Raw genomic sequence first — 72089 nt, 5'->3', positions numbered from 1 at the left:
GGGATTGCTGGGTCATATGGTCGTTCTATTTTTAGTTTTTAAGGAACCTCCATAGTGTTCTCCATAGTGGCTGTATCAATTTACATTCCCACCGACAGTGAAGGAGGGTTCCTTTTTCTCCACACCCTCTCCAGCATTTATTGTCAGATCATACACTTTAAAATGCTTTAATTATATGTTATATATGTTTTACCTCAGTAAATAATAATGTGCCCACCAGAATCTTTCCTAGCAAAAGTGGTCCATGCAAACAGTAGTCGTCTCATGCTATTGTATATGTGGAGATGAAGTTAACCTATAATTTTAGGGGAGAATTAAGAAAAGAAAACCATTATAAGAAATTTTCTGTAGTTTCAGAGCTCTTGGCCTATTTCTCAAAGAATGAGTTAAACACGCTGACCAATATTCTCACTTATAATTTTATACTCAGTAAAATAGTCTTAGACTTAGGAATATAGTTTTTTTAACATGAGTCTCAAAACAGTTATTTTTATTTTGAATGAGAAAATATAAAGCATATCAATTTTAATTTTTCTTGAACTGGCACTGATACAGAAGAGGTTGTTCACTGAACTCTGTGGCTTTACACACAGTTTCCTCCCAATGGCACTTGCCTTCTTTCCAGCCTCACTTTGCATCTTAGAAGTCTTACACTGAGTTCTATCCAGGGGTCACTGTATCACTGGAGACCTTTTCTTTAAAAAAAATTTTTTTCTATGCATTTCATCTTCTTTCTCACTTCTCAAAAATCCAGTTTTGTTCCCACCGAGGATTTTTATGACAAGAGTAGTTTTCTTCTCATGTTTTTGCCAGCTTTCATTTCTGAATGCCCTACCTCAACTGGAAAAATATAAATGGGAGCATGGATAATGGTATTAACATACATGGATCTCTTAGCTCAGGCTGACATAAAATACCATAGACTGGGGGGCTTAAACAACGGACCTTTATTTTCTCACAGTGCCTGAGGCTGAAAGCCCAAGATCAGGGTACCAGCATGTCTGGGTTCTGATAAGGACTCTCTTCCTAGGTTACTTCTTGCTCTGCCCTCCCATGGCTTTTCCTCAATGCATGTATATGTTCTCCTTCTTGTAAGAAGAGGGAGAGAAAAAGATGATTCTCTTTCTGTTTTTATAAGGCCACCAATCCCTTTGGATTAGGACCCTGCTCTTATGGCAGCATTTAACTTTATTTACCTCCTAACAGCCCCATCTCCAAACACAGTCACCTTCGGGGTTGGGCCTTCAACATATGAATTTGAGCAGGGGACACAGTTTAATCCATACAATGGATAAGAATTTAAAGTTCCCCAGCAAAGTCTCAATACATTCTTTATGTGGTTCTACTTCATTAGATGTTTCCAAAGCACTCACATACGTTTTCTCATTTGATTAATGATTGTTTATGCATTTCAGATTTCAAAACACAGAGAACTAAGAGATAAAAGTGACTTTTCGAAGCCATCTGGCTAAGAAGTGCAGAGAGGCCCCAGGTGGCCTCATTTGTGGACCATGTTCCAGCCTCCACAAGTGGGCAGAGCTCACGCTCATTTGCCCTGTTTCAGTCTCTTGAACTGGAAATTTCCAAAAGGGACTGAAAACCTACTCTCAAATAAGAGTTATTTCTTTGTGAATAATGGATTGTATGCTATAAATTAAACATTACCCATCTTACTAAATAGTTAAGTCAAGCATTATGACTGGTTGCAAGCTCAGGACCTGAGTGTAATCCTGATTTGGGCGGCCAGTCTCTCCTTTCAAGGTCAGGGTCTCGGCCCGGTTTCTGTGACGTCTTGATCTTGAGTGGCTTTTCTCTTTTCTCCACTTTGTGGAGAAGTGTTACAGAATACTTCCCACTTCCACCTGGATCTACCCAGTACACAGGTTTTGCTCTCATAATCCGTCCTGAGACAGATTTGCACTCTCCTTTTGCCTGTGCTCTTTCTTTCTCCTTCAGCATTGGCCTCGCTGAGCCTTCCAACTCTCCAGCCACTGCACTGGCCGTGCGTTACCTTATATGACTTAGCCTTGTCTCCCTGTTTTGGATTCCACGTGCCTCCTCATTTTCTTCTGGTTCTCTTTGTGATGCTGGGCTCGATCCCCATGACACAGCATTTATTTTCCAGCCTTCTCTGGGGTCCTCCTTGGCACAGAGGCTGTCTCTTCAGTCTCCACTTGCCCCAGGGACAAGGCTTCACTGTCAGATCCCACCCTGGATGACCAAGCCCCTCTGGCCATGGCTGACTTCTGTTTACTGTATCCCTTTATCTTAATGGGATGGACTTTTTCTTTGGGATGGAATGAACTAGCTTTCTGGAAACGGACCCCCAAGAAAACCCTACCGAACTGAAGCAAATACTTCATGGGAGATGCTTATGAAAGTCCTTGAAATGACTCTTTGTAAAAGGTTGACAGGAACCAAAGGACCAGGAAGGCCAAATGCAGCAATAGCGTGAAACTTTCCATATGTATAACCCTTTCTTATCTACTTCATATGGTTTATAAATGCATTTTGGACAGAAAAGGGAATATGCCAGCATAGTTGTTTTGTCCACAGAGAATCATTTTTGTATGAGAGATGAGTCAGATTTTATTTTATTTTATTTTTTATTGATATGCAAAAAACTTCACATTTTTAATGTATATATTTTGATGAGTTTGGCCATATTCATAAATCCATAAGAATCATATCTGTTTGTGAAATTGTACTTGGGGGAAGAGGGAGAAGCAGAGAAGCAGAGAAAATATTTGTAAAGAAAAATCCTCCATTTGACTCTTGGCTCAGAATTTCTGTTTTGGAGAAAGTATCAGGTGTCCTGACTTTACAGTCTTTCGAATAGGAAAAAAATATACATTCTCCACTGAGTTGTGATAATGACTAACAATGTGTTGAGAACTTACTGTGTACCTGACAGTGTCGACTGGGCTTACCTTCTTATGGAAGTTTAAGTTTTACTTGAAAGACCGCTGTCACCCTAGCTGCAAATTCAGATCCTCTCAGTTGGCCTTGGGTAGTCAGCAAGGCTTATGGGTACTAAGTCTGCGGAAATCTGATGGTGTGTCAGCAGCCAGGGCCTGTCCGTGCAGCCTTGCTTGTTCACAGTTGGGGAAGGGGCTGGCTGGGCTGACTTACACTATTCTCATTTTGTCTTGTCATCCTTCTTGGGTGGAGTGTCCTGCCACGCGATGCTCTGATATGGGAAGCCGAACCCGAGGCTCAAGTTTCCAATGTCATGACTGCCACATGCACTATCCCCAAGATGTTAAATCAAGGGAGAGTGACTCCGTGATTGGGAGAGGCTTCTCTTTGTGGTCCCTGAGACTGACACTAATCCAAAGGCAAGCTGTAGGCTGCTATTTTGGACTTGATGCAAATGTGCATCACAGTCTGTCAGGCACTCTCTCATTGTGATTGACATATTTACTGTTGACAATACAAGGTGAACCCTGCAGTCCTCTTAGGTATGTGGCCCTTTGCCTCAAGACAACGTTCAGGGTGAGAATAGAATGTGGGATTTTGTTCCAGGTGTGCATCTGCCTGGGCATCTTTTTAAAAACTCTCTTGAGAATTCTCCAGGCTTCTCTTGACTGACAGCACAGAAGGCTTGTCATCTAAATATGTAAGTCTTCTGGCAACTGGCACATGTGTTGTTTACAGACAGGGTTTAAGATCTCGAGTGTGAGGGCTCTTCGTAGCTGTTGGTTCCTTGTACCATCACAGTTCTTTGTAAGTTTGGGTTCTTCACTGACCAATGAATCCTCTCTGACCAGAGCTGATGAAAGGGCACTAATTCCTGAAATCATAGAACCAAAGGATGGTCTGGAGAGGTTTTTTTTCTACTTTGGCAAGGTCCAATATTCTGGCTAATCTAGAAGTTTCTAACATTGCATTCCTCAGGACACGTGGTTTGCAGAATGTTAATGGGTGCCAGGGAAGAACTCTGTAGTCAAACACGTCTGGAACACAGGATGCTCACGATGCCTCATTCTTGGAGTTTCTTGGTGCATAATAAAAGTTCTGAGATGCTCTGCAGCCATGATGCTTGCATAACTTCAACCACATGACCCCAAGTAATTGACTGTGGCATTCTTTCCAGTAGCATCTATCGTATCCTTTAACATCTGTTAACATTGTGTAGGATGCATTTTGGAAAGTACTCATATAGGAAAAAGGCTTTCATTCCCTAAACCTGGTTTCCCAAGTGTGACCCAGCCACTCTAATTATGGAACGAGAGAGGAAAAGAAAGATGTGGGACTCGCCTGGAAAAGGCAGGCCAGGAGCCTTGCAAGCAAGTGAGAGGACAGCTGGCGATTTAGCGGCCGGGCACTTATCTGCAAGCCCCAGCTCAGATCCTCCCTGCCCATGATGGCTTCTCTGGTGACCCCATCCCAGAGCCACATCTCTTTCCTGCTCATACCACTCATTGGCTACTTGACTACACTGAATGTTATATTCATGATGAATGAGCATTTGAAACCGTCTTGAAAAACACAAAATCTAGCCCTTTTCTTTTAAGTGACGGGGAACCAGAGTAGATATTTTAGGTTACTTTTTACATGCGTAGATCACTTCACTACATTTCTGTCCGTACTTGCAATTGCTGGGTAAAGGGGTATGAATTTTGTGAAGACTTTTGATACCTATTACCCAAATTACCTTTCAGAAAAGTTTTACCAATTTACACTTCCAGTTTACACACTTGGCTGTGTATGGAAGTGACTGTCTTGGTGGACAGGATGTACCTTAAAGTTGTTATTATTATCAACTCATTATACGATCATTAGTTTCTGGGAACAGGGAGGAAAAACAGGCTCCCAGCATATACTAGAGGCTGCCCCCTCCCAACCCCTAGGTAACTCCTGGGCTTTCAGCTGTTGATGGCTGCTTGGTGTTGGTTACTTGGTGATGGCAGGCTGCCGTCAGCTGGCTTAGGAATAACCCAGTGCAACATCCTAGAGCTTCTGGCACTTCTAGACAAGTGTTTTCCTGGCCAATTCCCACCTACACACTTTAGCTGGGTCTGCACATGGCAGCTTGACAAGAGCCTGATATTTACATGTGTGATCACCTCGCAAATCCAGGGACTACCATCACCAAGGAAGGTGTGCCCAGCAGCCAGGTCTGTCGGATTCTGTTACTGATGTGGGCAACCCATTTGTCAGCCATGCCAGCCCTTCTCATGAAATAGGGCTGAGAAAAGGATTTGTCCTGTGGATCCTGGTATTCCCTAGACCGTATAACACCAGAACTAAGAAAAATAGTAAGAATAAAGCTAACATTTATTGAGGCCATCCCCTATCCAAGACCCGTCTAACCACTTTATATGCATTATCCAGTAGCCAAAGGATCATTTAAATCATAAGATTGTGTCACCTGCTTATGAAACTTTTCAAAAGCTTTCCATTAGAATAAAAGAATAAAAGCCAGAGTCCTTCTTATGAACTTCAAAGGCCCTGCATAGTTCTCCCACCCAAGGCTCCTACCTACCCTACTGTAACCTACATGAACTCATCCCTCACTCTGCTCTGGACATACTGGACCACTTCATTTTTCCTCAGACATCTCAGGCACACTTTTGCCTCAGGACCTTTGCATATGCTCCCTACCCCCCACACCTAGAATGTTTTGACAACAGATATCTCTGGCTACAGGCCTACTTCCTTCTGGTCTGTACTCAAAAGTGACCTTCTCAATGAAGTCTTCTCTGGACATCTTACCAAATCTGTTACTCAAATCTTCCTTTCTTAATTGATTGATTTTTTTCATAGCACTTAACACGATTTACATGCTCAATTTATCTGGTGTACTGTCTGTTTTCCCCCATTAGAATGGAAGTCCCTGAGGGGCTTTGTCTCTCTTTGTCACAGTGGTGTCACCAGCACTTAGAAGAGTGTCTGGCACATAGTATAGATGCTCAATAAGTATTTGTGCGTAATGAGTAAACTCACCTAATTCTCACATCAGCCCTAGGGGCAAGGGACTATTGTTTTCCTTAGTTTTTCGGATGAAACAGCTTAGACTTTGAGAGGTTAAGCAATCATCCCCGCAAGCAGTGGCACTGGGGTTTGAGCCCCACCCCCCTCCCAGCTTAGCCACTCTCCTCCATGCCCCTCAGAGAGGTGTGAGAACTTGGAATCCTCCATGGGCACCTCATGAGGTTCAGCCTCCAAAGCCAAACATCCAAGACTCCTCAAGCCGGCCCCAACCTAACTTTCTAAACACGGTGTCTTATGTGCCGCCCATTTCAGCCAAACAGACCATGGTGTTGCCTCTTCTCTGATTTTGCTTACGCTGTTCCCTTCCTCTCACCCGATTCAAATCCTTTGCATACATCTAGGCTCCAGTCAAATGCCACGTCTCCACGAAGCCCTCTGGTGATGGTTCTCTTGTTCAAGATAGTTGCGCGTCAGGGTCTTCTTCTTTCTGCAGTTCTTAAGGCAGAGGCCACATCTGTTTGACCTTGGTCTTTTCCACGATGTTGTGCGGAGACTCTCAAGCCCCAAAATCTGTTTACCAAACACACAGACGCCTCTTGCCACAATGGAGTAACATATTCTGAGTGGGGAGTATTTTCAAACATGGACGTCCTAATCCATGAAAATAGAGTTTGGTGCTGAACACAAAGCTACATTTAGGAAAGAGAAGGACTTAGGTGGCTCGTTGATTACATAGAAACCGCCAGTCCTCTTAATCAGCACAGTCTAGAAAATCAATCAAGCCAGGTGTTCGGTTGTTTGACATTTGTAGACAGAACAACAAGTAGTAGATTGAATTTCCTCTGCTCTGTATGAGGGTTTTTGCTGTTACATAAAATGCCCTCAGACGTTGAAGGTATCGTACAGATACGAACCTGTTACTTCTTTCAGAAACACACGATCACTTAAGAGTGTGGGATGGAGAATGAGAAGCAGGAGAAAGGGAGGGCGTATTGGGAACAGATACACATCAAATATTTTACACACTCATAAGTAAGAATGCACTTTAAAGCCATATGTGTAACTCTATTTTGCATGTAACAATAGAATTTAGCATATCGGGTCAGAAGGAGGACTTGGGAGACTCACCCTTTCTGGTGGACTAGAACCTTGTAACCTTGGACTATTGACTCACTGAGTAAGCTTTGTGATCTCAGGGACCAAATGAGGACACTAACATTCACACCCAAATGGGACAGGCATCTTTTATACATAAAATATATTTTAAAATAAAATAAATTGTATATGTGTGTGTGTGTATATATATATATATATATATATATATATATATAAAACATTTATGAAAAGACCTTGAGTTTTTAGCATCAAAAATACCGTAAGGAGCCAAATATAGTTCTTCCCCCTGTGAGGTATTACTTGGCATCATTAATTAATTAATTAACTGATTAATTGTTTAATTTTATTACCTGTCACTTTAATCCCATCTACCCACTCCTGCATTATTCTCACTTCTTCAGTGCCTTCCTTTTCTTGCCCTCCCATCTTTTGCCTGTTGCCTCCTTGCTTCTCCCTCAAAACCCAAACCACAGACTGGTGACTGTGGAGGATAAGGATGGGGATACTGGTGGAACTGGAAGGTGGGGGGCACAGTTAGACTTCGTCTTCCCAAGAAGTCCACTACAGATCCTGCCGAGAGGAACTATGAAATCAATGATAAGAACTTTTATGAACTGCATTATTATTTGTATTGCCAGCACTATTTTCTAAAACGGTATTTTCTAGTAAATCAAAATACGCATTTACGAATGTCTTGGCCAAGGTCTTATACTTTAGGCCAGGAAACGATGAAGGCCAGTCATTTTCAATCCTGACACACCTCTGAATCAAGTCGGTCTTAATTAAACCGAAGTCGTCTTGCCTGAAGCACAAATGCTGACATACCATTAATACACTTTTAAATTGTTTTTCCTCAGCTCTGGGCATAAAGGAAGCTTTAGCATCTGTCTCTGAATCTAGATCCAACCAAACCTGGGTCTCCAGACCGTGATCTTTGTGGACTCTTAATAAAGGTCCATGAAGGAAAATATCTATTGACAAAGTTGATTTTTGAAATACTGGGTGAGACTCAGTTAAACAGGGGTTTTTTTGTTGTTGGTTTTTTTTTTTTTTCCTGCTAAACTTCTCTGAGTCATTAGCATGCTATGCCAGGCATGGAGGGGAGAAAGTAGCAAAGTCCCAAAGTTACTTGACCATGGAATCCCCACTCTTTTTTTCCAGGGCATCTGTAAGACTAGTTTCTATGGAATACATTTTGGAGAATACTGGTGAGAAGTATAAATTAATGCGAACGATTTCTGCATGAGAAATATGAACATTAAACACGACTCTTGTATAGGGGAAGGGGACATCCATGAAAGAAAACTCCAGGCACACAAGATCCTTAGGAGGTAGATTTGAAATGAGAGCCAAGAGAAAGCCAAGTGAAGAGATCCTGACTTTCCCGACAGTGCAAGAGAGAAGGCAGGACATCGGGTTCTGTTTATTAACTGAATCATAATTAATATGGATTTAATTATAATAAGCATAAGGTCAGAAGGATTTTCTCATGAAGAATAGAAGACTGTAATCTGTTTTTACATTAACAGGGTGGAACCAAACCTTTTCATTCTCATCTTTCTTGCAGAAATTAACTACCACTCACTTTCCATTGAAATTCCATGTGATGGCAGCTCTAGGATCTTCAGCTTCAGCGTCTGCTTAGATACATTGCTATTGAGACAGATGCCTTATGGGCATCTTTTTGTGTCTCCAGTTGCTACTGGTCAGAGCGACTGGTCAGGGTGACTGTTCTCAGGGCTGCTGGAGCTGCGACAGCTCAGTACGGATGGCAGATGAGCTCTGATCTGCAGCTCCTCTCCTCCATTCCTAAACTAGTGACTTCACACCTTCCAATTCCCTGTGAGTAAAACTGAACTAACTACTTAAATGGTCCTTTTGAAAATAGGTTCATTTATTGGCTTAATGGCTTAGGGTGCATTCTTTGTAAAGTCAGCCCTAAGGGCCCAATCAGAAGATGAAATATGTCTGGCTTGGCCACTGCAGGAATTGATTAAAGGAGGCTCTTGCCTGCTCCCTGGTACTCTGCCAAACAGGAATTAAATGCAAGCAAGATGTTGTCCTCAGCTTTAGCAATTCCACGGAGAGGTTTTCCTCCCACTAAAGTGGAAGGGACTGAGGCCAGTTCTAAAGCAGCACCTCGCTTAAGAAACAAACAGAAAATAATAAAGGTTTTCAGAAAGGTGTTATTTTGAAACAGACCTATGTGTTTCCACATATGGCCACCTTGCAGGGATTAGAATAAAAATTGTGTGGTGCAAAGACTGTCTGGCCAGGTAAAGTTGGGCAAGGTTACTTGGGGTCCTTCTTTCTCTGTAAAAATTGGGAGTAGGATTTGACCGTCTAGAAGGTATCCCGGCCACTAGGACTCTGTGACGGAAGCTGTAGGGAGTGAGCTTCCCTCTCTTTGTGGCTCCTGTTGAGACCAGAGGAAGTAGACATTCGCGACTCCAGCTGAAGCAGGGCTCTAAAGACCTCACCTGCCTCTTCTACCACCTATCCCATCTCCACTGTGATTATGAACTCTGCTTAGATTCTCAGTTCAATCTAATCCACAGTGTTTGAGTGGACCCAAGCACAGGGACAGTAAAAGTTAGGACTCTGAGTTTCAAGTTCAGAAACCCTACTCAAACTGATTATAAAAGAACAATCATAACAAGAGCAACAGAGAGAGAAAGAGATTGATTTTATTGTCACTTGTAACTAAAAAGTACAAGAGTAAGTTTCCTTCAGGCACAGCTGTATCCAGGTGCTAATATGGCTGCAACAGCGTTTTCATATGGCTCTTTTGTCCTCTGGTTTGGATTTATTTTCAAGCAGGTTCTCCCTTCATGGGAAGAAAATGGCCACCAGTAGCTCAATACTTATATTCCAGTTTAGCAACCCCAATGGAAAGGGAGTGCTTCTTTCTTCCTCAGTCCCAAGATTCATTTAACATTCCTCAAATAAGTGGTAGGAGATACAGCAGTGGGCAAGACAGATGAAGCCTCTGACCTTGCTGGTTGGCACCTCACTGGAGGAACTTAGATGGAGTGTGTATCCCTGAGTCCGTTGCTTTGTTCAGGGGATTGGGATATGCTCTCTAGCCAGGTTAATCTTGAATGACTCCTGCTGCCATCCAGCAAAGCTGATATTTTGGAGGAGAGCTCTCCCTTGTCCCCAGTGTCTCACTATCTAAATGACACTTTCTGTCTTCATCATAAGGCTAGAACTGCATGGGGCAACCTCATTATCTACTCCAGTTTAGGAAGTAATGATAATGATAGTAAATGTTTATTGAATGGCTTTGCATACATTAACACGGGTAATCCTCGCCACAATCCAGAAGTTACATACTCTTTATGATGTCCATTTAAGGTGGAAGAAATGGAGGTACAGAGAGGTAGAGAATGTAACTGTGGTGCCCAGGCTATAGGGAACTGTGAGGCTGGTACTTACTGAGGATAACCTGGCAGTTACTACTCCTTTCCTCCCATCAGATTCCTTTCCCATAGCAAAAGGAGAAGGTGACCTAGAGAGAGTTCAAGGGAAAAAGAGGGTCATCCTTTCTAAGCAGCAACTGCATGAGGTGTATTTCACCTCATGTAATAGGTATGTTTCTAAAATGTCTTTGAAAATCTCCCTTCTGCAAATCAATTCCTCTTTTCCCTTTATAGTTTTTGATAAAACACCCGATGAGTATCATAGACTCTTTCCCTTTAATGGAATTTTCTTGAATGGATGATGACTTGAAATAATTGGACACTGTTTGGAGCTTGGGAGTCTTTTTATGAGATGGTGGTTTCTGTTACAATGGGTGCTGGTTAAAAATGGGTTCTCACCTATAAGCCATCTAGCTCACCCTAACTGATAAGTTGACTCCGTCTTTTATGACTGCTGTGCTTGTGTTCTTATAGAATTGGCCACCCTCTAATTTACTCAAAAGTAATAGTATTGATTTGCATCAGTTTTGTGGATTTTTAGTATCTTCTTCCTCAGCCAGGAAACATACCAGTTTCTTCCTAGCCTATCTGTAAAGGTCACTTGTATTCTTGGGATGCTTTTACTAGAATGAACTTGAACTAAAGATCAATCAATGTAATGCTATTCCTGACTAGGTTTGGTGAACCCAGGTGACAGCATCATCTTGAAGTGGCCAATTACTGAGCCTCTCAACTAGTTAACGATAGAAGAATGGGGGGAAGTAGATTGTTAGATGCCCACTGGTTTTGACTTACTCTTTGAAATATTGATTCTAACAACTGATTTTTGTATGTTATTGATACAGCAGACCATTTGGATGTGCAGTAAGCCAGCCACCAGATGTGAGGTACTAACCCAGATGAGTAATCATTTTGTAATAGATACATTAAAATAATTTTGTACTTCCTAAGACTTTTAGAAAAGGCAGACAGAGGTTTTCAAGAAGAACTGACGTTTGTCAGTGGACTAGGAAAATGAAAGATATATCCACTCTTCCTTTAAAAGAGTTGATGTTTCTTGGAGCTTTTGAAACGGAAGACAAAATGCCTTTGACCATCAGGTCGTCAATTTCAGAGGCTGTTGTTTTCTGGGTAGAGTTCAAGATTTGTTATGTTTGACAGTCATTGGTAGCTTCCTTCTGAGTAGAATAGATTTCGAAATTACAAACCACCAGGCAAGCATCAAACTGAATGTGAAAATCAATGACCCATCACAGTTACAAGCATGTAGATGGCCATGGCATGGTGAGTAGACTGTTTCAGAGAAGGAAATGCTTGAGGAAGAACAGACAAGGGCGGCTTTATTGACCCACTTCCTATCTCTGCCTTCTGCTCCTACCACCCTGACCTGCCATTGAAATGTGTCCGTGAATTTAAGTCAAGTGATAACCTGTGACTAATCTGTACGCAGCTTCTAAGCCATTTCCTCTGTTTCAGTTAGCAGAGGCATCTGCCTTCAACAACTGCCCTCCCTGCACAGAACCCCTCCTGCCACCTCATTTACATACGGGCTCATCCTTCCAACAGCTTCGTGTAACCCTGAAGCTCTGTTGGCAAGAAAACTGAGTGCTATTTTTTAAGATCTTCAACTGGAAGCTTGTGGCTGCACAATAGGAAAATCCAGCCTTCTTTTATTATTATTTGTAACAACGGCTACTGTTTCTGTTATGGAACCAAACTCGGGTCCGCTTGCCCATGCAGTAGAGCCAACCTACTGACACAGGGACGTGGTGAAGGAAAGTGCAGCATTTATTGCAGGGCTCCAAGCAAGGAGTCCAGGATGGCCAGTGCTCAAAAAGCCCCAAATCTCTGATGGGTTTCAGCAAAGCATTTATAAAGGCCAGGTGAGGGAGCGGGGTCACAGGGTACGTGTTCAGCTCGTGTGCGGTTCTGCGGTTGGTTGATGGTGAGGTAACAGGGCCGTGTCGTGGGGTTAACATTACCCATCCTTAGGCGCCAGTAGGTCTGGGGGCTATTGCTCATGATCATCAAGTAGTTAATTTCTTCCACTGGTGGTGGTTTTAGCATCTGTAAACCAACCCAGGATATGTGCATGAGATACTGTTTCCTGGGTACTTCAGACAGGAGCTACAGCAGAGGATGTAGGGGAGGGGTCTGTTCTGGGAAGGCCCCATAGGGTCCTGTGACATTTCTGTGAACACTTTCTATTTGCAGGCACTGTGGTAGCATTTTTAAACCTTGTCTCATAGATTCTCTGGAGGTGTCTGTGAGGTAGACATCATTCCTCCCATTCTACAGATAAGGAGGAAGAGCTTCAGAGCAATTAATTTCTTCAAAGTGATTTAAGACCAGGTGTGTACTCTCAACAACAGCACAAAAATTAAGTTAGAGAGTTATAGTTTTCACCTAGAGATGCGTGTCTCTCTCAGAAGGAATTGGGAAATCCCTCTTTATGAGATCTCTTTAAAAATTTGTTTTTAAATAAGTGTTTATTTTAGAATACTTGAAAGAAAAGTTGCAAGGATAAGACCGAGAGTTCCTTTATACCCTGACCCCAGTTTCCCCTGCTGTTTACGTCTTACATTGGTTTGATACATTTACATAGTATGATACACTTTTCACAGCTAATGAACCAATATGGCTGCATTGTTATTCACTAAATCTCCATAATTTATTTGTATTTCTTGAGTTTTTGCCTGATACCCTTTTTCTTTCTCAGCATCCCATCCAGAATACCACATTTCACTTAGTTATCATGTCTCCTTAGGCTCTTCTAGACTTTGACAGCTCCTCAGACTTTATTTTGATGACCTTGACAGTTTTGAGTAGTAGTGACAGATATTTTGCAGAATATCTATTAATATGGGTTTATCTGATGATCTTCTCTGGTATCTCAAGACTGTTACACAAACACATGATAGCTTCACCAGGAGAACTCCTTGAACTAGCTTTAAATTGTCAGAGCCTAGGTACACAGATGAGGACAGGTATTTAGGCAAAGTATACATATGTACAGCAAGGACAACTACATTCTTCTGGGTGAATGAATGGGACACATTTCATCAGAAATCCTTCACCCCAGAAATCTCTCTGTCTCTCTCTCTGTCTCTCTCTCACACACATACACACACTGTGTGCCAGATATTTATGAGAAAGTTAGAAATTTACAGAATAATAAGGTGGGTGAAGCCGTGATTTCAGTTAATGATAAAATTGTCATTGTAAATGGCATGTTTGTGGCCAAGAAAAACAGATGTCCATATAACAGTTTGGAGCCATCCAATGCATAAAGCAATTTGTAGGTAATCTACTAAGCAGTTATAGTATCAAAATGTATTCATTGTCAGTTGGACATACATCCAGGCTGTCTAATTGACAGCCTAACTGGTCTAATTGACCAGTTAATTTCCAGTCTGTCTCAGGAGCTACTAAACATGGTTTAAAATGGAGCCCTTGGTACTTCACCTAATATTGATGAACAAAGGAACAGATTCCTCCGCATGTTCAAAGTACAGAGAGTTCAGGGTGCTGTATTCTGTATGTAAAATCAGGTACCTCGTCAAGCTGTTGTTGACTCAGTCTGAATTGGTAAGGCAATGGTGAAACAATGTATCATCCCATTTAAATGGCTGGCAACTGAAACTATTGTAAAAAAAAAAAAAAAAAGACCTCTGTCACCAAGACTGGAGACAGAGAAAAAAACCTCATCAGTAAAGCATTTTATGATGGTTTTCTATAAAACACACCTGATTTTGGCCATTTGAGCAGATGACAGGGTCCCTCCCCATCTTTCTTCCCCAGCTCCTGGCTTCCAGGAGATTCTGTCTCAACTCTTGGTGTCCAGTTGAAAGTTCTTCTCAGTTTCAACACTGGACCATGTCCATTCTTTGTCTCCCACTTTGATAACTGCAAATAAAAGGAATGATTCCGATTTCTTTCTGAAAGACGAAAGAATATGCATTAGAATCAATAGACAAGATTCATTGCAAGAGGAACATGACCCTCTGAAGCAGCGGTCAAGGTGATTTTTCTAAGCACCCCACTGACAGCCATAGGCTCCTGTTTGCAGTTCTCTGCCACTGCTCCGCAGCTGCCCTTGGCTCCAGGTGTATCCGTGATCCTGGAATGCAGCCAGAGAAAGAGCTGGAAGAGGTGGGAGTGCTCTGATGGTTGAGCAGTGTGAGGGCTTTATCCTCCCCTAAGGGCTCTAAATATGCTTCATGGCACTTGGGTTTTGAAGCGCCTCATCGTCTGGAAGCCTGCACCGCATCAGGATTGGAAAGCAGCCTGTTATTGATTGCAGCTGCATCCTTATTTGGCGGAGGAAGAAGGGTGTAGAAAGCAAATGTGGTCCCATTTGGCAAGGACACCTTCCAGGTGAACAACAATCAGGAAAGATGTCTAGAGGCAAGGTTACGAGCCACCGAGACAGAACTGACAGGCCCAGGGTAGATAATAAGTGCCTTGTCTTTCAAAGGGAACCTCCCTGTCAGAAGTTTTGGGAACCAAAACCAGATTTCTGTGTACCTTTTACTTATTAGGTCCTAGGACAAATGTGTGCGTGTGTGTGTGCGTGCGTGTGTGTGTGTGTATGTGTATTAAAGCCCTTAACAAGCTTGCCTCGCCTCCACACACACTGGTGTTTCAGAGGCTCAGTGTATTTCACACATGTCATCAAATGCTGTCTCGCTTGTTAGAGAAAACAAGTATTCAAGTGTTTGTGCTTCTCCACCTCTGAATTGGGCCTATAGGATCGTATTCGGGGCTTCACCGTGGAGGTGTTCACCACTCACAAAACCCCTGAAGATTCCTGAGATGATGATCTGCCCTTTGGCTGTAGCACACATTTACATTTTTTCCTGCAAAGTTTGAACTACCTGCTGAGTGGACTTAACTGCCGGAGCGGCAGGCACATCACGGGGAAGTTTTGTTGTAGAAGAACAGCAGCGCCTAAGGTAGAATCGTGACTTGATTTCTTTGTTGGAAACAGGAAGTCCTGAAATGTATCCATTTGCTGGATTGAAAATGGCAACGGAGAGAAAGTCAAGAGGACTTCCAGTTAAATGTGGAAGATTACATACAAAGTGTGTACCTTCTTTCCTGTTGTAAATGTCACTGAAACCGAGGAAGGGAATTTATCAAGTGGAAACTAATAAGAACCAAGAGAACAGAAGAAGAGACAATAGGAGGCAAAAGATAACAGATTTTTGAAAAATGGGAGTGGATTAAGGAGTAGTGACTAAGCAAAGCAGAGGATGGTATGTGGGTGCGCCCGCAGATGTCTCACTGCATGAGTTAGACACCCAGTATCTTGGGAAGCAGGAGAGAGGCATAGGACTGAAAGCAGGTGGATTGATAGAAAATGTTGTAGTATGCATCTGGATTCCCAGGTTTTTTTTCCCGGTCCTTACAACCAGGTGTTTTCTCCTCCACCTGCCCCAGCATACGCGTGCGCGCACACACACACAGACAGAAGTTTATTCCTTGGGAAAACTTAACCATAGGAACAGAACCAAGCAAAACAGAACTGAACTACAAAGTGGAACCAAGCATAGCAGAAAAAGTAGACGTGGATGAGGCTGAATTTGGGGCAGGGGAGCTAAGTGAAAGCCTGCAGAACTGAGAGACCCAGTCCTAGATCTCCACAGACAAGCATACAGCCAAGTAAGAGATGCAAGGATTTGCCAGTAAAGAAACTGAACAGCTACAGAGAAAAGTCTTACAGATATTGGTACACAAAGACCCTGAAATGTTTTCACTCAGTTCACTGCTCAATCACCCTACGGTAAAGACTGCCAGTATACAAGCCCCACCTACTTACACAAAATTGAAGTTTTAGTGCCTCCTCCAAATATTGCCTAACATTTGAGGAGAATCTTCAGCATGAAAGACTGAGGCCAGTATAACAAACAGAAGAAAGGAACTGGGATGAGAGTGATGTGAGTGGAAAAAGAAATGCTGAAGAAAATACACACATATACACACACACATTTACCTCAGGGAGATACAAGGATATATTGCCTCCCTGCCCTGGGAACAGGAACAATCAATTAAAAAAAAAATGATTGCTAAAATTAAAAATTCAATTCAAAGTTTTGAAAATAAAATTGAGAAAATAGTCTAGAAGACAGAATCAAAGGACAATGAGAAGAAAATTCAAGAAAAAAATATAAGAAAATTAGAAATCCAATATTACATTTAAAAAAATCAACACATAGAAATTCCAGAAGAAAAGTGAGTAAATGAAGAAGTAATACAAAAAAATTGCCCAGAACTGAGTAACATCAGTTTCCAGATTGAAATGGCTCATGGGCAATGCCCAACACAGTGAATAAAAGAAAACCCACACCAAATACAGTATGATAAAATTTCAGTTACCGGATATACAGAGAAGATCCTAAAATCAGAATGAAGTTGGCTCAGAAGACAACAAAAGGACAGTACAAACATTCCGAGGAATCATGTCTTCACCTTCAAATTCCAAATCCTCCCAGGTCTTTTTTTTTAAAGATGTCTTTTTCTTTTTTTTGATGTGGACCTTTTTTTTTTTTTTTTTTTTTGCGGTACGTGGGCCTCTCACTGCTGTGGCCTCTCCCGTTACAGAGCACAGGCTCCAGACACGCAGGATGCGCAGGCTCAGCAGCCATGGTTCACGGGCCCAGCCGCCCCGCGGCACGTGGGATCTTCCCGGACCCAGGCACGAACTCTTGTCCCTTGCATTGGCAGGTGGACTCTCAACCACTGCGCCACCAGGGAAGCCCAATGTGGACCATTTTTAAAGTCTTTATTGAATATGTTACAGTATTGCTTCTGTTTTCTGTTTTGGTTTTTTGGCCACGAGGCATGTGGGATCTTAGCTCCCCAACCAGGGATTGAACCCGCACCCCCTGCATTGGAAGGTAAAGTCTTAACCCCTGGACTGCCAGGGAAGTCCCATCCTCGCAGGTCTTCATCAAGTGAGAGAGTAGCATTAAAAATATTTTCAGATATGCAAGGACTCAAAAAGCTTACCTCCTAGGCCCTGTTACTCAGAAAAGTACTGGAAGATGTGCTCTTGCTAAACAAGGTAGTAAACAAGAAAGCTCAAGACATGAAACCAAGAAATAGGCCACTGAGTAAAATGAGATGAAGAGAAGTCCCAGAACAGTGAGAGACCTGGCCTAGAAGGCAAATGCTCAGATTTGGGCAGGAAGATGAGGGCTCCAGGAAAGAGTTGGAGCTGATAGATTATCAGATACATTTGACAACGTGGAGAATTTTGTGTGTGTGTGTGTGTGTGTGTGTGTGGGTGTGGGTGTGTGTGTGTGTGGGGGAAGGGGTGGTAGAGTAGATCTTTCAGAGCTGTAGGGAAGAGGTACTGATCAGCACATAAGAAAATTAATCAAGTAAAAAGAAAAAAGACAACATAAACTCCAGGAAAAATAAAAAGAAAGGAAAATTTGCTGAGCAGAGAACAATATTCACATAGTCATAAAATATAAACATACAGTCTGACTTAACCAAAAAATGTGGATAGAAATAATTTTAAAGGACAGCCTTATGAGTGAGACTCTGTGTGTTAGTGTCTGTGAGGAGGGGTGCTAGCCTTTATCTGCTGATATAAGTAGTCAGTGCCTCAAATTGATAACATGAAAAAATAAAATCAGTGCATTATGAAATTAAGGAGGTATATTCTAGAAAAAACAGCTAAGTGAGTCAAAAGTAGCTGCTGTTGGGAAAGAGAATAGATACTTTCTCTTATAAGCCCTTTTCTACTATTTGGCTTTTAACGATGTTTATGTATTGCTTTGATAAAAATCGAAGTTCATTAAAAATAAAGAGCATGGATAAAATTTTTTAAAAAGGTATTGAATAGATCTATGCAACTGATGACTGGTTCTTATCTGCGGCATAGAAGTCCAGGATAAATTAAAAAGTGGGATATGCTGCATTTTTAAAAAAACAAGCATCTGAAGATGTCAGACTATTCAGTCATACTTTGCTGAATTTTATTGGGGCAGGAAGCAGAGAATATGTTATAATGACCTTTTTGCATTTGGAAATTCTTGAAGATCTCTGATTATATCCCTATGAATGTCAAAGATTTATTGAACTAAATCGAAACTAACAAAGCAAATAAATTATGAAGAGATTTTTTGGCACTAGGGAGAATTCCTTTGTTTTTTGAAGTGTTTGTGAGAATTCCTTTAAATAGCAGCCTCCTCTGGTACACTGAAGTTTTAGTAGATATCAACCTCTAGCAAGAATCTAGGGAAGATCAAAAGAAGAGATACTTAAATCTAAAAAGCTAGGAGTTGCTGCTGTTCCTTGATTTCTCAGGAGATAAGATAAAGCAGCTCTGGCACGCAGTGTGAGTTAACAGGAAAAGACTTTCTTCGCCAAAATTTGACATCTGTGCCGCTTGTGAGGAGCAGACCCACGGCTTTATTAAGCAGGGTGCATATTTACAATCGTTGAGTGCAATGACCAAACATGTGAACTCTTCCCAGCTTGACTTGGAAACTGCTGAGATTAAGAAACTTCCAAACCACTGAAAACATTTTTTTAAAGGAAGAAAAATCAATCCCCTTGAACAGAACTAAAGGTGAAATTTACATCACTTTGGAAAAATTTCTGGCCCTTCTTGTTGCAAAAATAATGTAACTGTGAGAGTTGCCTTCACTGGCAGGAAAGTAGCAACCTGTACTGTCTTGAGGAAGTAAACACAAAGGGTAGGTCGTCTTGAAGCCTCATTCGGCAAAGCTCGCTTAAGACTAGGTCCCCAGGGCTCTGTGAATGGCTGGCGACAGCCAGCCCCTTTTCTGTCACCTGAGCCTGAAAATTCATCCGCAAGTGATAAGATGACAGAGCTGGTTAAAGAGCGAGGCTGAGAACAGCTCCCTCTCGGTGCATTTTCTCACCTTTGTTGACTTATAGAAAGCTACCGCCTCTGCCATCAGTACCTCCAGCACATCCTAATGTCTACTCGAGGCATCCCCATCCCCACCCCCAGGTGGGCCGATGCATCCAGTCCCCCCAGAGTGTTTGGGGAAAAGGAGAACAAGAAAATCGAAGCAGCAGCCTCTTTTGTTGCCGTTCCAGAACGGAAGGACATTTCAGAGTCTTTAAGGCATCTCACCAGGGAGAGAAGATTCCAGTGTAGCAGGAAGGAGGCCGGCAGTGTTCTGCGGCAGATTTAGATTTACACAGGGCCGGTGAGAAACAGCCGCTGGCTCTGTCGGTGCCAAAAGGATGTATGAGCCCTGAGCGGCAGCTGGGCAGCCTCTTTTTGCAGGGAACCTAGGAAGAGGCCTTCCCGCCTAGTTTCCCTGTGAACCTGGGCAGCCCCTCCTTCCCCCACCCCTTCCCTTGCTAATTTCAAAGGCCCTCACAGATGCCAAGGCCAGCAGCCAAAGCTGGCTGAGAAAGTTCAGCAAGAGAAGAGCTTGAATGATTCGGGATGATGATTCCTTCTCCTTCGTCCGCTGGGTATTAATAATAGTCACTGCTTCATGGGGTTGTTTTGAGGATTAAAGGAGTTATTAATTAAGTGGAAGATGATTAGAAGGATGTGTGACCCAAAGAGTGTTAGCCGTCTTTAGTCATAGTAGCTGTGGCAGTATTCAGAAGATCAGCAAGAACGTGAGAGATGAAATTACACTTTATCTAAGGAGGCAGTTGGGTGACCAGATGACTCGATATTATCTGATTGAAGTGAAGTGTCACAGCTTTGAATGAGGACTTCTGTGCTGGAGGAAATGGGTCAACAGAGCCCTGCAAAGGAAGCCTAGAGAGGTTACAGAAACTGAACCCATCGGAAGTTGGCTATTGATTACAGAACCATTGAATGTAGGAGAATGTGTTACTAATTTATTCATTTATGAATATTTTGGAGACTTTGGTCCAAAGCCTTCTTGATCAGTTGAGAACATTGAGGGATCAGGTTAGATCAACTTTTCCTAAGGACATGCCCCCCAAGAAAGTAGGAGACCCTCAGAAAGCCTTTGTCTTTCATTCCACAGTGTCCTCCTATGAAAAAAAGGTTGCAGGATGGAAAGCCCACTCTTCCTCAGTTTGTAGCCAGTTTTGAGCCTTGACAGTGATACAAGTGGGACACAGTCTGGCTCCTTTAAACAGAGGTAGAGCAGGTGATTTCGTTACACATGTAAAACTTGGTCAGGTATGCTAACTACCTCTTAGATTTGTGAGGATTCAAAGGTGCTTGACCCAGAACCAGGTAACTGATCAATAAATGTTGATTTATCCCCCTCCTGAGAGGGATTCATAGTAGTTTCTGTAGAATGCAAATAGTATTGTCAGAATTGAAATTTGCACACAGTACTCTCAGACTCCAACGCCTGCTCCCAAACTCGACTATAACGTAGGCAACTGTGGTGCAAAGCAGAATCGAAGCAGAGAGAGAGATGTGAAAAAGTTGTAGCTCTGTGTCCCAAGTACTGCTCAAATGCTCACATGAGATTCCAAACTTAAGAGAGTAAATTAAATTCTTAAGTTGGCACTGTGGTTGCAATGAGACGCTAATATATATTGCTTTTGTATCCATTCTGGACTGGTCTGAATTGCCAGTATCCTGTTCAGTGCACAGGGAGCCCAAGGGAGAAGCCCCGAGTGAGGGAGATTGGCCCAGGCGTGTTGGGAGGTAGAAAGTGGGAACTGGCTCCTGACCTTCAGCTGCGATTCCCCAGGCAATCACTTAGCTTGTGAGAACCACAGTGCATTCAGCAAAAGTCTTCTTTTGTCAAGGATGAATGGGAAGAATTCCCCTCTGGAAAAAGATGGCAGCTGAAGAATAGAAGGGGAAATCAGGGCTCTTAATACAAGGAGCTGCAGAACTGGTACGCTGAAGAGGTGAAAAAAAACCTCTTATGTGCCACGAAACAATTTGCATCCTTGGAACAGGGCTGGATCCAGAAACTTCTAATACATGTTTCTGGAGATCTGGTGTCTTTCCCAAAAATGCATGTGCCCCTCCCCTACCATAGCTCAGCATTCATTCATGCAACAAATACTACTACATGCCAAGTGGAGTTCTAGGTGCTAAGGAAATGATAGTGTTTCGTTGTCGTTTTCTTTTGTTTTAATATGGACAAAGCTCATGGGTCTTATAGTCTAGAGAAGACAGACAACAAACGAGGAAAGAAATACATAATAAAATTACCAGGCTATGGTGTGGAGAAAAAGTAAGCAGGGTAAGACATAGGACATGTTTGGAGATAGCTGTTATAAACTGGGCTGTCAGGGAAGGGCTTTCCGATGGAGGATCTTTGATCAGAGAATGATGGGAATGAGCAGGCAGGTATCTGGGGAAAGAGAATTCCAGGAGGTGGGAAGGCAAGTGCAAAAGCCCTGAGGCAGACACGTGAGGGATGTGGGCTGGGGCCGGGGTAGTCAGAGCAGAGAGAGCAAGAAGGAAGATGCAGGACCTAAGATCAGACAGAGGCAGGAAGCAGAGCAGGTGGGACTTGATGGTAGGGAAGCTTGACTTGTCTTCTGTGAGAAAAAGTCTCACTTCTCATTTATGTTTTAATACTATCATGTCATCCAAGATGAAGGCCAGAATGTTCAGTTCCTAAACATTCCAAAAGGAACAGTTCATTAGTGCAGAAAAGGAGCCAGTAAAGAGGAGCGTACCTTGTAGGAGAGGTGTGTTTACATTCCTTCAAATTTGAAGTGAACATAATTCCTACACAATAGAGGTCTGCTTTGAAGCACGGTAGGATAGCTGTCCATCAACCCCTCTCTGCTGTGGGGATACAAAAGGAGGAGAAATTGCACATAGAAAGTTCAAAATAAGCAGGGGTTTGTTTGACTAATGTCTGAAAAAGTCATGTAAAAATTAACTAGTGTCGATGGCAGGGCAATAGATAAAGGAGGCAGGAGTCCAGTGGTTGGCCTGGGAAAGCCACACCAGTATTAAAAACTTCCTAGAAATGGCCCACAAAGTGGATAATCCACAGGTGAGTAACAAGCGACTGAAATACAACAGTTAAGAGAGCAGTTTTGGTGAAACAACCTCCAAAGCTTTTTAAGTGGTTTTTCAAAAGAAAACAAATTGGCTTGAGCCTCCTCCTAAAATAGGCAGGTATCCAGCAAACTATTGATATAATGATCTTGGGAGGTTAACACAAGCCTTGCTCTGGCCTTTTGCTTCTTGTTGCTCTCCTTGTAAAACCGTGGTCTCTGGAGTGTTGATTAGGAATAGCTTTGCTTTTAACGGTTCAGAATCCTCCCCATACTGTGGCCTTGACGTGGAGAAACCCTTCGTATTATGACACCTTTGGACCTTTGAATCTCCGAGCCACCAACGTGTACAGTCCTGATACCTCGACTCTTCTACTATCGTCATTCTCAGTCCTGAAACACAGGAACTGGGTCTACAGAGCCCAGACTCTGGAATCGAGCTGCCCGTATTTAGACCTTGGCACTGAACCCTGGCTCTGTATTTACTGGTTGGGCTTGGATGTACCTAGATTTCCTCATGCATAAAATAAGGGAAAATAATAGAGTACTTGTAGGAGCTCAGTGTAAATACAGACACACACACACAGAGTAGTGTGTGATAAAAAGAGTTCCTTAATGCTAGTTATTCATATAATTAGTGATATCAGCTTATAGTTGGGTTATTTTTCTTTCTTTAATTCCTTCCTTCCCCTTTTTCTTTTCTTCTTCCTTCTTTTAAGATTTATCTCTTGTTTGTTTCTTCTTTTCCCTTATTACCATCATTAATCTTCATCCTGTCATTATTGTTACCGTATCCCAAGAATAGGCTGTAGACCCACTTGATTTTGGCAAATAATATGGCGGCATGATGGTGAGTGGAATGTAGGCAGAGTCAATGCTAGTACTTTACAGGTGATACAGAGGCTAATAAACACACCCTCTTATAATCCCTGGCCCAGAAGGAAGGTGGGTGGAGGAAGGGGCAAGGGAGAGGAGGCGTGAAAGGGGAGGAAGGAGGGGGAAGGTGGAAAGAGAATAGGGCGAAGAAGAACCACAGAAAATCCCGAGGGGGACAATACCCACAATGCACAGAACATAAACATGAATTCTTTCCTGAAGTGCTTTACCGTCTTATCATGGGGATAATTTATCCTTGATTATAAGCACTGCTGCAGTTAACACTTCAACATAAATACGTGCATCAGGAAAACCTGCTTTTGTACGAATGAGGCCCTTATGGGCCACCATAAAGGTTGGGAAGATGTAAAAATGGAGTGGGAGGTGGAGACCAAGAGAACATTGGAAGCTTTAGGGAAATGGATGAGCAGGTTGATACAATATCAGCTAATGGGGTGCATCTGAGGCAGATAAAAAGAGCACTGACTCACAGGAGGAAAGTCAGAAAACGCTCCATCTTTGGGGAGCAGCCGTGTCATCTTGGCCATAACGAGCTACAGTATGTCTTGCTGGCAGTACACTTTACAGTACTGGATGGCGTCGGTGAGAGTGAAGAATCCTTATTTTGGTTTTCAGGTGACACCAGGGACTGCAGAGAGAGACGTTTTCTTCTGGAACTGGGGAGATGGACCTGAAACCCAGAAAAAACTGAGCCATTACCTAGAGATAAAGGGATGAACTCCCTGGCTGGGAGAGGGGTAGGGAGATGAACAACCAGACCGAGACTCAGACTCACATCACCCCACTGAGCGCCAGGGTGCTTCATCCGTCTCCCGACCGGAGTGTGCGTCTTCTCGCTAGCTTACATCCTGGTCCTGGAACCTGACCTGCGGCCGAAGGAGAGGTAAGGTTCTGCCCCATCTCACCATGTGAACTTGGGCAAATTGCTTACCCCTTCCACAACTCAGCCTCCTAATCTCCAAAACGGGCGATGGAAGAGTGCCTTCAGATCAGGTTAGTGCTATTAAACAGTGTCCTTTGGAAGCCCTTCAAGGACAAAGGTCTCAGGGGACAGGGAGAGTGGGAAAAGGTTGTGTTTCAGTTTTCCTTACATCCACATTCAGCCCCTGCCCCGCCGCCACCGTGGAGAACAGCTTTTTCTTGCATGAACTATGTGTTTGCACTGCAGGGCAATGTTAGGTCTGCGAAAGGCTTTTCAAGGCTAAGATTGAAAACCCACCGGTGTCGGCCATCTCTAGGATTGCTTCTGCCTCTTATTTTCTGTTTCTGTTTTTCATGAGGTGACATGAGAGTACCCTGTGCTGAACACACGGCGGGAAAAAGGCCCAGAGAGAAGTAAATTGGGAAAATGAGTGTGTGGAGGGTACCAGGGCTTTGGCTGAGGGAACCCCCAGGGCTTGCTTAGGAAGAGGCAGAGGAAGGGTCTGCGCCTCGCTGGAAGGGGTCGTTCTCCCCTACCCCCCACACAGTGGTCTCTCTCAAGTGCAAAGTTAATTCCTCCTACTTTAGATTACAGGAAGAATCCAGTTTGGAGCACCTATTTCTTACTAAGAGTGTGCTATGTAGTCTGTAATTTAAGATATATTACCAAAGACAGTATGATGAAAATAGGTGCTGCTAATTGCCGTAATTGGGATACACACTGCAGGGCTGGTTCCCTGCAGTGATGGTTGCCGTAAATGCTTAGCTTTCTTTATTGCCAGTTGGCGGCAGAGCTTCAGATATTAGCATGTTGTTATAATAGGTTACCATTGAGATTACTGGTGTTCAAAATATGTGGATTCTAGAAATCTCATAAAAACCCCTCTTGTATTTGCATAGAGCACTGCAATCCAGGGAACTCAGCAGTCTGTACTCTTCACAGTGGTGCCTGAAGCTTGATTCTGAAACTGCCCTTTATCTGGCGGTGGATCCTGCGATTGCCTGATTCATCCTCTAAAATGAACAGGATCTCCGCTTCCAGAACACCGTCACTTTGGTTTATGCAAGGGCATGGTCAGAACAACTAAGAGGGCAAAGTTTGGGGAGTTCATGCAGTTTATAGAGCAGGTTGTACGCCTCTTTTGTTCCTTTGCAGACTTTGGTTTGAGGCCTGTTTCGATAGAACCTGGGAGCAAAGTTTTGGGGGCAGAAACTTACATGTTTGCCACTCACAATGGTGGATGCCACCAGCAGCTTAGTTATCACCTAGGAGTTTGTTAGAAATACAGAATCGGGCCCACCCCAGACCTACTGAATCAAAGTCAGAATTTTAATGGGATCCCAGGCGATTCATGCACATTCTGTTACAGACTTCACCTACCTCTGACTTCAGTTGTTGATACCAAAAAGAATCCAATAATTGTGAAGCATGAGATTGGTTTAGGCCAGTTTGCAACAGAAAGGAGAGTTTCCAAGGATTTTATGCTGAGAGGAGCTGGGAAGGAAGAGGGAAGGAGAAGCAGGGATGGACGTAAAGCTTAGTAAAGGTTGCAAACTCACATGCTTCCATGGACAAGGCCAGTATGGGAAACAAGGAAAGTGGGCATGATAGGAACTACTGCGACCTGGAGAATTTGTGCCGCTTTCAAACACAGCCATCACTGCTCCGCTCTGGATGGTTGCCACACAGAAATGTGGGCCCAGCATTGTCAGACCTTCTGACTTTTTCAAGAGCCTGGAACATACATTTTAATGGGAAATTCTCTCATTTTTATTCAGTGAGGCCCAGTAGACTAAATCTCATTCTATCAGCTAATAACAGCTGAGCTTACACAGTCACTAACTGCTTAAAAGGGCTGTGGCAAGTCACTTCTCTCTATTTCTATTTGTGCATTCCTTTCATGGGTTATTATTAGAGAACATGTAATTTCCCAAATCCATGAGGATAATAATGACATGCTTGGGAGACCTGAGCCAAAGGCTCTGAGAATACATCGCTGGTTTCAGTTGGAGATGATATCCCTTGGAAAGCTGGAAACCTGCAGTTTTCTTACAGGGTCTCAATTTTCTGATGGTGAATCCAAGGGTTTGGAAAACACGCTACTTAACCGTCCATTGCTATGTGAACAGGTGGCTACTATAAGCTTTGCAATTTGGTGTTATGTAACTGAGTTCAGAGTTGAGGTGTTTGATTGATAGAATTTTATTTCTCTAGGGAGACACCAGGCATTGGGAGTGAGCAGTGGTAGAGGGTGGGAGAGCTCGGAACCCCCAGGTGAATGCAGTGAGCTGCTTCCCTGGGGATGTGCCTCAGAATTGATCATTTTCAAGGCTTTGTCTAAAGATCACCTCCATTAAAATCGCTTGGAGTGTATTTTGAAATGCAGAATCCCAGGTGTGATTACAAATCTGCTAAATAAAAATCCAGGGAATGAAGCTATGAAGAAATTTTAACAGACACTCCAGATCATTTTTATAATAATTATAATTGTAGGGCAATAGCATTTCAATGAGATAATCCTAGGTGGTAGCTGATTGTTCTCCATTTCTACTGAAGATAGAGTAAAAAGAAATGCACTTAATCTGCAGAAAGAATGAGACCGTGTTGGAAAGGACAATAGGATTGAGATGCTTGAATGACAGTATCATGCCAGTGAGAGAGCACCCCTGACTTAGACCAGGTCCATATGTTGTCCTGTAAGCCAGTTCTCTGGAAGGAAAAATACTATGACTTGTAGTGTCTCCCTATTTCTGTGGTGCAAATACTCCCATCATGGCCAGTTTCTTGCTACCAACATGTCATCACTGAATGGGAAGTTGGGAAGGGACGTGAAGAATTGGCTCTCATGAGCCTGTGCCAGCTGGCTCTAGCTGACCACAGGCAGCCCCTCACAAAGCAGTCCCAGAGGAAGATGTAAGTGCATGGAACAGTTAATCAGTACATACAGGAATTAGATATAAATGTAGCTATGTATCTAAATATAATTATATATATAAATGTAAAAAAAGTATATATATAAATGTAAAAAAGTATATAATTATATATAAATGTAAAAAAAGTGTATATATATATATATATATAATTAATATAGTTTAACCACATAGAAATTTATACGAAATCCCACTGCAGTGTTCCAGATAGCTAGGTGCAAGGTTTCTTTACCTGAAGCCAGTTTACATGCCTGGGGCTGTGCTTCCCAAAATGTCCATGTGAATCACCTTTGGATCTTGTTAAAATGCAGATTCTGGTTCCATAGGCTGTGGGGCGTGGCCGGAGAGTCTGTGCTTCTAACAAGCTTCCAGGTGAGGCAGTGATGCTGGTCCATGGACCACTTTGAGAATGTCAGCCGAGAGTCAAAGCAAGTTGACTCATTTTGCCCCTTTCCCTTGAACGCAAACCACAGCCTCAAAACTTATATTCCAAGGGGTTGAAAAGTCATACCTTAGTTAGCACCAGTGCAAACAGAGATGGAGAGCTCCAAACATGAGAAAAATTGTCCTGGTGTTTGGTTAACCAGTTCCACAATGTTCTTCCTCAGGAAGGGAGTAATTGGAATGGGTAGAAAGATTTCTTTTGCCTGGGGACCAGAATCAAAGGGCAGTTCCCTGCCTGTCTGTGTGACTGAAAATAGGGATCATAAACAAAAGCTGACTCTGAAATCTGCTTTACTAAAGATGCCTGCAGGCGTGATAAATCCATTGCCTATAGAGGCCACATTGGACTTGGGAGGACCAGGGACATTCACTGTAATGAGGGGTTCTGCCTGATGTTCCTCTTTTATATGTACCACTTTAGGGTTCCTAAACAATCTTTTAAGGATTAGGACTGGCTCTTGGAGCTAAGAAAACCAAGTTTGATAGTGAGACAATAAATCTCTCTTCCGATTGAACAAGAATAGAGTGTTTTGAGTGTTTATGGGTGTTAAGCATTGTGCTAGTGTTTTGCCTGCTTTTTTTTTTTTTTCCAAATCCCCCACCAATTATACAGGGAAGATATTACTGTCCTAATTCTCAAGTGAGAAATTGAGGCACAGTGATATGGTTCAATGTGCTTGATGTCAAAGGGCAAGTAAGTGGTGGAGCCAGAATTTAAACCCAAATCTGTTTCTGCATTTGCTGTGTATGTTTGTCCTTTTTGCGTTTTATCTGTAAACTTTTGTGAATAAGGATTATGCCTTCTCTCTTTATTTCATCATTGAATACCCAGGTAGGATTGTGTCTGTGTGTGTCTGTTGTTTATATACACAAAAAGTCTATACACAATGCTTTGTTTCTTGGAGCTCTTGGGGACTGATAACTGTGGAAATGAAAATGTTAAATCCACATTATTTATATGCTTATATGTTCACACAGTCAATGTGTTACAAATAATTCCAAACTATTCAATAATTATTGTATATAATTTTCAATAAGCAACTGATAGAATTGGCTAATAATGTACAAGAAAATGTGTATGTGGTATGGTATGAGCACACATACAGACCACTCAAGGAGAAGTTAACAAACCCAATAGCAGAATGGAGCTGGAGAAGCTCTGTACATCGTAGTGGGCACACGAGAGAAAGACGTTTAAAAGCCTGGCAAGGTCAGATCAAGATGATGGAGGAGGAAAATCCTGAGCTCACCTCTTCCTGCAAGACACACCAAAACTACAACTACGTATAGAACAACTGTCTCTGAGAACAACCTGAAGACTAGCAGAGCAGATTTTCTATACCTAAGGATATAAAGAAAAGGCCCCATTGAGATGGGTAGGAGGGGCAGAGATGTGGTCTAATCAGAACCCACACCCCTGGCTTGGCAACCCACAAGCAGGAGGGATATCACAACCACAGAGGTCCCCACTGAGGGGCAAGGGGTCTGAGCTGCACGTCAGGCTCCCCAGCTTGGGAAACCTGCACTGGGAAGATGAACACTCAATATCTGGCTTTGAAAACCAGTGGGGCTTATGTCTGGAAGAGCTGGAGAGGTATGGGAAACTGAGACTCTGTTTTTAAGGGGGTTGCACACAAACTTACTCTCCCTGAGTCCCAGTGCAGAGGCAGCAGCTTGAAAAGCACTTGGCTCATACAAGAAGGAGAGTCATTGACTAATTTTAGGGCATGTGCTAGAGGGACAAGGGTCTATTGGAACTTTCTCTGGGTATGGAGACACTGGCAGGTCACATTTCTTTTTGCTCTCCTACCTAGCTGGCCCAGTGCTGGTGGATATCATTTCTGACTTTGGCCATCTACCTTGCTAGCACCTGTCCTGTTGCTCACCTGGGGACTTGCCCCAGCGGACACTCCTCCAAAGTGTCCCCCTGCCACATCACACCCGATGGGCAGCCTTAGACAGCACTGGTACCCCTCCAAAGCAGCTCCCACTCAAGGGGGATCAGTGCTGCTCACCAGTGCCGCCCACAGCAGCCATAGCCAGACCTCGTAGACAGCTGGGCCAGGGACCAGCCCCGCCCAGCAGAGTGTCTGCAGCAGTTGTGGCCTAACCACAATGAAAGCATTCATGCAGCCCACACAGGGGATACCCTTAGAGCCCCTGGCTCTGTTGACCAAGGGAGATTGCACTACTGGGCCCCACAGGACACCTTCTACATGAGGCCATTCCTTCAAGACTGGGTGACTTAGCTGAAATAACTGATGCATAGAAACAAACACAGAGAGTTAGGCAAAATGAGGAGACAGGAATACCCTCTAAAGAAAAAGCAAGTCAAAACCTCAGAAAAAGAACTAAACTAAATGGAGATAAGCAATACCAGATAAAGAGTTCAAAGTAATAATCATAAACATGTTCACCAAGCTTGGGAGAAGAATGAATGAACTCAGTGAAAACATCAGCAAAGAGATAGAAAATATTAAAAAAAAAATTGAAGAATACAATAACAAATGAAAAATGCACTAGAGGGAATCAGCAGCAGATTAGGGGATGCAGAAGAATGGATCAGTGATCTGGAAGACAGAGTAGTAGAAATTACCCAATTGGGATAGCAAAAAAAAAATTTAAAAAGACTAATTTAAGGGACCTCTAAGACAACATCAAGCATACTAACACTCACATTATAGGGGTTCCAGAATGAGGAGAAAGAGAGAAAAGGACAGAAAGCCTATTTGAAGAAATAATGGCTGAAAACTTCCCTAACCTGGCAAAGAAAACATATCCAAGTCCAGGAAGCATAAATTTCCAAACAAGATGAACCCAAAGAGACCCAAACCAAGGCATATTATAATTAAAATGGAAAAAATTAAAGAGAGAGTCTTAAAAGCACCAAGAGGAAAACAAAAATAGGTACATACAAGGAAACTCCCATGACTATCAGCTGATTTTTCTGCAAAGTTTGCAGGCTAGAAGGTAATGGTATGATTTATTGAAGGTAATGAATGGAAAAAACTTACAGCCAAGAATATGCTACCCAGCAAGGATATCATTCAGAATTGAAGGAGATATAAAGTATTTCCCAGAGAAGCAAAAGCTAAATGAGTTCATCAACACTAAGTTGGCCTCACAGGAAATCTTAAAAGGATCTTTTTTAAACAGAAAAGGCCATTACTGGAAACAAGATAATTATGAATGAAAAAAATCTCACTGGTAGACGCAAACATATAGTAAAGGTAGTGGATCAACCAGCTATAAAGCTAGTACGAAATTTAAAAGACAAAAGTAATAAAATGATCTATATCTAAAATAATTGATACAAAAAATAAAAATACGTAAAACATGATACCAAAACCATAACACATTGGAGAGGGATTAAAATGTAATGCTTTTAGAATGTGCTTGAGTTGAAGTGACCATCAACTTAAAATAGACTGCTGTATATAGGTTCTTATATATGAATCATGGTAACACAAACCAATACCTGTAACAGATGCACAACAAATAAGAAAGGAATACAAACAAAACACTTAAGAAAGTCATCAGATCACAAGGGAAGAGAACAAGAGAAGAAAAGAACAGAGAAGAACCACAAAAACAACCAGAAAACAGTTAACATAATGGCAATACGTACATACCTATCAATTACTTTAAATGTAAATGGATTAAATATTTCAATGAAGAGATATAGGGTGACCCAGTGGATGCAAGACCCATCTATATACTGTCCACAGGTTACTTCAGATCTAAAGATGCACACAGACTGAAAGTGAAGGAATGGAGAAAGATAGTCCGTGCAAATGGAATCAGAAAGTTGGGGTAGCAATAACATATCAAATAAATAAATAAAAATGTAAAAATAATAATAAAAATAAAAGCCTGGCAAGTGCCTTGACCTAGTGAAAAGTCTGCATCAAGCCAGATATGAGATGCCCTTCTCAGATCCCCACCCATTCTCAGACCCCAGGAGTGTGGGTTCAACTCTGGCAAGGCCTTCTCAAGCAGAGGTCTGCCTGGCTCCCTACAGACCTCAAACTCAAGGGACACTCGGGAAAGGGAGTCGGATCACGCATGCTCTGGAGAAGGAATCTCAGTTCCACAGCACCATCAGTCTTCTTGGTAGCCTTCCTTTTCTTCCTTTAAGAATAGAGCACTGGTGGGCTTCCCTGGTGGCGCAGTGGTTGAGAGTCCGCCTGCCGATGCAGGGGATACGGGTTCGTGCCCTGGTCCAGGAGGATCCCACATGCTGCGGAGCGGCTGCGCCCGTGAGCCATGGCCGCTGAGGCTGCGCGTCCGGAGCCTGTGCTCCGCAATGGGAGAGGCCACAACAGTGAGGCCCGTGTACGCAAAAAAAAAAAAAAAAGAATAGAGCACTGGTATTAAAAGTTGTGGGCTGCTCCCATCTGAGGAAGGGTTTTCCTTCCTTATGCTTCTGCATACTGTGGGATAAATGGTACATGCTTCTTGAAGCTCTATCAACCTCTAATCTTTGTAAGTGTGCAGACACTGTGTATGTTGGCCCAATTATTATTCTTCTCTGCTTCCTTCCTGGCAAAGCCAGCATCCAATGCCAATGACTAAAATGCTATATACCCACTTGCCCAGTATCCCTTATGGCTACAGGTGGTCATGCCATTCATTCCTGCCAAATTAGATTTAAGGAGAAGTGTGTTAGGGAGTTCAGGGTAAAATTTTCTTCCCTGATGAAAAAGGGTGCTGTAGCCAAAGAAGTCCCAGCTCCCCTCTATCTTGCTTGTGGTCTGGTGGTGTAAACATGTGGTGTCTGGAACTACAACAGCCATCACACAACCATGAGACACGAGGCCTAAAGACTGTAAGCCAACATGTCAAAGATGGAGGAGAGGAAGGATGGATAGAGCTAGGGTCCTTGATGTCATTGTTAATTTAATGACCCAACCCTGGGACCCAGACTTCCGGATTCCTTGTTCTGGGGGATAACTTGAAGTGTTTTTGTTTAAGCCATTGCTAGGTATTCTGTTGCTTGCGGTTCAAAGCATCCTAAGTGAGACACAAGTTATGTGATCTCTCTGAACCTAAACTTTCTTATCTAAAAAGTGAGGTCAGTACCACCTAAGAGAATTGGGGGTAATTAAATAATTTGATCTACGTAAGTCACCTGACAAAATGCCATCTCACAATAGATACTCAGCACATTCTAGTTAAATGTAAAGAAAAATTGGAAGTGTGATGCAGTACTTTGGGCTGAATATGAATATTGCTGCAGCTATTTTATGAACCTTCTAATGTATAGAGTGAACAGTACAATGATTTTTTTTTTTTGCTTTACATTGCTTTATATTATTACTTGGTAAATATCATGTATGTGTAAATATGCATACCCACACTTACATGTTTCTTTTCTCTCCTAACATCTTTTTCACTGCTTAGTGGGGAAGCGGACTATTTCTCCCTTCTCTGGGAAGGAAGGGAGATTATCGCAGTAGAGTTCAAAGGCTCAGAAAACAGTCTGAGTACTTAACAATAGCTCTCCATTTAAGAACTCTTTCTACAGCTGGCTAGACTGGTTTAAGCCTCATCATATCAGATTTTCCTGGTAACATTTTCCAAGTTTGTATAAGCTTCAGCAGGCTACAGACTTGACCAGAACCTTGGACAGGATGCTCATTGATCTACTATGAAAACACTGTGAAACCCATCTTCCTCCCAGATGGAGGAAATGCATTGGCTGGTAAAGCCTCCTCTCTTTTGTTTCTCATCTCTTTGTCATTTCAGAAGTGGCTGTTCTCACAGACTCTTTGGTGGTTGCTGAAATCGGCTTTATTTGTCTGCTTCTTAGAAAGCAATCAACTTGTCTGTGAAAATCATCTTCCATTGTCAGGCCAACAATGGCTCTTGCAGCCTCCTCTGTGTCAAGTGGAATTCAAAAGGCACTGGTCTCTTCCACTTCCAAAGGGCCAGAAAGCGCCCAAGGCTCGGTTCTTGAACTGCCTAACGTACCCGTGTCTTCCTTCCTTCTCAAGGAAGTGTACAAAATGGCCCTTCCTCACTGGAAACTTTCAAGAGTGCTGGAGTGGACAACTTCTTATATGCTCCTCTTATCTACTTTGTTGCAGTACGCTGTACTACAAGGTGCAGAGACCCATGTCTTTGGTAAAAGTGGCTGCAGGCTCATCTGGCATAGGCTGGTGCTGAATTGGATCAGCTGCCAAAGAAGGCAGCCCTGGTCCCCATACCCACATTTACCTTGCAGGCTGAGGTCATATGGTTGTGACATCTCACCAGATTCAGAACCAGAACATTGCTCAAGGTGCCCTTTTCATGAGTAGTGTGAACTGGAGGCAGATGCTCAGTACAGACGGTCCCTGACTTACGACTTTTCGACTTTATGATGGAACGTGATAGGCATTCAGGAGAAACTGTACTTTGAATTTTGATCTCTTCCCCAGGCCAGGGATATGTGGTTCGATACTCTCTTGTGATGCTGGGCAGTGGCGGCAAGCCCCAGCTCCTAGTCAACCACGCAGTCACGAGGTAAACAACCGATACACTTACAACCATTCTGTCACTTTCGGTACAGTATTCAGTAAATCACATGAGATGTTCAACACTTTGCTATAAAACAGGCTTTGTATTAGATGGTTTTGTCTAACTTTAGGCTAATGGAATGGTTCTGAGCAAGTTTAAGGTAGGCTGAGCTAAGCTATGATGTTCGGAAGGTTAGGTGTATTAAATGCCGTTTTGACTTACAATATTTTCAACTTTTGATGGGCTTATCTGGGACATAACCCCAACGGAAGTTGAGAAAGTTCTGTATTTACATTCCAGAACATTCTGGAACATAGTCAAGAGTGGCAATGAAGCATGATTCTTAGGAGCATATGTTGTTTTTTTAAAAAAACTAATTTATTTATTTTTGGCTGCGTTGGGTCTTTGTTGCTGCACGTAGGCTTTCTCTAGTTGCGGCGAGCAGGGGTTACTCTTCATTGCAGTGCACAGGCTTCTCATTGTGATGGCTTCTCTTGTTGCGGAGCATGGGCTCTAGGCACACGGGCTTCAGTAGTTGTGGCCCGCGGGCTTAGTTGCTCTGCGGCATGTGGGAATCTTCCCAGACTAGGGCTTGAACCCATGTCCCCTGCATTGGCAGGTGGATTCTTAACCACTGCGCCACCAGGGAAGTCCCAGGAGCATATGTTTCAATCTAAGATTATCTGATTGTCTCCCGGGCAAGCTGTATCACCTTAGTTTCCTCATTTGTAAAATGAGGGTTTTAATAAAACCTACCTCATAGTAGTGTCTATAAGGATTAGGTGAGGCAGTGGTTATAAACCACAGGGCACAGAAGTTAATAACTGTTGTGTATTATTTTCATAAATTCTTTATAACCTTATGAGTCATTTATTCAAGAAATATTTATTGGGTGCCTATTATGTGCCAGGAAGATTCCCTTCTTGTTGATCTTCAAAATGATACATTCACCTTGAATGACGCGTGGCCGACAAGCCCCATCACAGGTCAGTTATTCATGTCCTCTGAGATGCTGCTGTTTCTTCAGGAGTTTCCTCCAGAAAGCACTGCCCTGGCTGAAGAAGGCAATCTACTCCTCCCCCCGAGGAAGTAAACCCCCCTCTTGCCCAGCTTTTGTGCTCTATAACCAACTGTGGCTTGTAAGAGCATTTCAGACTCTGCCAAGAGCCCTTCGAGCACAGGTCTTACTGAATTTTAGCTAACAGGCCTCACAGAGTGGAGTGCTGTGCTCAGCCAAAGTATTGCTGATTTGCTGGATGCATTTGGATTCTCCTTATGGTGAAATGCCTGGTGGCTTCTGAACAAGTATGTAACTAGAGACAAGGAAAATAGATGAAAGAAAGTGCAAAAGATATCTGGGGCAGGAAATAAAAAAGGAAGACGATGTGAACTCTGTTTTTTCAAATATTACTTTCTTCTTCCTTTCCACGACCTGCCTGTTCAAATAGTCCTTTATAACACTGCAGAAGGAGAAAATAAGATAAAGGGTGCTGCATCTCCTCCTGTGAAAGCAAGCAAGATTCCAGTCTCATGTTCTAGGAAGTCATAGTCTTGAAGTCGTGCTGGTCCTTCCACTGCCCCTGAAGGGAAAACAGTGGTGGCCATGGCAGGAGTGCCTGACATTTACCAAGCGCTTGTATGGACCAGGCCCACGCTAAGGGCTGTACTAATATCATCTCATTTTGTGTGTGTGTGTGTATGTCTGTGAGGGGTCACCTGATTGCTAAGAGGATTTCAAGGTCTAGATCTTCCAGGGCCATTCAGATTTGAATACCATGCACATCTGTCTATGTTTTACCCATGTTTTTGAATCTTCTAGTCCGTGTACTGGTTAAGAATGAGGACATTGGAGCCAGACTAAGATTTGAATCCAATTCAGCTACTTTATAGCTGCGTGGCCTGGGGCAAGTGATTTATCCCTGGGCTTCCATTTCCTGATCTGTAAAGTGGGAGAATTAATAGTTACTATTTCACGAAGTTGTGAAGGTTAAATGAGTTATTACGTGTAGAACAGAGCCTGGCACACAAAATCTATCATTTTGGTTGATCCTCTATGATTAATTCTCCAAGGAAAATATATTCTTTGCTTTCAGTCCTCACCTCCTTTCTAGCACCTGTAAAAAGGGAAGGATAATATCTTATTCATATGATTGTTTTAATGACTTAGTGACTTAATGTATAGAAAGTATTACCCTCTGTACTGTCTGTTCATAGATGGCACTCCATCTATGATGGAGTTTGAACTCCTCTTGATATTGTAGTATAGAAGCTTATCCTAAGACTTTTGGTTTATCTTTAATTTTATGGGTGCCAATCATTAATAATAATGCATTCATTAATGTATAAATTTAATCATTAATATGGAAATATTTTGACCTCAAAAGTATTGTTTCTTGCATCAAGAATAGTGAAAAGAAAAGAGAAATAACTGCTTAAGGTAACGTTCAAAGTAAAAAGATCATCTCCTAATCAGTAGAAATTTACGAACTAAAATGAATTTTGATTCAATCAAGTTTGAACACTATTAATTGAATATCTGTGATGGTTATAGCATTGTGCTGGGTGGAGGAAGAGGGAAAATTCATCTGAATCCCAGGGAGCTTTCCGTCTACCTGGGCAGACAAAGCACACACATGAAGCTGGAACATAAGAGCAGAAGGTAGGGTGTGATTGACCCAGGAGTCTGCAGAGTTCAGAGATGGTGGAAATCAGTGTGGAAAGATGTGAGGGCCAGCAGTGGGTTCACAGGAGGCTTGAAGGATTGTTAAGGATTTAACCAGACAGAAGGAAGGGAGGACAGGGCATCCAGGTTGAGGAAGAGGCAAAGCCAGTGCTGGATTTGCCAGAGTGTGACATGGAAAGGCTGGGAGCAGAGCCTTCTGAAGGGCAGCCATCAGCCACCCGGGTCTGTCTCAGGCAGGTTAGAGTTTAGAATAAAACATAGCCAGAGGGTTTCCCTGGTGGCGCAGTGGTTGAGAGTCTGCCTGCCGATGTAGGGGACGCGGGTTTGTGCCCCGGTCCGGGAAGATCCCACATGCCGCGGAGCAGCTGGGCCATGAGCCATGGCCGCTGAGCCTGCGAGTCCGGAGCCTGTGCTCCGCAGCAGGAGAGGCGAGGCCACAACAGTGAGAGGCCCGCGTACCGCAAAAAAAAAAAAAGAAACTTTCATTCTAGTGACTAGAATAAAATAATCTTCTTTAAAGGGAAAAAATACTTGAGGGGGAAAAAATGGAATAACATGTGTAATGCTGGAAATTTAAATATCAGTTTAGTTCCTCATTGCTAACATGGCATTTATATCCCAGATGAGATTTCGTAATTGATCCATAATTTGCTTCAGCTGTTGATTCTTCTGTTTGAGTTTCTGTGAAAACAAAAGAATTTATCAGAAACGTTTCATGAAATATATACCATGAAGGTAGAAGACTAAAATGTCATAAGTTATAACTCCAATGATCCAGACCCAAATTAAGCTAATTTCCTTAAGGCAGAAGGTCTCAATCCTTTTCTGGCCGCAAACATTCGCTGCAAGGCATGAGGAAGTCTAATTCAGCACCCAGAGGCCTACAGCTCCATCCCCCACCTCCCTTCACTCCTCCACTTCTACCACCAAAGAAAATAAGCTAAATATTTACTTGTTATAAAACCTAAGTACATAGGTTTTCCAAGAGACAGTGTAGCATAATGGTTAAGAACACAATCTCTAGAGCCAAACTCTCTGGGTTTATACTCAGCTCCTTCACTAACTAAATATATGATGTTGGCCAAATTAGTTAAGCTCTCTGTCCCTCAGTTTCCACAACAGAAAAATGGGGATAATAACTGAACCTACCTCATAAGAGTTTTTATGAGGATCAAAAGATTTGATTCATGTCAAGTGTGAGAACTGTGCCTGGCATACAAGTAAGCATTCAGCAAATGTTACTGGTAGCCACAGAACAGAAACCGTCAATATAGAATAGAAAGTATAATAAAAATGCAATGCCTGATGCAATTGGTCTTTCAAACATGTGGCAGAAGTCACTGTTTGCTCTCAGCATGAAGTGCGATCTAATGCTGAAAACTGAAGACAAGATGGCACAGCCCTGATATAAGCTTCTTCGTAACTGAGATTTGCTGGATGCCCTGAATGCACATGGCAGGTGTCCCTGTATCTCTAGATCTGGGTTTCTACTAGACCACAGTTTGTTAACTTCTTTTTAAGCATCCTTTCTTCAAATCCTATGTAGTAAATGTCTATGTAGATAAAACAAGATAAACATAGAGAATTTCAAAGTGCTTACTAGTTATTATAATAATCATTACTATTAAGTAACCTCTTGGAAACATTACATTTGGAAGTAATATTATTTAGTTAGATAATTTTAAAGATACTATATTAAAATACCTCCAGATCAAGTAGTACATGTTCATTATAAAGAGACCTAAAAATCTTTATCTTGATTTCATTAAAGAGCAAACTAAGATTAAATAAATTGCTTATATTCTATCTAGAGTTAGAGAGGTAACAGGAGGTAAGAAGGTAAAAGGGAAGAAGAAATTCTTATTGGAAAACAGAAAAGCAATTTAAAGAGACTTCAATATTAATTAAATTTAATTCATATTTGAAAAGAGAATTAACACAACACAGTCAGATTAAAACATATGACCGTAGAGTACACAGGGTAAGCATACAGTATTCAGTACCATAAAGCTCACTTTAACATAGTTTTGGGGAAAAAGATACTATTAGTACTTTAGGTATTCAGTCTCCTTGTTCAGTTTCACATGCCCGATCTTCTAAGTTCTGTTGTCATAAGTATGTGGTAGCTGCCTATTAAGTCTTTGTCATCCTAGAGACCAAGAAACTTCTGCCAGCAATCAAGGGTGGCAGCAAAACAGGAATATACGAATAAAGGTGTATATTGGGAGGTCGAAAACCTCTGTTCCAGTTCTGACTTTGCCTCTAACTTGCTATTTGATCTTAGACAAATTCCTTATCCTCAGTTTTCTTCCGCAAGAAATTGGATTATATAATCTATTAGGCCCTTGCCAGTTCTAATTTGTTTATACCCATACATAACATGAAAATCAGTTACACAGACACATGTAATGAAAACCAGTAAGCTTGGTTCAGGGAACTAATTCAAGGCTTCAAAATGATTCAGTCAGCTGCCCTTTTCCACCAAGCCATCATTCCCCTAAGCTGTGAGAGACTTCAGTTACCATGATTCCCTGCTCAATTCTCATTTTTCAGGAGGAAAGTAGGAAGAGCAACTGAATAAGAATAAAAGGAAGAGAAAGAATATGAGTTGGTTTTTAAAAAATTATTTGAATTAGTACCTTCTGACATGAATATGGTCACTTTAAAAAAAACTCAGAACTTCTCTTTGGAATGGAATTCTTAGCCTGTAACACATTTTGTTCCATAAATATTTACTGAGGGTATATTATGTGCTTGGCTCTGGGTTAGGCACTGTAAGGGAAGAAAAATGAGTAAGAAATGGTCCGTTGCCTTGAAGAAACTCCGCATGAAGTAGGAAGAAGATACTGCCCAAATGACTAGACCATAACCTGGTTAAGGCAGATGGCAGGGGAGAAATATCAGATGCTGTGGAACCCCAACTGGTAGGGTCAGCAAACAAGGAAAATATTTTTGTTTGGGGTCTAGAAAAGTTGGTGGTGAGCAAAGAGTGGAAGGAAGGATAAATTTGGTCTTGTTAGTAGATAATGGGGATCCATTAAAATTCTTGAAGAAGAAGAAATATGATTTAAACTGCAATGAAAAAGGTTAACTGGGCAGATGTGTGCGATGGGTTCTCCTAAATAACTTCAATAGTGACAAATCTGTATCCATGGAAAAGGAGAAAGAGGAGGTATTTAAGTTTTTGAAACAGTTGAAGACCATTCAGAGGCCAAGTCTGGTGAATGAAGCTTAGTGATCACATTTTCAGTATAAATTAAGGAGTAACTAGAAGTAATAAAATTATATTCTTGAGTCGTTAGAAACAGACTTTCAAATCAATATCCAAACAGAGGTTACAGATGGCTCCCACAATGGTTACATCACTGGAATAAATGCTACTTTCAAGAATACTCATTTGGAAATATAAATTCTGATATACTCATTTAAAAAATTTAGCATCATTAACTCTTAAATAAAGTAAGAGAACTAAAAAATGTGGGATATTTTCAAGGTAATATTCAACTCTAGGGAATAGTAAAACTTTTTTTAAGTATGATATGTCTTAAGGCATTTGGACAGTTTGTCTCAAAGAGGCCACAAAGTTCTAACTGAAAAGAATTAGCATACAAGTAAAATACCTAGAGCCAAAACACATCATGAAAATATCAACAGCAAAGCTGACAGTTATGCTTATTAGTGGTTAAACTGTAAATAAATTTTCATGACATGATACAGGATTTAATATATACAATCTTGCCACTGATTGATTTTAACAGAGGTTGACAGTGCTGTTATCAAAATCCATCATCTGTGCCTAATTTGTTACATTAACAGGTGAATGTGTAAGTAGAGTAGATACTTAAAAAATATGTTTATGCTAAGTCATACCATGTAATTTACTATTCATACAAAGGCTGTGACAATTGGTCAAAAATGCTTTAACTTCTAACTGCTTGAACTCAATTATATGTCAACTCTAAAAACTACCCACATATCTCTTTCAGTTTCATTTTACCATTAACAGAATACTTTTAAGCAAAATAGAACTCATTCTGATATCCTTAAAATATAGTCTCAAACAAGTGTTCATCCTTTACTTGGGTATTAAGACTTATGGATTCAAGCACATATGAAAAGAAAATGAAGTATTTTAAAAAGCCAAAAATTTGACTATTAAAATTAGGCCATTCTTCATCTGATGATTTATATCAAATACTGATTACAAATTTCATGCCCCAAAGTTTCATGCCACTATGGTAGACATCAGTGATATATATGTTGTTAGAAACCAGACTGACCATCAGTATGTTCTGTACAATCTCAAGTACACAGTGATACTCGGCTGACCCTTAAACACTGTGGGGGACTGGTTCCAGGACCTGCCACGGTACCAAAATCTGAGGATGCTCAAGTCCCACAGTCTGCCCTCTGTATCCATGGTTCTGCTTCTGCAGATTCAGTCAACTGCATATTGTGTAGTACTGGAGTATTTTATTGAAAAAAATCTGCATATGAGTGGATCTGCACAGTTCAAACCTGTGTTGTTCAGGGGTCAACTGTAGTTGAAAAATTAACTCAATTAATTTAAACTACTTTTAATAGCATCTGTGTGATTATGTATAGGCCAACATTTTACCATCTGAAGGTGGCTATTTAAACATATTTTTCACAGAAACACTCAGGTATGTGTGCCATTAAGGCAGAAAAATATATATCAATTGATCATGAGTTTACTCAGTGTTTTAAAATTTTTCAATTATATTTTAATCTTATATTCTAGAAGGGAGGTACAAAGTTGGAAGAAGTGGGGGAAAAGAAAAAATAAAATACCTTAGTACCACTAATTATACATAAGATAACTTGGTTAACAGTCAGAATATGTATTATATTCAATTAACATTTATGATGTTTTATTTAAGGAATGAGTCAAAAATCTCTTTGGGTCAAAAAATCCACTTTGGTTTTCAGCTGTTAACTTTATTCTCTTCTGCCTTTTTTAGGGGAATTTTCAGTTTGAGTTAACCAAATCTTAGTCCTCTCCCTCTTTTTTTTTGGTTTCTGTTTACTGCTTAATTCTCCAGTACTGTCTCAAATTATAGTAACAATTCCCAGGAAGTAAGAGAGAGCCATGAGGCCAATCAAATGAATACTTCCTCTGCCATTCAAGAGAAGATAGTTTCTCTCTAAATTCTCTTAAAAAAAAATTCCCATGGAAATATAGGGCTAAGCTTTAAATCTGTTTAATTTAAAACATGTAATGGATCCTTTCCTCTTTGTAATAATCTTCAGTTCAATACTATGTTAACTAAAACAAGTTTTATGCCAAAGTTAGAAGTATGTACAACAGCAAATTCAACAGATTCAAATGGTTTATTCAAAATCAAAACGAGTTCTCAAATGCCTGAAGTATAAATGGGAACACAGAATTTAAAATATGGGCTTTTATTCCATAAATAGATGAACGTTCAGAAATACTACTTTGTGCATTGAAGTAAGCCTGTTGCAGATAAACACTGTGGACTAAACACGTGTTTATCTTTTCTTTTTTCTCAAACCCTAATAAAATGGCAGGAGAGGAATGAAAAAGCTATAAATCCATGTGGAGAAAAATGATCAGAAAGGAGACAACAGTAGATGTCAGGTGGCACATGTTAAGAATGAAAAGTAGAAGGGGAGCAATAAATGACATGGGAGGAAACTACTATACAACCCAGATGGATGCAGGAAGGATGCCAGTGAGAACGGGCTGATCCGCCACGGAGACCTGGAGACAGGTGCCATCGCAAAGTCAGCACGTGAGGCCCCGGTGACAGAAACTGGAGGGAAACAGCTACAGGGATGCGTGAGAGCCCAGGTGCTCACTCCCATTCCTCACCAACGGGGGACTGAGTACCCTCTCCCGCGTCCTGTCCCACGTTTCAGGGAGCAAGAGGTTTGTTTCCTGTGAAATTGAACCAGAACAGCTGGGGATTCAGTGCCACCAGCACAGCAGATGGCAAGAAGACATGAGACTACACTCTATTTAGGGCACTGGAAGATTCTCCTCTGAAGAAATGGAATAGCCCTAAAGAAAAAAAGCCTCAGTAAATGATAGTTGGGGCTCCCCTCAAAGAGAAGAGCCAACTTGCTTCCAAATCTCGCTATGATGAAGCCAACTCAAAGCCTACGATAGGCTTTCCAGTGCTTCCCTCCCAAATATAAATGGCTCATGTTTAAGCATCAGATGCTCACCAGATCTTTTAGAGCCTCCATCTGCAAAAACAACAAAACATAACAGGGGTTGGCAAACTATGGCACGTGACCTGTTTTTGTAAGGCCCATGAGCTAAGGATGGTTTTTACATCAGAACAAGGACCATGGGCTTCCCTGGTGGCCCGGTGGTTAAGAATCCGCTTGCCAACGCAGGAGACACGGGTTCGAGCCCTGGTCCGGGAAGATCCCATGTGCCGTGGAGCAACTAAGCCTGTGCACCACAACTACTGAGCCTGTGCTCTAGAGCCCAGGAGCCACAACTACTGAGCCCGTGCGCCCAGAGCCCATGCTCCGCAACAAGAGAAGCCACCGCAATGAGAAGCCCGTGCACCGCAAGGAAGAGTAGCCCCCGCTAGCCGCAACTAGAGAAAACCTATGCGCAGCAATGAAGACCCAACGCAGCCAAAAATAAATACATAAAATAATTAAAAAAAAAAAAGAACAAGGACCACATGTCTCACAAAGCCTAAAATATTTACTATCTGGTCCTTTAAAGTTTGCCAAACCCTGTATGAGAAGATTATGGAAGAATACCTTCTAATTTCTGAGGGAACTTGATTTACAACATAGAATTTTATATCTAGCCAAACGATCAACTGGACAGATACATGAAGGCTAAAGTCCCTGCATTCCTCCTAAAGAAGCCACTGACGTATGTACCTTACCGAGGGAGAAATAAATTACCAAGAAAGAGAAAGATAGGAGATTGAGGAAATAGTGAAACCAACAGAAGAGGTGAAGGAAAGCCCCAGGGCAATAGATGAACAGCAGGCCTAGGGAGCATTCAACCAAGACCTGAAGAGATGGGAGGACTTGGGGTGGGAGTGGGGGGGAAACCTGTAAGTCGTCTGATAATTTGATTCTAACCAAAATTTTTCAAAATTACAGAACTATTAACTTTAGGAAAACAAAATAATTATTCAAGGAAATGTAATTCTAGTTTACTACGTGGCTTAGCAATAAGCAGTATTTATGTGCCATAATAATATGAACACAGAATATTTATTGAACCCCAATTATGACAACCGCATTGAAAGGACTGGGGGAAGGAAAGTATGTAGGTGGGTCCAGGACAGAGAGAGACTCTACAGAGAGCTACATCCTCATGTGGAGAAAGAAATACTCTTATACATCACAGTCTTGGTATCAATTACATCCTTTACTTAAAATTCACAAAATTCTACGTCAATAGCTAGTGAGAGTTTTTTGATTACACACTGTCAAAGTATTACTATAGTCTGATTATATGATAGGTCTTTAAAAAAATCAAGAATAGGTTATGACTAAACCATCATATTAGGAAAAAAAGAGGAACTTAGAGAAATGGAAAGTGAAATGAAACTTACCTTTAGAAAAATTACATCTTTCTGAAGTTACACAAGCTTACCCCTGCCCTCCCCCTGACCCCCCCCGCCCTGCAAATATCATAATATCTTCTATGGTAGAGAACAAACTATCTGTATGTCACATGGGGTACTCTGAAATCAAAGTTACCATCACAGTTGTGTTTTATTTATATATACATTTCATTGTATTTTATAAGTAATATCCTTACTATAGAGAAAAATAATAGAACACATCCATTGTGAATGATTACACAGATTATCAACAGAAACATGTAACACTTAATAAATGAATGTCTTATATCTCTGTACTACCAGACACCACTTATTCTTCAAGACCTAAATTAAAAGTCCCCAATCCCCTCGTAATTTCCTACTGTAAATTGTTTATGCTTATTACTGTCAAATTTGCTGGAACTATTCTTCTTAATTTATATTTCACCTCTTAAAAATTGTTTTAAATGTTATTTTAGAAAAATCTATCCATCTTTTTCTTTTTTCCTGAGTTTTGATATACATTTTTCTTTTAATTTTCCAATACTTCGTTTTGCAAGTCTTATTTTCAACTCTGAAATTCATTTTGACACATGGTGTAATGTAAAAGCTAGTTTAATTTTCCCCCAAAGTGTCTCTTTTGAAAGACTAATTTTCCACACAATCCCTCTTACGTCATATTAAATTCTCATATACAATAGGAAGACTTTTTCTGGCTATTATTTTACTAATCTATTCTTGTGCCGGTATTTCACACTGAATTATTGTTTTTACAATATACTTGATATCACGTTTTAGTTTTTGAAGCAAAGAGTTCTTTATTTTATTACTCTTATAGGAATTGTTTTATGTATGTATTTTAGTATGCTCTCAAGAAAATCCAATTTGCATTTTATTTGGATTTGTTTTTTGATTGGTATTGCGCTAAAATCTTACTAGTTTTGTGCAGCTTCAAGAGAATTCATATTTGGATTTGGACTGTTACTGTTTAGAATAGTTATTGCCCATATAAGAACTTAATGTGTTCTTTCAACTATTCAAAACTTCTTTTATGTATCTCAGTAAGTTTAGTTACATATATCATGGAAATAATTCCTAACTACTTAATATTTGTTGCTGCAATTGTGAATAGGATCTCATTCTAATTTCTTTATGGCATTATAGAAAAATGGTATCAATCTTGTATTAAGCTCTTCTTTCAAACACTTATTGACTCTCATCAGTGAGCTTCTTTGAGCTTAAGCTTGAGTTAAAATGTTATGTACAAGCTTAAGGAACTTAACAGATTTGTACATAATATTATAACCCGTTTCCTAAAGTTTATTTCAGTTTCACTGGCTATAACTTCTAAAATAGTATTAAACACAGTGGTGTAAGGCATCCTATTTTATACCTATATTTCATCTCAATGAAAAATGTTGGCTACTTATCTGAAATAAAAAGGTTTTTTTTAAAAAAGACTATCTTGTTAATAGTTTTAAGCATTCTTTTTTTCAATTTAATCTACTGATATTATATGTAAACTGAGTCATCCTCCTCTACCTCAGAAAACCCTCTGTGGCTGTGGCGGATTAATTAATACCCTGATGAATTCTATTAACTAGCATTAAGAATTTCAGGAGTGGGGCAGGAGGTGGGAGCATGTATTTGTAAGTGAAGGAGCGAGATTGGTAGTTTTATTTACTGTGCTATTTGTTAGGTTTTGGTAACCATGTTTCCACCACAGAATGAACTGACAACATTCCTTATTTCCCTATGGTTCTAGAGAACTATCTGAACATTATCTTCTGAACTTCTAAAAGTAGTCAGCAATAAATTCTAGTTAGGAACTTTTGTGGGGTAGAGGGTGGGATGGGGTAGTGCTTTGATAACTCAATTTCTTATTCAGCTGTTGAGACATTCACCTCTCCTACCTGTAAATTTTTATCATTTGCTCCTCCAAATATGCTCTAAGCTAGAGAGCTACAATTCTGCCTAGAAAAGAAGAAAGTAAATGGGTTGTGACTGAGTGCCTATGAGGCTTTTCTAAGAGCTTTACTGCCTGAATTCTGTGGTCTCTCTTCTGACTATTCAGATGGCATTTCTGCTTACATTTTAGTCCTGGGTTGTACTCTAAGTAGGTTAAATTTGTCACAGAAACAACTTCAGGTAATTCTATAATTCAAATTATGTTGTTGAGTTACACAGACTCCCCTGTAATTTGTATCAATAATTCGGAAATATAAAACATACAGACTAGCAACTCACTTTATTGACTTCAGCAATTTCTCGCCTCTCTTCACTAGCAAAACGAGGTGGGCCGGCCCGGTCATCATTCTTTGAGCCATCGTCTTCCACGTATGGAATAAGTTGCTGGGAGTGACAGACAAAAGTTAAAAAAGTCAAACATATGATACACAGTTTCCAATTATACTGGTATAGATAATGCTTCCGATTAAGATCACTTTTTATACTTTTAATAGTACAAAAATATATTTTAATTCAAATGACGGCCTAAAATAAAAGCCTTAGAAGTCTATCATTTCAGTGCACTCTACACATTAGCTTTTCAGATTTCTTTTGCAAAATAGTCCTTTTAGCAAAATTAGTTGTCACATGTAATTAAGTAATATCCTACTCAATCAGCAAATATTTAATTGGCAGATAGTGCGTGAGGAGACACTGCAAAAATAATGACAAATAAGACAAATGACAAATAAGTCCTACCCTTACGAAATTTATAGTTCGTTGAGATGGAACAGGCTTTCCTTCATCTATACTAAAAAGAAAGGAAGTTCATGGATGCATATTATATAAATGTCATCTACTTACTATCTAGTATCTGTGCAGATTTCTAGATGTCTTTTAGTTGGGAGAAAGTTTTTTTGTAAGAGAAGAAAATTTATATAGCAATGAAACGTCTAGCAGGATTATAATTAAATACGTATGATTTGTGATGAAGTTTATTTGATGAAGCCTCTTGTAGATGTGACAGAGACTTCAGGAATTATCTAGTCCTTCCATCTTATATTACCAATGCAGGAACAGGACAGAGGTAAATAACTGGTACAATCAGGAGTCAATCTGCCCAAACTTCTATGAGTTCTTGGGACAAATATAAACTTGCCCACATTCACAGGTACTTTCTTCCTTTCCTCTCTCCTAACGCAAGCAGAGTGGTCCTTCCTCCTGAAGACACTTTGTCTCCATTCCTGTGCCCTGATTCCTCTGCCCTCCTGTCTTCATTATTTAGTTTCCCCAACCTCACCCTACCATGTTCTTCCTTTTTTATCTAAACATGTTCTCCCATTTGGAGGAAAAAATCCCTAACCCTCAACTCTATCCCTCCTTCCATCTACTGTTTTCTTCTCTTGCTTTTAATCTAACCTTCTTGAAAGATGGATATCCACTTTCTGGCTTCAGTTCCTTATTTCCTGTTTAATCTTCAGCTCACTGTGATCTGACTTCTTGTTGCTACCTTTTCACAGAAGCTCTGCTCAAATATACCAACAATTAATCTGGTGGACAGTTTTCATTCTTTATTTTCCTTGACTTCTCTGCAGCATCTGTCAATGTCAACCACATTTCCCATCTTCCACATCTCTGACCCCTTCTTTTCAGGCTGTATTGCAGTTTACTCTTTCTCTGTGTACTCTTTACATGCTGATCACTCGAAGAAAGCACTGATCACAGGAAACTGTTCCTTATATGTAATGAGAGAACATCCAAACCTTCCCAGCTACCTTTGGTGGCAGACATATAACTTGTCAACAGGAAAAGAGCACCTATAAAAATATCATATACCTAATTAACTAAAATATATCTATGATCCGAGACTAAATTTTAAAAATATTTAAAAACTAGAGTGATTCCACTAAGATAATTTAAATTAATAATGATAAAAATAGTTATAACCTTTTATCCATAAAGAACTTACATGAAAACCACTTTAAAAGGATTTTACAATGCTATTAATATGCCTACTAAAACATCATGCACTGATTTAATTAAAATGAGACATTGGAAGCAATAATAAAAATTGCCACAGACAACCCTCTCCTCCCAACAACAAAAATTTACTATCAGCCTGGATGTTAAAGTCTACTAGAAATTATTAACAAGAAAAGACAGTAATAATTCTATGCACACATATATATATATATATATATATATATATATATATCACAATTTCATCTTCTCTAGTCAAAAGCAAAACCCAGTATGTTTCATAATCTGGAAATACGGTGAAAACAGAAGAGAGAAAGGAAAATATTACAAATGTCCTGAGACTATCTTAGACTCATCCTTCCTCTACCACTAAAACTTGCCTCTACTGGAATGGGATCCATCCCTCCGCAGTTTTCATTGCATTTATCATAGACCAGTCGCAGCTTCCTGAAGAGAATAGAGAGTTGGCGAAGATGATCCTGTAGCTTTGCTAACCGGTCTTGATATGTTCCAGTATGGTAAGTGACACCATTTGGCAGCTTCTCAATAAAGAAAAAGAAGAAGAAAAGAAAAAAATTAAGATCAGGACTTTTCAGCGGAAGAAAAAGAAGAGTATGTTGCCACTGTTGCAAAAATAATCTCAAAATACCTTAAATATGATAAGATAATTAAGATACTCAAGGTATGCATTAAAACATAAAGCTGTCACCAAAAGTTTTACTTTAAGGGCTTCCCTGGTGGCGCAGTGGTTGAGAGTCCGCCTGCCGATGCAGGGGACACGGGTTCGTGCCCCGGTCCAGGAAGATCCCACATGCCGCGGAGCGGCTGGGCCCGTGAGCCATAGCCACCGAGCCTGCGTGTCTGGAGCCTGTGCTCCGCAACGGGAGAGGCCACAACAGTGAGAGGCCCGCGTACCGCAAAAAAAAAAAAAAAAAAAGTTTTACTTTAAAAGGAAATCAATAGCAGGAGATAGGTGCAAATCAATCTGTACTTGAATATCATTAATAAATTATTACAAGTAACTGCTATGATCATAACTCTGTGTTGGATGCTTATATATTTTTAATTCAGGAATTTTATCAAAAGAAGCCAAAAATATATATTGAAATGACAAAAATCACAGATAAATGGAAAAACTACTACCTATTTAGAACTAAATGCACCTTTTGTGCAGTGCTGAAACTCACAAACAAAATCTTCCTTTCTCTGTACATCTTTACAGTATTTTATTCCCACAATTTGATCTGTGAAATCATCCTGTAATTAGAATTAACAAAATTTGTACCATGTTTTCTAGTATACGAGGTAATTTCATTATAAGCACTCATACATACACTTACCTTGGGGAATAAAGTGACTTAAAACCAAGACCCAAACTACTGTCTAATAGCTAGAAGATCAGTCCAGTCTTTCTAAACCTCAGTTCATCCTTTTTTCTTTTCTAAACAGATGAGGTAGGAATGCAAAAAAAAAAAGAAGAGCCTGGTAGAGTGTTCAGAGAAGAAAGAAAACAAGACACACTATCATTACAAGTAGGTAAAACCATAAACACTAAAAAAAAAAAATAAAAAGACTGTAAAGGCCTATACGTAGTTGTTAAAAGGTGTAATAGTTGATAAAAGATGTAATAGGAAGGTACACTTGTTAATAATTCATTTTCTTCTTTTCTCTCATTTCCAAATTTCCTGTAATGTTATGTTTATAAGTTAAGGAGATGGATCTTCTGAAATTCTTTGAAATGAGTTTTATTAGGATTTTTGGAAATTCTCAAGAATTAAAACATTCTGAGGATTATATCTCAAAGAAATGTGATAAAAGTACCAAGGACTGAATTAGTCAAAACAGTTTAAAGGAAAAAAGCATTATAAGAGTTCACCCCCCAATACAACATAGGATTTCTCATGACCTTTCAATTTATGAACTTTCACAAACATTATCAAATAAGAGGAAAGTTTCAAAGGGTCACTGCTTTCTTGTTTGGGTGATAATAAGTATAATGATTACATCTTGCATACAGAAGCAGGCTCTCTACCTTTATTATGGTACTGACTACGTTGAGTACTTTGCCCATATTTTGTACTTAATAAAGACTAGAAGCAGCTGACATTTATATCCCTGTATTCAGTATAGTGCACACACACATAAAGTCTTGAAGTACAGTCTGGATTATTTTACTTTCATGAATTATTTTTTCCATAAATGGACACTTAAAATTCACTAAGAATTCTGTGTTATGCAAAAGAACTCTTGATAAATCCTTTCATAAAGGAAAACAAAATCCTTTGAAATACAAAGAACCACCCTTCTCAAATTCACCCTCTTAGCAAGTTTGGGTATTAGTTTTCACATAGAGCATCAGCTTCTCAAAGAAGGGAGCAATTAATTCATTCAAAAAATTTACTTTTCATGTTGTCAGGCACTGTTTTAGAAGCTGAGGTAGAGCAGTGAACATGAGACAGATTATACCATAGAGTATATAATAGTGCCTAGGAGCTCTTGGGATAATACTATATAATGTAGATGCTTAGCTAACAAGCTCATCAGTAACCATCTCACTAATGAATACTGAATATCTGTAAATAAATGTGATCATACCGCTAGACACTAAAAAGGCATTCAACTAAATTCAACATCCATTCTTAAAACAAATATAAAACTCTTAATAAAAATTCCCCAACACAATAAAATACATTTATCTCAGTTAAAAAGTCAGCACCATGATGAATGTGGAAATATTACAAGCATCTGCACTAAAGTCAGGAACAGAACAGGATGTCTACTAAGACCACTAATACTACCAGTGAACACTCTTCTGGAGGTATGGCCAATGCAATCAGAAAAGGAAAAAAAAGTTGAAATATTAAAAAGCTGTGGCATAATCGTCACTATTTGCAAATGATATAAAGTTCTATCAATAAAGGAAGTCAAGAGAGAGATGGGTACAAAATTAATACAGAAAACCATAGCTCTGCTTTCATATATAAAAACAAAAGAAAATGAGAAAGGAAAAAGACCCTGTTTACAACAGCAACAATAAAGATAAAATATCCAGATAAAATATTTGACTTAAAAAATGTCAAGATAAATATGAAAACTTAAAATACTTCATAGAGACACAAAAAAGGATATTTTGTGTTCTCGGTTAATAAGACTCAACATCATACCAATATAAAGTCTCTCTAGGTTAAATCAACGGAATAAAAGCACTAACAGGATTTTCTCAGAACTATGAAGGTGATTCTAAAGTACATGTGGAAAGATAAGCAAGAATGGCCAAGGCGATTTTGAAAAATAAGTGTAAATACTTTATAGAGCCTCAATAAATGTAAGAAAGTTTGCCATTACTACATAAAAGAAGGCAGCTAAGTGGAATAGAGCATCCATAAATTGATTCGATTATATGAAGTAGCATCTGAAATCAATGGAGGAGGAAAACGAATTATTCAATCAACTTTTTGGAAAAAGTAAAGCTGGGGCCATGCCTTACACTTCATACTAGGATAAATTCCATACAGTTCAAAGTTTTAAGTATAAAAATTGAAACAAAACTGAATTTTTCCTGATTTTGGAGTGGGGAAGGACTTCCTGACTTAGACATTGAACCTAAAAAGACTGATAAATTCAGCTACCTTAAACAAATATATGTATATGTATATGTATGGCAAAAGGTAAACAGCAGACTGGGGGAAAATACTTGCAAGTTATATCACACACAGCAAGTTTTTCTAATATGTAAATAGCCGAATCTTATAAGTTGGGGGAGAGGGTAAAAAAGACCAAAAAAAAAAAGAAAGAAAAATGCGCAAATAATATGAACAAGCAGTTAACGGAAAAGGAAACAGAAATGATTCATAAAAATATGAAGAGATGCTGGAACTCATTAAGACTAGGAGAAATGTAAAGTAGATTTTCACCTATCAAATGATCAAAGATCCAGAAATATAATTTGCTGTGTTAGTCTCAGCCTGATGGTTGGTCAGGAAATGGTAGCATAAGCTGGTACAACTCCCATGGAGTGCAATTCATCATAATTTATCTAATTACATAAGCACAAAGCCACTTCTAAGAATTATCCTGCAGGTATACTTGAGCATTTAGGTAGGAAGGTATTCACTACAGTATAACAGTGAGAGACTAAAAGCAATCTAAATGCCCTTCTCTAGAGGACTGGCTAAATAAAGCACAGTATGTCCATGCAGTGGATTACTATAGAATACACCTTAAAAGGAAAAGGAAGTATTTTCTGTATAGATATGAATAAACTCCAAAATGTACCAAATGAAAAAAGGTGCAAAAGGTGTATAATATACCAGTATTATCTGTGCAAAAAGGGAGGAAATGAAAGAATATACATATACATTTGCTTAAATATGCACAGACTATGTGGAAGGATATATTAGGATAGTAATAAAAATCAATAATAATCACCACCTGTGGAGAGAAGTTAGCTAGCAGATAGTGATGGGAGGGGGAATGTTCACTGTAATGTCCTTTTTTATTTCTGAATTCTGAATATATTCAGAATATACGAATATATTCTATTATATATTCAAAACAATTTTTTTAAAAGATTTAAAGCATAACAAATAGAACCAAAGCAATACTTTCTTATGCAGGGAATCTTAATCTGGGATCTAGCGATCTTTAGGGAGACATCTGTTAACCCCCTGAAATTTTATTCAAAATGTTTACATGTGCATTTTTCTCAGAAGAGAGTCCATAGTTTTCATTAGATTTTCAAAAGGCTAAAGGACAACTAATAAAGAAGTACTTCTCTAAAACAAATGCTCAGAAATAACCTCAGCAGTTGATATTTATGACACTTCATCCTTCTAGATTAATAATACAGAAGATAATTTTTAAAATTTAAATACTTAAAAGAATGCATTAATAAATAGCTTATATGTAGTCTTGTTTGTACCACTTCTCTCAGCTTTTTATAAATGAAGGAGCACACTGTTGCTTCATTTCCAGCCAATTATGATATGGCCCACAGGCTCTTAGAGGAGTTAAATCACAGGATTCGCAATATAAGAAGCACAAAGAAATAACTATTGTAGTCCCTTACAAATTGGTTGAGAATATATGTCCACATGTAATCTAGTTATTAATAATACTTTTTTGAAAGAGTTCAGTTCTTTCAGTGTCAGTTATGGATGTGTATTATATTTCTGTTAATAGTACAAATTGTTTGACAGCAAATTAGTATTATAAAGAGGTTAGTAGGACGAGCTACCAGTCATGTGTGATGTTGGGTAAAGTCTTCTCTCTTTAAGCCTCAATTTCCTTAACTGTAAAATAGGGATAAAAATACTTCTTAGAACTGTTCTTATAACAGTATACCTGACCAAGGAAAGTACTTGATAGATGTTAGCTATTAGCTCTACTAGTCCAATACAGCAGGTTGAAAATAAAGAAATATTTGCTAAATTCTGAGATCATTTAACCCATACTTTAATCATCTTATACATTAATCCATTAATTTTTAAAACAATTGCCAAAGATTTCATATCTTCTCTTGGATTCCCTTTGTATTTTATTTCACACTGGCTTTATTGACATGGTCTTAAAATATTTCCATACAACTGTATTACTTCTAGAATCAATAGGAAAAAAAAACCTCAACCATTAAAAAAAAAAAGGCAACAAAACATTCTTTACTGCACCAATTGAAGTAAGAGTTCTAAAGTTCTAAGAGTCTGAGGGCCTGGATTCAAATTTACCCTATACTGACTAGATTTGGACAAGTCACTTCACCTCTCAGAATCATAGAATCCTTATCCATAAAACAAGAATGATACCCACATCACATAGTAGTAAAGATAAGCATTAAAAATGGGTTAGCAAGGGCTTCCCTGGTGGCACAGTGGTTGAGAGTCCGCCTGCCGATTTAGGGGACACGGGTTCGTGCCCCGGTCTGGGAAGATCCCACATGCCGCGGAGCGGTTAGGCCCGTGATCCATGACTACTGAGCCTGCGTATCCGGAGCCTGTGCTTCACAACGGGAGAGGCCACAACAGTGAGAGGCCCGTGTACGGCAAAAAAAAAAAAAAAAAAAAAAAAAAAAGGATTAGGAAAATGGTGCTGAAATAATTGGATATCCAAATGCAAAAAAAAAAAAACAGATCCATTTCTATCATTATATAAAAAAATTAACTCCATGTGTATCATAGACCTCAATGTAAAACCTAGAACTATAAAACTTCCAGAAGAAAACATAGGAAATCTTTGCCATCTTGGGTTAGACAAAGATTTCTTAGATATGGAACCAAAAGCAAAATCTGTAAAAGAACAAATCAATAAATTGGATTCCATCAAAATTTAAAATATCTGTTCTTCAAAAGGCAATATGAAGAGAATGAAAAGCCACACAGACTGGGAGACAAAACAAAGACATACAATACAGAAAAAAAAAAGAAAAGACGTACAATAACAAGTTCTGGCAAGAATGAGGAGTAACTAGAAGGCTCAAGCACTGCTGATGAAAATGTGAAATAGTGCGGCCACTTTGGAAAAGTTTCTTAAAATGTTAAGCAGACATTTCCCTACCCAGCAATTCCACTCCCAGGCATCTATCTACTTAAGAGAAACGAAACACATGTTCACACAAACATTTGTAGCTGAACACTCATAGCAGTATTATTTATAAGAGCTCCAAAGTGGATACAACCCAAATGTCCATCAACAGATGAACAGATACGCTAAGTGTGTTATATTCATACGGTAGAACACTGTTCAGCAATGAAGAGGAAGGAACTACTGATATATGCTGAGTGAAAGGAGCCACACCGCCCGCCTGCACCAAAAATCATAGTGTATGTTATATGAAACTCTATAAAATGCAAACTAATTTACGGTGCCAGAAAGCAAAGCAGAGATTGGCTGTGGATGGAAGGCCAGAAGTAAAGATTTAAAAGGGGCACGAGGAAACTGTGTGGGGTGATGGATGGTTTCACACGTCCACATGTGTCAAAACTTTAAATGCATTGTACTGTACATCAGTTATACCAAAATAAAGCTGTTTAACAAAATGCTTAGCAGAATCTGAATTCAACACCTTGGACCCTCAAAAAGTATTCTGTGGAAAAATATGAGATTAAAATAATCCCAAGAGTATGGCGGAATGAGACTCACCTCTACCTTGAAAGATACAAGAGTTCGCCTAGAAACCTGAGAACCCGGTCGAATCTAGAAAATGTGGCTTCAATCTTACAGAAATCCGGCCTAGAAAACATCACCTCCACATCTTGGGGACAGACACATTATTGGGGAACGCTTCTGAATGTAAATGGGGGCGACCAACATACTCGAGGTTTGGCCAGGGCAGCCGCGTCGAAGCCCAGGGGCCCCACGTAACAATTAAACCAGCAGCCCCCTCCCTCGCAGAAACATCCCGCTTTCTCCACGCACGGCCGTGACCGGAGCCCTCCTTCCTTCCCACCTGCATGTTTCTCAGGAGCTGGAAGATCTCCATGGTGCGGTACACGATGTCCTGAACCGTCTCCTGCCCGATCCGGCAGAGCGATGCGGTGTTAACCTCCCGGGCCGCCTGCTGGGCTTGGGGCCCGGCGAAGGGCCCGGGCGCCATCCCTGACGCAGCCAACGGAGGGGTGGACATGGCGTGGCAGCGGCGTCAGGTCAGCAGGGCTGCAGAGTAGGCGTCAGGGGTCCGCCCGACCGTCGCTGGCCTCGGCGTGAGCAGAAGCTTCTAAGACCGGGCGATCTGATTTCAACACAGCTGCCGTGACTTCCGCCACCGTGACGTAACACGTCATCAAACGTCACGGGGACCGCGCCCTCGGCGGGGTCCCTGGGAACCTGTGTCAGCGCAAGGTCGGCCGGGATTGGGCTGGACGCCCGGGAGGGGCGGGACGGGCGGGTTGAGTAGCCAATCACCAGCTGTACTCTAGCCAGAGGGGTCGGTGCGCGTGGTGGAAGGCCGGTGGGCTTTCCACCGCTTGGTTTCTCATTCTCAGCCAATGGTTAGAATTCTTGATAGAACGCTTACTTCGTCTTAATTTCCTTGCTGATCATTTTTTTTTAATAACAAGCATACGAAGTGTGTAGTAGTATTGTTCTTTCACATGCTTAGTGACATGTTTAGTCGCATACAGCTTGCAACTGATAACCTGCGATTTGAGTTTTTGATCTTCATGCTTCACTGTGACCTGACACCAACTCCCCGTTTGTTGTTGATCCCTGCTGAAAAGTCGGTTTATTCGGGAAGCTTTCCCGATCACCGGAAGTATAAAATTAACACTTCTCTCTCACATACACTATCCCCCCACCTCCATTCCCTTTCTGACTTTGGCACTATGTTGTATATAATTTTCAGTTTGTTTACATTCAGACTTCTCCTCGCCTTATTCACACACACTAGAATGCAAACTTTGTAAAAACAGAGACTATGTTTTATTCGCTTACTGTATTCTCAATGCTTAGTGATTGGCACATAGAAGGTGCTCGATAAATACATGGTATGACATTATAAATGTAAGAAAAATTAGAATAAATCCATTCTTTCTCCTACCACTTCCTGTCCATTTCCAAAGGATGGGGAAAGTCCAGAATGTGAAAACTGGTGATAGGCACTAAATTACTGTGTTTTAAATAGTATCTGAACACTCCATTGGTAAGGACTTCACAGGAAAATGTTATTAAAAATGACATAGGAGCCATTGTGGAGATTTTAAGCATAGTGATTTACAGCTGTTTAGTGAGCAATTGCCATCTGACAAATATTTACTGAGCACCTACTATGTGATGGGTGCTAGAAGTGGTGATAGAGTAGTGGACAAGTCAGACAAAAACTCTGCACTCCTGGGACAGACTACTAAGTATTGTGATGAGTGTCTAGAAGCAAAAGTTCAAGATCCTAATATCTAGGTGCTAACAATTTAGGGGATCAGGGATAATCTGAAGGGAATAAGTTGGGCCCTGATGGTGAATGGCAGAGGGTGCAGAACACTGGAGCCTATTCTGTGAGGGGATAATGGGGCAAGGGGACCTCCAGATGCTTCCAGGGTCAGAAGTTTAGCATCAGGGTGGGTCAGGAAATAAGGCTGAAGAGAGGCAAACCTCGGAGGACCTTCTAAGGCATGTCAAGCAGTTTGGGCTTTATTCTGAGTGGAAGAGCAAGCCATTGAAGAGTTTCAGGAGACAGGAATAATTGCCAGAAATATTCAACTTAGAAGGTTTATTGTGGCGGCTAAATGGAGAATGGTGAGTATGTACTGTCTCCTTGTTCCCTCCCAAAGGAAGGTGATAATGATGGTGATGGTCTGTATTAGAGAAGTAGTACAGTGGGTAACTTTGAATAAGTATTTGGTAAGTAGAATCTGGAGAACTTGATGTTGGCTGGATTGGGAGTGTGAGGAGAAGAAGATGGCACATGTTTCTGCCTTGAACAAACAGCTGATGTTTATGCCATTTACCAAGAGAGGGTGCACTGAAGGAAAACATGTTTCAGTGAAATTATGACTTGTATCAGTTTCCTATTGCTGCTCTAACAAATCACCACAAACATAGTGACTTAAAACAACAAGAGTCAAAGCAATCCCTATCAAATTACCAATGATGGGCTTCCCTGGTGGAGCAATGGTTGAGAGTCCGCCTACCGATGCAGGGCACACGGGTTTGTGCCCTGGTCCCGGAAGATCCCACATGCCGCGGAGCGGCTGGGCCCGTGAGCCATGGCAGCTGAGCCTGCGCGTCCGGAGCCTGTGCTCCACAATGGGAGAGGCCACAACAGTGAGAGGCCCGCGTACCGCAAAAAAAAAAAAAATTATCAATGACATTTTTTTACAGAACTAGAACAAAAAATCTTAAAATTTGTATGGAGTCACAAAAGACTCCGAATAGCCAAAGCAATCTTGAGGGAAAAAAAACGGAGCTGGAGGAATCAGGCTCCCAGGCTTCAGACTGTACTACAGAGCTACAGTAACCAAGACAATATGGTACTGACACAAAAACAGAAATATAGATCAATGGAACAGGATACAAAGCCCAGAGATAAACCCATGCACCTATGATCAACTAATCTATGACAAAGGAGGCAAGGATATACAATGGAGAAAAGACAGTCTCTTAAATAAGTGGTGCTGGGAAAACTGGACAGCAACATGTAAAAGAAAGAAATCAGAACGCTCCCTAACACCATACACAAAAATAAACTCAAAATGGATGAAAGACCTAAATGTAAGACTGGACACTGTAAAACTCTTAGAGGAAAACATAGCAAGAACACTCTCTGACATAAATCACAACAAGATCTTTTTTGACCCACCTGCTAGAGTAATGGAAAAAAAAAAGAACAAACAAATGGGACCTAATGAAATTTAAAGCTTTTGCACAGCAAAGGAAACTATAAACAAGATGAAAAGACAACCCTCAGAGTGGGAGAAAATATTTGCAAATGAATCAGCAGACAAAGGATTAAGCTCCAAAATATATAAACAGCTCATGCAGCTCAATATTAAAAAAACATACAACCCAATCCAAAAATGGGCAGAAGACCTAAATAGACATTTCTCCAAAGAAGACATACAGGTGGCCAAGAGGCACGTGGAAAACTGCTCAACATCACTAATAATTAGAGAAATGCAAATCAAAACTACAATGAGGTATCACCTCACACCAGTTAGAATGGGCATCATCAGAAAATCTACAAACAACAAATGCTGGAGAGGGTGTGGAGAAAAGAGAACCCTCTTGCAGTGTTGGTGGGAATGTAAATTGATACAGCCACTGTGGAGAACAGTATGGAGGTTCCTTAAAGAACTAAAAATAGACTTACCATATGACCCAGCAGTCCCACTACTGGGCATGTACAGGGAGAAAACCATAATTCAAAAAGACACATGCTACAGTTGTTCATTGTAGCACTATGTACAATAGCCAGGTCATGGAAGCAACCTAAATGCCCATCGACAGACAAATGGATAAAGAAAATGTGGTACATATATACAATGGAATATTAGCCATAAAAAAATGGAATTGAGTTATTTATAGTGAGGTGGATGGACCTAGAGTCTGTCATACAGAGTAAGTCAGAGAGAGAAAAACAAATACTGTATGCTAACGCATATATATGGAATCTAAAAAAAAAATGGTACTGATGAACCTAGTGGCAGGACAGGAATAAAGATGCAGACATAGAGAATGGACTTAAGGACACGGGTGTGGAGGGAAGCTGGGACAAAGTGAGAGAGTAGCATTGACATATATACACTACCAAATGTAAAATAGATAGCTAGTGGGAAGCAGCTGCATAGCACAGGGAGATCAGCTCAGTGCTTTGTGACCACCTAGAGGGGTGGGATAGGGAGGGTGGGAGGGAGGCTTAAGAGGGAGGGGGTATGGGGGGAAAAATAAAGAAATGCATGAATTAAATCACTACTTCACACCAAAGAATGGTTCCTCCCCCAGGTTTTGAGAATTTGTATGCCCTGGTCAACTGTTTTGGGTATTTAAGCGCCTAATGTCTTTTTTCCTTAAGCGTCACAGTTATTGCCAACCAAAGTCTGCTATTCAGACACACTTAGCCAGGATCAGGAGATATTTGTAAACACCGTCAATGAGAGCATGAGGCTTTAAAGACACAAACATGTTTTGGGATGAAAAGGCTCAAACTGTGTATGAATTTGCCTATTGTTTGTGGTTGATTGTCTCACAACCACGTGTCCTGATGATGGTTGTTCCTTTTTTTGGGCTAGAAGCAAATATTCTACTCCTCCTTTCCAAGTTTTATGGTCATCAAACAAACTAGTAAAAACTAACTATAAGGGCTTTGTGATCATTGATACTTCATGGTGAGTAGTAAATGAGGCAGAATAAAGTGAATAATTCACCTGCCAGAATTTCCTGTACCCTTGGCTCCTACGACTTCTCTTGAAGTTCTTTTGTTTCAAACTTTTTCATAGAGTACTGGATGGAAAGCCTTCTGCATTGCTGTTCATGGTCTAAAGCATGGTCTTCAGATTTCTCAATATATTAGAAGATTGGATACTTGTTTAAAAATACCAGTGTTGACTACATTCACCCTGCCCCAAACTGTATAACATCTACTGCTTCAGTATCTAATGGGATGCCTGGAAAACTATTTAAAATTACACCTTTTTTTTCCCTCTCTCTCTTACTCTTTCTTCCCTTAGCCTCTCACTTCCATTTGTATTTTGATATAATTTCTTTCCCCCACCTCCCACCTTACCCTATTGAGAACTTCTGATTTAAAAAAGAGAGCCCTTTGTCAATTGCTTTAGCGAGAATCATCTTACAACCAATTTAGTTAGGATGATGATGTAAAGTGAAAAATACCTACATGTAAAAATATTTACACACATTCTGAGGGGCAAAAAAATAAAGGTATGGTAAGTCAAGGCATTTCTCTTAGGGGGACATCATGTACAGCCTGAATTTTGAGCAGATTTTTGAGAGAAGAGTAACAGGTAATGGTGCAGCAGCAGAGGAGGGAGGCATCTCGTGTATTGGCAGATGATGAAACAGACAAATCAGGGGTGAGAAATCACAAATCTTCAGGATAGAAATAATGTTGGAAGAAAGTACTTCCTTGTCACTGGCCAAATTTTTGGAAAGGACCAATTACGAGAAACAGCTCCTACTTTGATTCACTGTTTCACAAGGGCAGAGAGGTGATTGTGTGATGAGACCGGGTCTGGGATCAATCAATCAGTCCCCCCACCCCGCCCCCTATCTTCTTTCTCTCCCTTAGGCTAACCCTCCCACAGTGCAGTGTCCTCACCTCCTCTCCCTCAGGCGCTGCCCCTACCCTGCCTGGGACTGGCAGATGTTACAAGAGAAGGGCAAAGCTAAAGCATATTCTATAATCTAGCTTTACCAAGAATAAGGCTGATACCTTACCTTCATCCCTTTGATTGTTCTGTACGTATTTCTCATCACATCTGATCTGCTAGGTTAAAAGAAAGGCAATACTATGGCCTTTAAATCTCAACGTATGGTCTAATTGCAAAAGAAGTAGAGAATTAAGATAAACCCCGTCTTCCTGAAACTCCTCTTCCATCGTGTTAGTCTCTGTCTATGTCCTTCATATGATTCCAGTCATCTCCATAAAAAGTCTCAGTCTCCCTGACTTCTGAAGGCCTCCCATTTTTCACTTCTATTCTACTTGAGCAACCTTATTTCTCACTGTCTTGAGCAGATCAGTCATGGACCTTGCCATCCTCAGGGTCCTTTCTGAAGGAAACTGCTCTTCCTACTTAGGTGGCCATTTCTGTACCATATGACTCCTCGTCCATCCTGCTACTAGGGATGTGACCCAAGGGCAACCAGTTTGTAAACTGGCCAACAGTGTATCGCTGGCTTGGTACAAAAAGCTCTGCCCAAACAAGGATGAAGGTAATAAAGTGGGATGATCAGAAAGTGTTTCTCAGGACTTTGAAGGGGAAAGAAAGAGTGAATCAGGCAACAGTCAAAGGGAACAGGATGGTTGGGACTTGAGAAGTGAACCCAAAGACAAGTAGAGACTGAGAGAGGCTGGTGGTGTTGGAAGGGGTGATTGGAGGAAGCTTATGCTTCAGGGCCATATAACCTCATGTACCATCTTTCTACTGTAATTTATTTGACCTCAGAGGGCATGCTTGTTTTACACAACTTGCTCACAAATTTGCTCATGAAATCTGGACTCCTGGACATGCCTGGTGGGGTCCTGCATATTCTGTCCATGTTTTACCTTTTCTCAGCTCTTGCCTCTCTTGCACCCATGCACCGTGCATTGTCACATTGTCCTTGAAGCTTTTCAAAGGTACTTTCTGTCCTCTGAGTTTTCAGACAAGTTCTTCTCTCTCTGTGGATCGCTTTACTCCATCCCACTCACTCCCAACCCTTTTATTACCCTGCTGGCTTCCCTTCATTTAAATCCCAGGTGAAATGTCACTTTCTTGGACCCTCCCAACTGAAATATGATCCCTCTTTTATTCACAGTACCTCCCGTTCCATCCTTTCATAGCACTAACCATATTTTGCAATTATATATATATATATATTTTAACATCTTTATTGGAATATGATTGCTTTACAATGGTGGGTTAGTTTCTGCTGTATAGCAAAGTGAATCAGCTGTATGTATACATATATCCCCATATCCCCTTCCTCTTGCGTCTCCCTCCCACCCTCCCTATCCCACCCTTCTAGGTGGTGAGCTAGGGATCTCCCTTTGCTATGCGGCTGCTTCCCACAAGCTATCTATTTTACATTTGGTAGTATATATAAGTCCATGCCACTCTCTCACTTCGTCCCAGCTTACCCTTCCCCCTCCCCATGTCTTCAAGTCCATTGTCTGTGTCTGCGTCTTTATGCAATTATTTATTTTTATTTGCACGTTTATTTATTTGATGACTGCTCCTTCCAGTAGTCTGTAAGCAGCATATGGGGTAAGGAGTATATGCATATTTGTTCACCACTGTGTTCTTAGCATTTAGCTCAGTGCCTAGGACATTGTAGATTTTTAATAGCCAATGCATGAATGAAGGAAGGAAGGAAGGAGGAAGGAAGGAAGGAAGGAAGGAAGGAAGGAAGGAAGGAAGGAAGTATATTAAATGGTTCCCTTACTTCTCATTCCCATCTGTCTTTCTCAAGTCCAGACATAAGATCCTTCACTCCTTTCTCTATCTCAGTGCTTCTTTTTTCTCCTATCTTTTAATTACATTTATAGTTTAACCACTACAAGCACATTTGACATTTATCATTATATCATCTGTTATTCCTTAATTGTTTTATGCATGCTTGGTTAATTTATCCACTGATGAAAGCAGGGACAGTGTCTCATGCCATGTATCCCCTCCTTCCACAAAGTGCCTAGCACAGTACCGGACATGTTATGAAATGTAATAAATAGTTGGCAACCTAAAACAAGTCCCTTTCAGTGAATGTACCAAAAGATGGAGATGTGGGGTGCTATGAAGTTCCAGAGACTTACTTTTAGTCTCACACATTATGAAAAAAAGCTCTTCAGGAGAAGGAACTGTACTTTCCATCATCATTGTCCTCATGACTGAGAATTAAAGGGCCACAGATGCAGAGCTCTAGAGTAAGCACAGGGGAAGTTTTAAAGTCCATTTACAAACATAGTCCTAATATGTTTTTCAATTAAAACTTAAACAGACAACTGAGACCTACTTTATGCTTGCGGTACGCGGGCCCCTCACTGTTGTGGCCTCTCCCGTTGCGGAGCACAGGCTCCGGATGCGCAGGCTCAGCAGCCATGGCTCACGGGCCCAGCCGCTCCGCGGCATGTGGGATCTTCCCGGACCGGGGCACGAACCCCTGTCCCCTGCATCGGCAGGCGGACTCTCAACCACTGCACCACCAGGGAAGCCCATATGCTTTGAAAATTAATAATCAGATTCATTGGTTACCTTTGCGTGAACAAAGTCATAAATGGTGAGAAAGCCCTGCTGATTCATCTAAAAATTAGAGTTTAACATTTACTAGCATAAAATTATTTTTTTAACGTATACTGCAATTTTATTTCAGTTGCACAAAGCATGTAGGAAATTTAAATGAAACAGTACGGTAAAAGTAGCAGAGAACCAAAAAAATCTAAAAAAGGAAGTACACCTACAGCATGAGAATTCAACATTCATTAAGTATTGCTTTTCGTTCTACTTTTTGGACCTAGCTACCTTAATTAGTAAAAATTTTACTGTTTCATCTTTATCTCATCTCCATATCTAGCTTACAAAAGTCTTCGAGAGCAGGCACCAAATCCTCTTTTTTTCAAGCAAGTAGTGTTTATTAATTTAGTTTCACTTATTAGTAAAATAAAACTTACATACAATAAGCTGCACATATTTCAAGTGTACAATTTGATGAGTTTCGACATATGTTTACACGCCAAAACTACCCCAATCAAGGTACTGAACATTTCTAACACCTCCGAAATTTCTATGTGCCCTTGTACCTCATGTCTCACTTTATTCCTTATGTTATGCAATCACTGATCTATTTCTATCGTTATAGGTAACATTTCATTTTATAGACTTTTATAAAAATGTAAACATACAGTACATGCACTTTTCGTTGCCTGGATTCTTTTACTCAATATAATAATTTTGAAAGTCATTCCATCTGGATGCAAATTTTAGTAGGTGGTGCCTTTTGGCTGTTGAATACTATTCCATTGTATGGTCATACCATATTTTGTTTATCTGTTCACGGCTGATGGATATTTGCATTATTTCCACTTTTAGAATATTACAAATGAAGCTGCTATGATCATTTGTAAACATGTTTTCATATGGAATTGGGTAATAGTGTAATCACTGGGTTATACATGGTGTATGTTTAAATTTTTAAAAATCTGCTAAAATGTTTTCCAAAGCATTTTACATTCCTACCAGCAGTTTATGAGGACGTATCACCCCCAACAGTTGGCATTACCTGTGTCTTTAATCCTGGCTCTTTTGAAAAGTGCTTAATTTAGGTATATCATTGTTTAATTTTTTTCTCTTGATGACAAATTATGATGAACATTTTTTTCCACGTGCTATTATGCATCTGTGTATCTTCTTTTGTGAATGTCTGCCAAATCTTTTGCCCATTTGTAAACTCAAGTTGGTAGAGTTCTTTATATATTCTGGATTCAAATCCTTTGCTCGATGTAATTTTCAGATTTTAGCTTCTTGCGGTAGAATTTTAGGTCATTGAGAATGTGTTATATTTTTCTGGTTCTTTGTATTTTGAGACATTTTGGATTCTATCATGGGCATTCTGAAAGTTTTGTTGTATAGACTCTGGGTTCTATTATATTCCTCTGAGAAATTTTGTTCATGTTTCCTTTTTCACCAATCAATTAACCTGGTATGACATAAGCTATAACTCTTTTATTACTTTCTGTGGACAGTCATCTAAATTTTAGTTCAATTCTTTAAGCCATTACTGTATTGCTTTAAATCTGTCCCACATATGCATGGTAACAGGGTCAACCTTAACCTTTTAAAAAAGTTCTCATGCATAGAATTAGGGGATTTACTCCTCTGGCTTTCTCCCTCTGGGATTCTCTTCCCACTCTCCAGTGGTGGCTGTTGTCCAGGCTCTTTCCTTGGTTCTTCCGGCAGGAAAGATGGTGGGGCTTCTCTTACAGTTTTAGCTTCCTGATTTGCAATAAACTCTATTACTGCAGCCCAACTTTGGGGCAAAGCCATAGGAAAACACAAAACTCACCCCCATGCTTGTTGCTGCTCCAGATTTCTGGTTCCCTCCATAATCTGACTGCTTTTGTTTACTCTTCAAAATCTTTAAGTGTTTTTTCCAGAGTCTGTATAAGTGGGAGGACTGGTCTGTAAGGGAGTTACACCACCATACCGGAAGGGGAACTCCACCATATATTCTGTTATCTCTTTTATTCCTTGCTGCAATCTCTTTAGAGCCAGAGCAGGAGCTTAGAGATCAGGTCACCATTTTTCTTTCTGCTTCTACGTGACTATGCATAGCCGAGACAACTGAAAGGGCATGCAGGAGACAAACTGAAGTTGGGAGGTTGGGGATGTGGCTGAGGGAGAGATCAGAAGTGTCACCGTTTTCCTAAGCATCGCAAAATAGATATTTTGGATCATCGTTTAGAAGTAGTGGAGCACAAATCCTTTTCTTTCTGTTACTAAAGCCCTGTCGCTTTCTCTTCATCACCCTACTTCTCGAGCTTGAATTCTGTGCTAGTGTCTCTACCTCTCCATGTTATTTTGACATGGCATCATTTTCTTTCGTTGACTTAGGGAGCTGTTGATCCCTCCCAGAGGGGTTACCATCTATGCAAGGTATGTCCAGATCTAAACAAAAATTGGGAACTGAAAGGAAATTCTGTATTTGCATTACAAAGGGAAGGCCAGTCTCATTTCCCTTCTTTTATCAAAAAGTACACTCCAGGTATTTGCTCACACAAGCCTTCAATAAATGCTTGTTGAAATGAATTGAGTCCTTGGAAAAGCGTTTGGGGAGATTAAGTGAATCATGGAAATAACCATGCCAGTACAAAATCATGTACAACTTAAGATCTATTAGCACCTTCAACTGTGCCTTAACACATACATTGTAACAACTTGAAACTCATTAACAGCTTGTTCTCTGTCTTGTATGATCAATGGTTTGCTTTTCACTTACAAGATTTTTTTTCTTGCTCTGCTTCACGAAAGAAGAGATGAGGACTAATGGATAAACATACCAAAATCAGGGAAGTTTTATGCATTCTTAAGAAGTTTCTTAACATTTCTTAACATCTTTCAGAGTTAAAAACATAGAGGTTTATGTCCAGGAGTTCTTTTCTTTCCCTAACATTATCGTTCTGTTTGTGTCTGTGAACCTGGTTATTTCTGAAAAGGCTAGGGATTTTTCTTTCTATGACTCATTCATTGTTCATTTAACAACATTTATTGAGCGCCCAATATGTGCCAGACACTGTTCCAAGCCCTGGAGCTAAAGCAGTGAAGAAAAATAGAGAAACATCCTTGCCCACACGAGCTTACCTTCTAGTGGGGGAGACAGACAATAAACTAATAAATGAATCAAATAACAAACAACAGAGGGAAATATATACTATGTCAATGGTGATAAGGGCTATGGAGAAAAACAAATCAGAGAAAGGAGATAGACAATGCTGTTTAATTAAACTAGTCAGAGAAGACATCACATAGTAGATAATCTTTGAGTCAAGACCTGAAGGAGATGAGGAATCAGGCTCTGATGTACTGAGTAAAAACATTCCAGATGGCTTGAGAGTGACAGCTTGTCATCTCTCTTACGTGACCAATGGTTTGAGGACCCTGAGCAGGGAGGCACTGGGAAGGGAGCTGCCTGGTATGTTCAAGACCCAGCAAGTAGGCCTATGGGGCCCGCACATTGCAACCGCAGGTGCAGAGCTGGTGGACAGAGGTTGCTGTATCATGTAAGGCACTTATTCTAGAAAGACACGGGGGTGGAGGGCTGGTTTGAGCAGAGGAGGGAGATGGTGTGACTTTGATTTTAGCAGGATTTCTCCGAATAGAATAGACTGTAGAAGACCCAGATCAGAAGGGGAAAAACAAACAAACAAACAGTGGAGGTGATTAAAATAATTCAGAGGCAGGATCCTGAAAGGTTGGACCAGGGTAGCGACAGAGGAAGAGGTGACGAGCGGTCATACACTGGACTTGTTTTGAAGGGAGAGCTGGAAGGAACTGCTGAGTGGCATGAGAGCAAAAGAGAAGTCAGGGATGCATCCAAAATTTTGGCCAGAGCACCAGGACCAATGTAATCATCAGTAACTGAGAGAGAGGGCCTTGAGAAGAGTATATTATGAAAAAATAATAATATAGTTATTATATGTAAAGTGTGAATGAAATGTCCATTAGACACCCAAATACTGGGCAGTTGAACACAAGAATGCAGAGTTTAGGGGAGAAGTTGGACTAGAGATATAATGGTGAGAGTTTTCAGAATATAGGTGATGTTTAATACCATGAGGATGGTTAAGATTGCTGCTGATTTCTGGAGTGCTGTAAAATTAAGAGATCCAGGAGATGAGGATCGATAAGGACGATAGGCTAAGAAGGTAAGGCTAGTGAGGTAGGAGGCCAAACGAGGAGAGGAGAGTGTCCTAAAACCCAAATTAAGAGGGTATTTCAAGGACGTGAGCAATCAGCATGTCAGATGCTACTCACGGGTCAAATAAGGTGAGGAACAGCAACGTGGAGGTCATTGGAGATCATGATCATATTAAAACAGTTTAATTAGAGTGAAGACTGGTCGCAAAATATTTTAGAGATGATTGGAAGAGAGGAACTGTCGCTGGTGAGTATAGAGAATGCTTTCCAGGAATTTTCCTCTAAAAGAGGGGCAGAGAAATAGTGGGTAGCTGGAGGCAGCTGTAAGGTCAAGAGATTTTTTTTAAATTTAATAAGATGAGAAAAATTACAACATGGTTGTATGCTTCTAGAAATGATCCAATAAAGAGAGAGAAATGGTGGTGCAGGAGCGAGTGGGGAAAATTACTGCCAAAAGGAGCGAGAAGGGCTGGAGCCTAGTGCACAAGTGGAGGAGTTGGCCTTGGATAAGAGGATGGGCAGTTCATCCAGAGTAAAGAGGAGGGAAGACTGAGTGCCTTGGCAGAGATCCAGGTGCATTTGGATTTTTCCTTCTAATTGCCAAAATTTTAGTTGGTTAAGAGGAAGATTAAAAAATTTAAAGCCATGTTGGCACATAACATAAAGGCATAGTAAATATTGTTGTTTTTACTGGGAAAAATCAAAACTGGAAGGGGTCAGCTTCTCAGGTCTTTAATTTTTCAAGATGAAGAGACCAAGGCCAACACGTTAACAAGCTAGTTGTTGCTAGAAATGATTTCATCTCATAATCCTGTGCTTAGCTCATTACATTGGTTACTTAAAAAGGTACCATCCTGGGGCTCCCCTGGTGGTGCAGTGGTTGAGAGTCCGCCTGCCGATGCAGGGGACACGGGTTCGTGCCCCAGTCCTGGAAGATCCCACATGCCGCGGAGCAGCTGGGCTCGTGAGCCATGGCCGCTGAGCCTGCACGTCCGGAGCCTGTGCTCCTCAATGGGAGAGGCCACAGCAGTGAGAGGCCCACATACCGCAAAAGGTACCATCCCCATTGTTAAACATAGTATATTAAATGGAGTATCTGTCTGTGAAAAAAATTTACATCAATAAGCAGTATATACACCAAGTAAGCATATAGTAGTAGGAAATCATGAACTACAGTCTTTTATATTTTTTCACCCAAGCATCACAACAACCATGAGTTATGAATTATTGTTACCAATTTTGCAGATAAGAAAATTGGGATCTCAAAGTATTCAATAGTTAAATAACTTGGCTAAGGTTACACGGCCATAAGTGGCAGAACCAGATCTGAAATCCAGGTTTTCTGACTCAAATCCAATATATTCTATAATATATTTTGTTATTTCTAATAATGAAATCTCAAATCATATTCCGGAGTTATCCAAAAGTTTCTATTATTTTCAATGTCTTCTACTAAGGTAGGGAAATAAATAAGTCAAATGCAATTACAATAAATGTTTCAACACTTTAGGGAGTAGTTTCAGTTGACTGAAGATATCACTCATCCAAAACTCCCTTTTTCCCAATGATAAATGAGATGTGGAAACACAAGAGAGAACTGATGATTAGAAGGCAACAGATGAAAATAAAACTTTGGGGGTGAATTCAGCTTAAAACAAGGTAGTTTAAATGTCATTGATCCTTTGAGGTATGGGAACATTTTTAATATTTCTTAGGCCTTGAGATCATTGGTGGGAAGAACAGCTGGTATTTGAGAGATGTGATTTAAAAGATGGTCCTGACTCATGTTAACTTGCAACCCAATGAGCTGAAACATCCAAATATTTCAGAATCCAAGTTTTTACATTAGTACTGTGCCCGATACCCATGAACCAACTAATGTAAGCAAAAGTGATTTTGAAGCTAGTTTTCTCAGGACTGCAGAAGTAGGAAGTTGACTGGATAACACTGCTCTGCTTCCTCTCAGTTAACCTTGGGACACAGGGTATTATCCCTGGGCCAGTTTATCCCAATCTGGGTGCTAGACTGTTCCTCTGGATCTCTTAGTAGACTTTTTTGTTGTCCTCTGGGTCAGTCAGTTATCTCTCTGAAACTGAGGTTTTGTCATCTCATTGGTAGGAATGCGTCTCTTATCTACTTTCTCATCTTGGACTTCCAGCAGCTTTTCACTGTGGTGAAATGTTTTCATCAAGAAGCAATAACAGGGATTCCCTGGTGGCGCAGTGGTTGAGAGTCCGCCTGCCGATGCACGGGACATGGGTTTGTGCCCCGGTCTGGGAAGATCCCACATGCCGCGGAGCGGCTGGGCCCGTGAGCCATGGCCGCTGAGCCTGCGCGTCTGGAGCCTGTGCTCCGCAACGGGAGAGGCCACACAGTGAAAGGCCCGTGTATTGCAAAAAAAAAAAAAGAAGTGATAACAGTCATGACAATTTATGGAGTATTTACCAGATGGTAGTCATTTTACAGAATACTTTAAAAAATGTGTTTTTATTCATTTTATTCTACCAATGACTTATATTCTACCAATATAAGTACTATTTTCATCCTACTTATTATACACATGAGTAATCTGAGGTTTAGAGAAGTTAAGTAAATTGCCCAGGGTCCTATAGCTGGTAAACATTTCTTATGTAACTCTGGGCATTCTTTCACAGGTAGGAGGACTTAGGGAAAGGCTTGGAACTGTCTTGTTTTTGTGAGAGAGGCCTTGGAGAGAAAGGTGGAAAGTAAAAGGTAACAAGTTGACAATACAGTGTTTCTAGTAGTTGAGAGTCTCCTTCTAGCTCAAAATCTCTATTGTCCTCAGAAAGAGAATTGTTATGGGGCCACCAATAGGGAGATGCACCAAGAAAGTTTCATATGGCCTCATCATCTATAAGCTGAGAATCATGTTCTAATTGAGTGGATGCTTCAAACTCACGTTGGTATTGTAGTCAATGCTTTAATAGAAATGAAGACTAGACAGAAATCAAAAGCCAAGTGATTTGGGTTTTATTAACATGTTACATAGTTTACTTTCCTATCTCCTGAAAGTATCTAGGTAATTCACAGTGACATGAACAGAAATATACTGTTTTTATCCCTTTTCTGTTTCAAACTGAAAACACTGGGTTGGTTTCCCTGAGTCTGCTCACTCAGAGTGGGATCCACTGAGCCTTGCCCTTGGTTCCCATTCATATGTACTGTTACTGGCCTCCTTTGTCCTTCCTTGTTCCTTAGCACTGCAAACCCATCTTAATTTGGTATCACATCTTGGAGTTTCTACCAAGGGATCCTGATCTTTCTGGGATTTTCAGGTTGTTTTCCCTATACTGGTACATTTCAACACTTCATCACTTCATTTTGGCCTTGCCACCCAGCTGTCCAGGGCCATAGTGGGTAGCTCTAATTTCAGTATCTATCTACTCTCCCTTCCTTGACTCTCTTGTTTTGGACACAGGATCATGTTTCATTTATGAAGCCTGATCATTCATTCATTCAATCTTCATTTATTTAAATCAACAAATGTTTTTTTGAGGGCTTTCAAGATGCCAGGCCTTTTGCTGTGTTCTAGGTGTATATTAGTGAATAAAATAGAGAAGTTTATTTCCAGCGTTGAGAAATTCCTTTACTGGTATTTCTTACTGGAAATCTCTGTCTACTATAGTGTTTCAATCAGGTTGAATCTAGATGAAAATATATCCTGGTGCATTTCAAGCATTAATAGAAAATCTTAAGGAATCAAAATTTGTTTGCAAGCACATTTCTATGAAAAGTCAACTAAATGGGAAAGTCAACTAAATAAGAATAAAAGGGAAAGGGAAAGCTAGTTAAATAAATGCACTTTTACGGTCTATTATATTATTTTTCAGGTCTAAATATAAAGAAATGTGCAAATTTTCATAATTGCTTTGGATAGAGTGTGAAACCGAGGGAATTGCCTGAATTCAACTTCCACCACCATCCAGTGGTTATCTCGCATTACATCATTTAAAGTATTTTCTTGTTTTAGGGGCACTTATTTTTCATATGATTAAAAACATACACCCATGTTTGCCTTTTTTTCATTTGCTGGGAAGAGAAATTATGTATATGCTGAAGACAATTTTTTAAAATTCACAGTTCCCCTTTCCTTCAGTCATTGTTTCCTACCGTCATTGTTGGAACCATTGTAGGTTTGTGACAGTGTCTAACTGGACAAGCAATCAGGAGAGAGCATTAATGTGTTAGGCACTTTTTAGGAATTACA

At 40.5% G+C, this 72089-nt stretch overlaps 1 protein-coding gene across 1 annotated transcript; it reads right to left on the bottom strand.

Moving 5' to 3' along the window:
* Positions 1-36465: 36465 nt before the first annotated feature.
* MED30 (mediator complex subunit 30) lies at positions 36466-56087 on the bottom strand. The gene is made up of 4 exons (XM_032610349.1): positions 55753-56087; positions 48692-48850; positions 46632-46736; positions 36466-37494 (listed from the first exon to the last, which is right to left on the bottom strand). Exons 1-4 carry the CDS (start codon positions 55927-55929, stop codon positions 37399-37401), a joined length of 537 nt encoding a protein of 178 aa, XP_032466240.1. The 5' UTR covers positions 55930-56087; the 3' UTR covers positions 36466-37398.
* Between the last annotated feature and the right edge of the window lie 16002 nt (positions 56088-72089).

This window comes from Phocoena sinus, chromosome 17 (assembly GCF_008692025.1).
Source record: "Phocoena sinus isolate mPhoSin1 chromosome 17, mPhoSin1.pri, whole genome shotgun sequence".
Lineage (NCBI taxonomy): Eukaryota > Metazoa > Chordata > Mammalia > Artiodactyla > Phocoenidae > Phocoena > Phocoena sinus.
Note: the sequence above shows the minus strand (reverse complement) of the source record. Positions and strands in the feature narration are given on the sequence as shown.

What these genes read in the sequence shown, in the direction of transcription:
- MED30 (XM_032610349.1), bottom strand. Translation starts at nt 55,929, where the DNA reads ATGTCCACCCCTCCGTTGGCTGCGTCAGGGATGGCGCCCGGGCCCTTC. An exon ending in TGGATCCCATTCCAGTAGAG is followed by an intron (nt 46,737 to 48,691) that starts GCAAGTTTTAGT and finishes TGTCACTCCCAG; the next exon opens with CAACTTATTCCATACGTGGA. An exon ending in AAATTGCTGAAGTCAATAAA is followed by an intron (nt 37,495 to 46,631) that starts GTGAGTTGCTAG and finishes TTGTTTTCACAG; the next exon opens with AAACTCAAACAGAAGAATCA.